We start from the raw sequence: 72,089 nt of genomic DNA, 5'->3' as shown, positions 1-72,089 counted from the left end.
TGAACCTGGTAGCAACGTAATGATTTTGGCAGCTATGTCATGACGTTCATGAATATGTCTGATACATATCACGTCCAACACCACAACTAAACATCTGAAAATGACATTTGGATGAAAGTATTCAGCAAAAATACTGATTCCCAACCTCACTGAACAAACTGACATACGTGGACCATTTTGAAGGTGAAATCTGAAGTACTCTGTGTTCTCAACGACGCAGAAGATGCAACTACTATCCTACAACGTAAACTATACCCCTGTCTTTAGCGTGAACTAGCTGGGTACACCCACATTGCAGTTCAGTGTAGTGCGTATTGTTAGCTCCCACTGCGAGCGTGCGTGGAAAGTGATAGGAGGAACTGCCTTCGATGGCATGTGACAGTTTGCTGTTAATCGCTTTGACTAATCGCCGTTCAACATTATGAACTGTTGCTAAGCGTAGACGTTTAGCTCTTGACAGCGCCCCAAAACGTAAACACGATATTAATGTAGATTCGGCAGCTGCATCTCAGTTCGGCGTGTCAGATAGTTTGAAACATGGAGACTGCATTTTATTCACTCCAATTTCTGCTCTAGATTATCATTTTTTCATTATAGATCCTAGTAAGCTGCAAGAAGTATATACAGTGGGGGAAACTGCGTGTTCGCCTTCCAAGCACTTGTTCACGCATTAAAAGGGAATAAATGAAAGTAATATGACTTAATTATTATATTACTATAAACAAAATAATTGATTATATTTAAATAATACTATTAATTAAATAATTGGTATTAACCACAGGAGACCTGTGAACATGAACAGCCATGCCCACTGAAATTGGTGGTGGCATTTTTCAGCACGGGCAGGCAGGAGAAATCGACAGTGTAGCACAACCGGAAGCCATGTGCTAATTCAACAATACCTGCACTGTTCCATTTCCAAAGTTTCAGATCACAGTATCTCTAAAATCGTCAGTACTAGAACATGTCTTTGCCTAATATTTCCCTTCAGAATGTCCACAATATATTAACGTATGTCCAGTACTCTCCGAACTCTCTTTTGCAATTTCTTTGTTTTCCTTGGTGAGTCTCAACTAGCATGGAGCCATAAATAATACATTGGCTGTTTAAAAAGTACTTTCAAAACGTACAAAAAATCATTCAAATGAGTTGCAGAAAAAGTTCTACCAGTATGATTACAGGGAAACTATACCTTTTGCGAAACAGCTGTCTTGTATCTGTATGAGAACTATTCCCGTTATGGAAGCACGCAACTGATTTTACTTTCGGGTCGAAATCGACACAGCACATAGGATATCTATAACCCACCTATGACGCTACTTCACTCAGCTCACGGTAAACCTTCACGCTTAAAATTCCAAGACGAGTCAAAAATCGTAACACCGTATTTCCTTGCGCAAACATCTCGCACAGTGACGATTGATGAAAAGTTATAGAAATATGAGCTTCTTTGGAAAGGTGAAAAGTTCAAGTAATACTTGCCGTCGACAACAGGGTCATTACCGGAGTGGGGGGCTAACTCGGGAAGGAAAACATAGTGAAGAGAATCAATCATGATCATCTTTACGGAATTATCCTGGTGTTCGTCTCAGTTGAGTTGTAAAACAACGAGAACCAGAAATCATCGGATGACCGGACAAGGAATTGAATACCTCTCCTCGAAAGTATGGGTCCGCAGTTTAAGTGCTGCGTGCTTAATCCCGCGGCTTACATGGTGCTGTACTGATTCTAGTTCTTGTCGCACATTGCCTTCGAGTGAGTCAAGAGAAGGAGATAACGTACTCTTAAAATTATGGCCTCCGTCACACAATGTACCTTAGGTTACAGATAACAATTGTATATGTATATCTGACGATGGAGAAGCTGCTAACTTTTAATTAAGCGACATAAAGAAAAACGAAGTTAAGGAGACGCACCCGTGTGATCAGCTGCTTTCGAAAGAAATAGACTTTGTTCGCTACGTCGGTTGAATATTTAATATGGTCAAATGGAAACATAATGACTGTTTTGGTAAATATATGGTATGTTTTGGCACTCAGTAATATGTGACAATGTCTTGATAAATTGCGATCGAGACGTTGCTGCAAATCATTGCCAACATACAAGGCTGCTAACCTCTATAGGGAGTTTCTTTCTCAAACCATGATACATATTTTTGTTTTAAATGATTAGTTTTCAGATTATTCGGATTTTATGAATGTAATTTGTTTTATTTGGAAGTTATTTACGACCTGTCTCGTTCAAAAAGAAGAAAAATGTGTCGTTACAACGAAAGGAAATTACGAAAAAAGAGACCGTAATTTAATGAGATACCTATGCATTTCTTCCCTCTTCTTAGAAAAATAATGGTCCGATGGATACAGATGCTGCTATTTGCAATCACTTAGAGCGAAGAACTATAGATTCCAAGCGATGTTAAAGAATAATCTCTTTGTGAGTCAACATAGCAGAAGGAAGCGCGTTTAGATCAGCGAACTAGGCCCTCATACCACGTTACGTGTTTAAGTAAAATGATAGGACGTATGTGATAGCGATATAGTTTTTGAATCTATGCAAATACGCACTTTACTATGTATAACTTAGTTTAGGTATTTACGTGTTGCTAAAAAAAGTGAAAGCACTAGCACATGTAATGCATTAAACATATTTATTGTTGTATCTCCAGAATGGACACGAATTAAAGGAGGTGGACCGATAGAAATGAAGATACCATTAAACTATTCCATTAAAAATGTGTATTCATCTTTAGAAGGTTTGCGTTCTTGTATTTCATTGGTTAATTGATTGACGGTAGTTTAAGACCATAAAACTGTGCCCTTTAGAGCTCATTTGCCTAATTGATATGGTGACATATTGTTAGTATCGCCGTGAAAACTGCTGGACTGTTTTCTTTTCGACAGGCAAAGGCAGTGGCGGTTTCAGATTTTCAACTTCTCTTATAGAGTCAAAGACGTGCTCAAGTCCTATGTTTTATACTGCTTCTTGTTTCACGTCGTCTAGTGTCGTTGGACATCAGTGATCATGCGCGTAATGACTACGTTAGTTGTCAACATGTTGTTTGTCAAAAGTAGAACGTCTGCCTCGGATTAGTACCACAGATGTGCACTGACAAAGCGTAGCGGGAAGCCGTGATAAATGATGGTGCACGTGTAAGGGTGTTTCGCAGTACGGTTAACAATAATCAATATTTTAATGGAACAGTGTACTTCGTTAGCGCAGTTGGCGTACAATGTTTACAGCGCAACGTTTCGGAAAAGTGATTACGTAACAGGTGGCGCGCACTCACAACTACAGCGCAATTCATATGTTGTTTACATGCGAGTCGAGCGGTACGGTACTTACAATGTTTTAGTAGACACCTGTCATGTAAACACATAATTCCAACTATTTTTGTAAAAAGTTTTATTGGAAGCATGTTTCTCATTTACATTCCTTGCTGATGACGTCACTTTATCAAAAAATGCGTGGTCTGTTAAGTATCTCGATACAGTTGGGAGTACTATTTATATAACGCTATACGAGCCCCAGGTGTGTAAGAAAATCGACATCGCTTAGTATGTTGTGAAGGAGGGTCAAGGTGACTCATCATTTTCAAGAGGGAATCTCTCCCATCTCCGGAATTGCATAATTAGAGGGCTAGGGAGCGTCGAAATTTCGGAACGTAAGCCTATCGACATTCCTGCTGCTTTCCGTCGCGCCAGTCGGTGGTATGAATGAGGAAGAGGGAGATGGTAATAGACCGCACACATCTAGGGGAGTATTGCAGATTGCAGCTATACGCAGTCTTCCAACAACATCAGCATTTTTTCCATCATCTGTATTACTACACGGCTGACCCCGTTCATGGTGCACGTTTCCAGTCGCAGGTTGCCTACATAACGACTTCCAGGGTCAACAAAAAATTGAATTTTAATACTTTATATAACTATTGGCAGCATTTAAGAATTTAAAATGCTGTCATGATCCACTCATTAAGAGCTAGTCTTATATTAAAGGTTTAACACAGTAAGACAGGTACTACAGTCAGAAACTGAGTGTATATCTTGAGGCAGCGTAACTAATGGCTTCAAATTACCCAGACTATATTCATCCAATTTTAAAATGAGAGCATTTAGCGACTTCCAACAAATTTTACACAAAACGTCTTTCTCGCTGACAGCCCCCCCCCCCCCCCCCGCCCCCCCACAAATTGATGAAAGGATACAGGCACGAACGCTCTAACTTGTCACTCCTTTACTACCGGTACTAATTCTATTCACAAAAAAAAATTGCAGACAGTATTCCCATATACCAAATATAGATGCAAAATTATGTCATTGTACGATCCGTAATATAGTTCATGAAATGCAACGTCATGAACATTCAGATGCGTGAAAGCTGGCTTTCGCTTAAGATGGTACGCAAATTATCCAGTATTTCGTAATGAGAGCACTTAGCGACTTCAGACAGTAAACGTAATTTCAAATCTTTTCTAAAGTTTTTCTCGATTAAATGCTCAACGTGAAATATTGAACACATTAACTCTTTTATAAGGTAGAGAGGCGTTCCAAACTATTTTGTATATGGGAGTTCGTTTCTTTATAAAATGGGGGGGGGGGGGGGGTTGTGTTTGACAATTCGACAATCGCAACACGCAGCGTTAGCTCCACATTGAAAGGAGTGGGATAGGGAATCGACAATATTTCTGGCGACCCAAGCCCATTCTTAGTAATAAGCGGAAACTGAACACTTTACGCTTCTACGTACATTCAAAGCTGATGTATACGAGAGGAGCAAATCCGACACCATTTCAAAAGAGGAACAGACCAGCTGAAGTTGAACAAAACACGCAAATTTGATAGAGAGATCATTTGAATGAGCCAAGAGTTGCAAAAGTACGTACGATTCCGATCCTTATAAGGCGGAACCGCGGTGTGTTTAGATTTTCAGTTTTGCCGTTTAGTCTCTGCTTCTTTACTCTAGATTTTACATAGGACAATTGTAAAAACATATCGTCGGTTGACTATCGCACATAGTCCCGTATGGATGACGTGGTAATAAGCATCCCTGGCGTAGAGAAACAACTGAAAGAATTGAAAATAAATAAGTTACCAGCTCCGGATGGAATACCAATTTGGTTTTAGAAAGAGTACTATACGTCATTGCCCCCTTACTTTGTTTGCATTTACCACGAGTCTTTCCACCAGCGTAAAGTGCCAAGCGACTGGAAAAATGCGCAGGTGACTCCTGCATATAAGAAGGGAAATAGAACGGACCCACAAAATCACAGAGCAATATCCTTAACATCGGTTTGCTGCAGAATTCTAGAGCGTATTCTGAGTTCGAATACGATGATTTCCTAGAGACCGAAAAGATAATGTCTACGGATCAGCACGGCTTTAGAAAGTATCTCTTGCGAAAACCAGTGTACTCTTTCCTCACATGATATACTGCGAACTATGGGGCAAGGGTAACATGCAGTTTCCACATTTCCAGATTTCCCCACTGCGGACTGTTAACGAAGGTACGAGCTTATGGGATAGGCTCCCAACGTGTGACTGGCTAGAAGATTTCTTAAATACTAGATCCTAGTATGTTGTACTCGACGGTGAGTGCTCATCGGAGACAGGGGTAACATCAGTAGTGCCCCAGGGAAGTGTTATAGGACCGTTACTATTTTCTGTATACGCGAATAATGTGGCGGACACGGTGGGCAGCAACCTGCGGTTGTTCGCTGATGATGCTGTAGTGCACAGGAAGGTGCTGAAGATCAGTGCTGTAGGGTGATGCAAGATGACATAGACAGAATTTGTAGTGGGTGTGATGAATGGCAGCTGGCTTTAAATGTAGAAAAATGTAAGTTCATGAGTGTGAGTAGGAGAAACAAACCCGCAATGTTCGGAAACGAATTAGCAGTATCCCGTGTGATACAGTCACGTCGTTTAGATACCTGGGTGTAACGTTGTGAAGTGATATGAAATGGAATGAGCACGTGAGGACTTTGTTAGGGAAGGTGAATAGTTGCCTTTGGTTTATTGGGAGAATTTTAGGAAAGAGTTGTTCACCTGTAAAGGAGACCGCATATAGGGCGCTGGTGGGACCTATTCTGCTCGACTGTGTGGGATCCGCACCAGGTCGGATTGAAAGAAGACAATGAAGCAGTTCAGAGGTGAGCTGCTAGATTTGTGACCGGTAGGTTCGGTCAGCATGCAAGTGTTACGGATATGCTTCGGGAACTCGAGTGGGAATCTATGGAGGGAAGAAGACATTCATTTCGAAGAACACCACTGAGAACCGGCATTTGATGCTGACTGCAGAACCATCCTACTGCCACCTACATACGTATCTACACATCGTAGATATCACGAAGATGTTGTTGTTGTGGTCTTTAGTCCAGTGGCTGGTTTGATGCGGCTCTCCATGCCACACTATCCTGTGCAAGCTTCATTATCTCCCAGTACCTACTGCAACCTACATCCTTCTGAATCTGCATAGTGTATTCATCTCTTGGTCTCTCTCCATGATTTTTACTCTCCACGCTGCTCTCCAGTACTAAATTGGTGGTCCCCTCATGCCTCAGAACATGTCCTACCAACCGATCCCTTCTTCTAGTCAAGATGTGCCACAAATGTCTCTTCTCCCTAATTCTATTCAGTACCTCCTCATTAGTTAGGTGATCCAACCATCTAATCTTAAGCATTCTTCTGTAGCACTACATCTAGAAAGCTTACGAGGTGCGGCTAGAAAAAAACCGGACTGATGCTGGAAAAAACATTTATTTACAATTTCATGTTATCTCCTTCAATGTACTCTCCTCGTCGGTCTCTACACCGCTCCATACGAATTTTCCACTGTTCATAGCAATGCTGCAGATCATTTTCGGTAAGTCCATACATTACTTCCGTCGCTTTTTCTTTTACTGCTTCAACAGTCTCAAATCTAGTTCCTTTCAAAGCTGACTTGACTTTAGGGAAAAGAAAAAAGTCACAGGGGGCCAAATCAGGTGAGTAGGGTGGATGATCTAAGATGGGAATGTTGTGTTTTGCCAAAAACGTCTTCACTGACAACGCACTGTGAGCTGGGGCATTGTCTTGGTGAAGGATCCATGACTTCTTTCTCCACAAATCGTTCCGTTTTCTCCGTACTCGTTCACGTAGGGTAGCCAGGACGCTAATGTAGTAATGCTGATTCACTGTTTGTCCCTCTGGTACCCAATCAATGTGCACAATCCCTTTGATGTCAAAAAAAAAAAAAAAACAGTCATCATTGCCTTGAATTTCGATTTTGACATTCGTGCTTTTTTTTGTCGTGGAGAACCAGGAGTTTTCCAATGCATCGATTGGCGTTTAGTTTCGGGATCGTAAGTAAAAAACCACGATTCATCGCAAGTAATAGCTTTTTGTAAGAAGGTGGGATCACTTTCAATGTTTTCCAAGATGTCAGAACAAATCATTCTTCGGCGTTCCTTCTGTTCAATTGTGAGACACTTTGGAACCATTTTTGAACACACTTTGTTCATGTTGAAACTTTCATGAAGAATCTGCCTAACACTTTCCTTGTCAACTCCTGTTAACTCAGACACTGCTCTGATTGTTAAACGGCGATCTTGTCGAACAAGTTTACTGATTTTTTCAATGTTTGCATCAGTTTTTGCTGACAATGGTCTGCCAGTGCGAGTGTCATCACTGGTGTCTTCGCGGCCATCTTTAAATCGTTTAAACCACTCAAACACTTGTGTTCGCGATAAACAATCATCGCCGTACACTTGTTGTAACATTACAAACGTTTCACTTGCAGATTTTCCTAGTTTGAAACAAAATTTGATGTTAACACGGTGTTCTTTCTGTACACTCAACATTTTACGACGCACAGACAAAACGTCAACCACTTAAAACAGACGCCACGGGCAGACTGAGTGCAGGAGGCAGATGAAACTCGAGCAGTAGGCGGAGCGAGAGTCACGTGACAGGCCACGCGACTTTCAGCCTTTTTGCATTCGTTTTATTGTTTCACCAGTACTAGTCCGGTTTTTTTCTAGCCACACCTCGTATATTCTCTTCTTATCCAAACTATTTATCCTCCATGTTTCACTTCCATACATGGCTACACTCCATACAAATACTTTCAGAAACGACTTCCTGACACTTAAATCTATACTCGATGTTAACAAATTTCTCTTCTTCAGAAAGGCTTTCCTTGCCATTGCCAGTCTACATTTTATATCCTCCCTATTTCGACCATCATCAGTTATTTTGCTCCCCAAATAGCAAAACTTCTTTACTACTTTAAGTGTCTCATTGCCTAATCTAATTCCCTCAGCATCATCCGACTTAATTCGACTACATTCTATTATCTTCGTTTTGCTTTTGTTGATGTTCATCTTATATCCTCCTTTCAAGACATTCCATTCCGGTCAACTGCTCTTCCAAGTCCTTTGCTGTCTCTGACAGAATTACAATGTCAATGGCGAACCTCAAAGTTTTTATTTCTTCTCCATTTATTTTAACACCTACTCCGAATTTTTCTTTTGTTTCCTTTACTGCTTGCTCAATACACAGATTGAATAACATCGGGGAGAGGCTACAACCCTGTCTTACTCCCTTCCCAACAACTGCTTCCCTTTCGTGTCCCTCGACTCTTATAACTGCCATCTGGTTTCTGTACAAATTGTAAATAGCCTTTCGCTCCCTGTATTTTACCCCTGCCACCTTTAGAATTTGAAAGAGAGTATTCCAGTCAACAATGTCAAAAGCTTTCTCTAAGTCTACAAATGCTAGAAAAGTAGGGTTTGCCTTTCCTTAATCTATCTTCTAAGACAAGTCGTAAGGTTAGTATTGCCTCACGTGTTCCGATATTTCTACGGAATCCAAACTGATCTTCTCGAAGATATGAGAAATTGGAGCTGAACAGAGGGATATAGATAATCGTTTCTCCTTCGCTCTGTCTGCGTGTGGAACAGGAAAGGGAAAGACTAGTTGTGATACAGCATACCCTCTGCGGTGGCATGCGGAGTATGTACACAGATATAGGTATAATCTGCTATTGTCTCCACGTCGCAAATCAATGAATGATCTGTAGGGGAGAGTTCATAGCACACCAATACTGGTTTCTCTGTCTCTTGTTCCATTGTCAAGTGCTGCACAGAAAGCACGGTTATCAGTATACCTCTCTACAAGCTCGAATTTTTGTATATTACCCGCCAAAGCCACTATTCTATTTGTAAATGGATAAAGTTTCTGTCTTGGAACATTTGAGACCGCAATTTTAGAAATAACTCTTTAAATGTAGTGGAACAGCAACTGGAGTTGTTATGAGCGTCTATCTGGCTCTCTTGCCTGACTGTAGAAGACTGGCTGATCGTTCATGTCTTCTCTGAATGTTTTGTATCCGTCCTTTACTCAAAAGTGCAACGAATCACACAATGACAAAAAAATACCCAAGAATCGCTCAGGCGAGAGTTTTATAGGTGGCTTCTCATTCGTGGATGTTTATTTTCAGGATTCATTCGCTAAGTCTGTGATATGAATTCACAACTCCTATACTTCCGTGATCTTTCCAACTGTGTCGGAGATGTAGTAACACATCTTTTTCCCTCTTTAATCGTATCATATCTCATATGGTTCCTCTGAGTGTGAATTGCCAGTCTTCGCATCAATCTGGATGCGGTAATGAATTTCTTCTGATGCGACTGCGGTTGCGTCGAATAGACACAGAACTACCAACGTTATCATTTATAAATAAAGTGAATAGTAACGGTGGCCGTTTTTGCTTTTCTTATGACTACATTCTCCTGGTTGAAAAAAATGACTACACCTAACAGGCATGCGTTTGTTGAGGAGGATCACGTGTGATGCAAATCTTTCATCTTGGCAAGGATGTAACAGGCCAAAGACACTTGCTGGAAAGACGACATTGTCAATTTGATGCCAGAGTGCTATCCAGTTTATGTGCTGTTGCGCAACCACCAACGTTTGTTAATTTGTGCCGTTGTGTTTTGTGACTTTCTTTTGGAGGATCATGGTACTCTTCATTAATCATATGCATTTATGGAAAGGAATACTAGTGTAATATTTCTTGCATTCCAAAATTTACTTAGTAAAAGTCGCACACTAAATTTGTTGGACTATTTCAGCTAGAAATCCCATTTTTGAAGATCATTACCTGTTGGCACAAGATCGAACTCATTAAATAATCGACATAAAAGTTTTCTGGGTTTGGTACCGCGTCATAATGTAAAACTACTGCTGCTATTATGACGCGGTACCAAACCCAGGAAACTTTTATGTCGACTGACTCTGGGCGCGGAAGCCTATGCAATTATATCATTAAATAATCTCTAACACATGTCGCTCCTCTAAACACATGGGGATTGCCCTTTCCAGAGAAACTTTGAGTGCGTTCTTTCGATATTTCCTCGACGTTTATTCTGGTGAAATATAATCCTTCAATGCGTTCCATGGTGCACATACTTTGCAGAGCAGCAAATGTGCGCGAATAATACTATCGTTAATTTTGTCGCATATTGTGAATCATCGATTCGCCCCAGTCGCCTTCTCGACAGACCATATAGTGTGGCCTTACATACTTACAGAAAATATTTCTCGGACAGTCGAACGTATTTGCGCATGGGGTGATGGGATGGTTTGATGTTTACGATATAATTTATATGGTTTGCCTTTTTTTGCATAGAGGTGTTTTCGGGCGATTCTCAGCACTTATTAGAATGTCAAAGGTCCGAGTCAATTCCGGTTTAGGGCACTGTTTCAGTGTCAAGAAATGTCAACTTTACTCATGACAAATGGTTGGGGGGAAGCCATCTGTTGAATGAAGACGGATGTTAAAGGGAGTGTTTCATTCTAAAAGCCGATATTGTGACTTGATAGATTGGCAAAAATCAAGTCTAAAAATCCTAAAGTTCAGGACTTCAACTTGGAACTTTTTCTGCTTCTTGAGAATATTTTTATCTTTAGAAATTTTTGGCTCGTTCCACGCTGGCGGATCTGTCTCGCGGCTGGGATACTGAAAATCTCAACAATCGCGCGATTCAGCTGCGTAGCTCAATCTCTTTAACTAAAGTTAGACATAAGATGGCACGATATAGTTGCAAAATGGATTCTGGCGGAGATATGTTCTTTTTGCTGTGTTGATGAAAGAAATACAGGCACTAACGAAGTCAACCAAAGTATTTGATCTATCCAATCCTCACAACGCATAAAACACAGGGATCAGATGTCCTTTTTTTTTTATTAAATGCTTTTGTACTTTAGAATATCAATGTCGTTTTTTGATGAGGTAGGTTATTTTTACGTAACACCTCCCAGGCATTACGTTCTTCGATTTTGTTACTGTAACCCTTATGTCCAGTGGCTCGAATTGAATGACAATATACACTGAAAAGTCAAAGAAACTGGTGCACCTGCCTAATGTCATGTAGGAACCACGCGAGCACGCAGAAGTGCCGCAACACGACGTGGCATGGACTCGACTAATTTCTGAAGAAGTGCTGCAGGGAACTGACACCATGAATGCTGCAGGGCTGTCCATAAATCCGTAAGAGTACGAGGGGGTGGAGATCTCTTCTGAACAGCACGCTACAAGGCACCCCAGGTATGATCAATAATTTTCATGTCTGGCGAGTTTGGTGGACAGTGGAAATGTTTAAACTGAGAAGAGTGTTCCTGGAGCCACTCTGTAGCAATTCTGGAAGTGTGGGGTGTTGCATTGTGGTCCTGGAATTGCTCAAGTACGTACAAATGCAAAATGGACATGAATGGATACAGGTGATCAAACAGGATGCTCACATACGTGTCAACTGTCAGAGTCCTATCCAGACATGTCAGAGGTCACATATCACTCCAACTGCACACGCTCCAAACCATTACACAGCCTCCACCAGCTTGAATAGTTCCCTGCTGACATGCAGAGTCCATGGATTCATGAGGTTGTCTCCATAGCCGTACACGTGCAACCGCTCGATACAATTTGAAACGAGACTCGGCCGACCAGGCAACATGTTTCTAGTCTTCTACAGTGCAATATCGATGTTGACGGGCCCAGGCGAGGCGTAAAGCTTTGTGTCGCGCAGTCATCAAGGGTACACGAGTGGGACTTCGGCACCGAAAGCCCATATCGATGATGTTCCGTTGAGTGGTTCGCACGCTGACACTAGTTGATGGCCCAGCATTGAAATGTGCAGCAATTTGCGGAAGGGTTGCACTTCTGTCACGCTGAACGATTCTCTTCAGTCGTCGTTGGTCCCGTTTTTGCAGGATCTTTTCCCGGCCGCAGCGATGTCGGAGATTTGATGTCGAGGATTACTGATACGAGGTGCGGCTAGAAAAAAACCGGACTGATGCTGGAAAAAACATTTATTTACAATTATTTATAATTTCATGTTATCTTCTTCAATGTACTCTCCTTCTCGGTCTCTACACCGCTCCATACGAATTTTCCACTGTTCATAGCAATGCTGCAGATCATTTTCGGTAAGTCGATACATTACTTCCGTCGCTTTTTCTTTTACTGCTTCAACAGTCTCAAATCTAGTTCCTTTCAAAGCTGACTTGACTTTAGGGAAAAGAAAAAAGTCACAGGGGGCCAAATCAGGTGAGTAGGGTGGATGATCTAAGATGGGAATGTTGTGTTTCGCCAAAAACGTCTTCACTGACAACGCACTGTGAGCTGGGGCATTGTCTTGGTGAAGGATCCATGACTTCTTTCTCCACAAATCGTTCCGTTTTCTCCGTACTCGCTCACGTAGGGTAGCCAGGACGCTAATGTAGTAATGCTGATTCACTGTTTGTCCCTCTGGTACCCAATCAATGTGCACAATCCCTTTGATGTCAAAAAAAAAAAAAACAGTCATCATTGCCTTGAATTTCGATTTTGACATTCGTGCGTTTTTTTTTTGTCGTGGAGAACCAGGAGTTTTCCAGTGCATCGATTTTGTAAGAAGGTGGGATCACTTTCAATGTTTTCCAAGATGTCAGAACAAATCATTCTTCGGCGTTCCTTCTGTTCAATTGTGAGACACTTTGGAACCATTTTTGAACACTCTTTGTTCATGTTGAAACTTTCATGAAGAATCTGCCTAACATTTTCCTTGTCAACTCCTGTTAACTCAGACACTGCTCTGATTGTTAAACGGCGATCTTGTCGAACAAGTTTACCGATTTTTTCAATGTTTGCATCAGTTTTTGCTGACAATGGTCTGCCAGTGCGAGTGTCATCACTGGTGTCTTCGCGGCCATCTTTAAATCGTTTAAACCACTCAAACACTTGTGTTCGCGATAAACAATCATCGCCGTACACTTGTTATAACATTACAAACGTTTCACTTGCAGATTTTCCTAGTTTGAAACAAAATTTGATGTTAACACACTGTTCTTTCTGTACACTCAACATTTTCCGACGCACAGACAAAACGTCAACTACTTAAAACAGACGCCACGGGCAGACTGAGTGCAGGAGGCAGATGAAACTCGAGCAGTAGGCGGAGCGAGAGTCACGTGACAGGCCACGCGACTTTCAGCCTTATTGCATTCGTTTTATTGTTTCACCAGTACTAGTCCGGTTTTTTTCTAGCCACACCTCGTTTTTATGGTACACTCGTGAAATGGTCATACGGGAAAATCCCCACTTCATCGCTACCTCGAAGATGCTGTGTCCCATCGCTCGTGCGCCGACGATAGCACCACGTTCAAACTCACATAAATCTTGATAACGTGCCATCATAGCAGCAGTAACAGATGTAACGACTGCGTCAGACTCTTATTTAAGCGCTGCCGATCGTAGCGTCTTTTTCTTCCTGTTTACATATCTCTGTAGTTGAAAAGGCAGCCTGTACCAGTATCTTTGGGCAGTGTGTTTCGTTTACGGAAAAATTTGAATGGAACATTATTTTTGGAACAAAAATGAATAAGCCTCGCAAGAAACAAAGCCAGAGCAGAACTGTTTGATCCTGCCCTGAGGTGGCCAAGCGGCTGAATTTCCCCTAAGAGGCAGGGTGGGTAGGGGGGTGTGGGGTTTGGGAGGGAGGTGTCATGGGCTTATCGCCCCACCGTCAGTACGGTTTTACATATATCAGCATCAAAATTTCTGAGAATTTCTGAATGCTAAAGTAAGAACGAAACTATCAAAAATCGTAAGAAATCATATAAAATTACAAACTCTAGAACAATGTTGTAGAAAGAGAAGGGAAAGTAAATGAAGATCAGAAACGAGGTATGATATTGCAAGAAGAATTTGAAAAAGAACTGAACGACGTAGGCGGAAATAGGCTGCTGGAATAGACAACATTCCCTCAGAATAATCGATATACTTGGTCGTGTGAGCAACAACAAAATAATTACACCTGGCGTGCAAGAGATATGAGACGGACGAAAGACGTTAATGTAAGAATTCCAAATTCAAACAAGAAAAATGCTAACAAATGTCAGTATTATCGAACCATCAGTTTAACAAGTGAGGGTTGCCAAATATTGACGCGAGTTACTTACAGAACCATGGGAAAACTGGTAGAGCCCGACTTTATCGAAGACCGATTTGGGTTCCGGAGGATCGAAGGAACACGCGAGGCTACGACTTGTCTTAGAAGATAGGTTGAATGAAATCCCACATTTACGGCGTTTGTTGATTTTGAGAAAGCTCTTGACAACTTGAGCTCGACTACGCTCTTTGAAATTTGATGGTAGCAGGGATAAAATACAGAGATTGATAGGGCGCTTACAATTCATACAGAAACCACCCTACGATATAAGAGTCGAAGAACATGAAAAGAAGCCTTAGTTGAGAAGGGAGTGTGATAGAGCTGTGGCCTATCTCAGATGTTATTCAATCGGTACATTGGGCAAGCTGTGAAGGAAATCAAGGAGAAATTTGGGAAGGGAATTGAAGAGCAGGGAGAAGAAATAAGTACTTTTTGGTTCGCCGATGACAGTACAATTGTCAGAGACAGCAGAGGTCTTGGAAGAAAGTTTAACCGGATGGATAGTGTTTTAAAAAGTGGTTATGAGATGAGTATCAATAAAAATAAGACAAATGGGATGTAGACAGGTTAAATTAGGTGACGTTGATGAAATTAGATTAGCAAACGAAACACTAAAAGTAGAAATGAATTCTGCTATTTGCGCAGCAAATTTAGCATCGAATATAAGTGTTATGAAGTCTTTTCTGAAGGTATTCATCTGGAACATAGTCTTGTGCAGAAGTAATGTAAGGACAACAAGCAGTTCAGAAAAGAGAACAGAAATTTTGAAATGTGTTGCTACTTACTAAGTACGTAAATCGATTAACAAATCAGAAGATACTGATTCTAAATGGAGAAAAAAGAAATTTCTGGAATCACTTGCCTAAATTATGACACATCCTGAGGCAACAAGGAATTACCAGTTTGGTAGAGTAAGGAAGTGTGGGTTAAAATTATAGATGAAGGTGAAGGCTTTAATACAGTAAACAAGTTCAAATGGATATAGGCTGCGATGCTTGTGGAGAATATATTAGCACGGAGTGTTGCATCGAATCACTCTTCGGACTAAAGACCACAGCAATAACAACAATTTATGGACATGCCTCGTATGCTCCCTTCACATTTCTTTACGGTTTGGAATAAGTGATTGTAATTATAGTACAGTTGCACTATCGAAGTTGCACCTTGCTCTCTATGTGTAATATCTTTTCCGAAGGTCGTTTGACGACAAAAATAGTTATGGTCTGGCGATGACCTATGACAGCCCAAAACTGGTTAACTAAGAAATACATACTGAGGTGACAAAGGTCATGGTTCGAAAGGCCCTGAGCACTATGGGACTTAACTGCTGAGGTCATAAGTCCCCTAGAACTTAGAACTACTTAAACCTAATTAACCTAAGGACATCACACACATCCATGCCCGAGGTAGGATTCGAGCCTGCGACTGCAGCGGTCGCGCGGTTCCAGACTGTAGCGCTTAGAACCGCTCGGGCACCTCGGACGGCACAAAAGTCATGGGATCTACATCTACATCTACATGGTTACTCTACAATTCACACTTAAGTGCCTGGTAGAGGGTTCTTCGAACCATTTTCATACTACTTCTCTACCATTCCACTCTCGAATGGAGCGTGGGAAAAAGGAACATCTAAATCTTTCCGTTCGAGCTCTGATTTCTCTTATTTTACTGTGATGATAATTTCTCTCTACGTAGGTGGATGTCAACAAAATATTTTCGCATTCGGAAGAGAAGGTTGGTGATTGAAATTTCGTAAATAGATCTCGCCGCAAAGAAAACCGCCTTTGTTTCAGTGACTGCTCAGATTATCACCTGGTTCATTTATGTAAATCAGGAACAACAGAGGGCCTATGACACTACCTTGCGGAACGCCAGATGTCTGTTCTACTCGATGATTTACCGTCTATCACTACGAACCGTGACCTCTCTGAGAGGAAATCACGAATCTAGTCACACAACTCAGACGATATTCGATATGCACGCAATTTGATTAGTAATCGCTTGTGAGGAACGGTATCAAAAGCCTTCTGGAACTGTAGGAATATGGAATCGATCTGAGATCCCTTGTCGACAGCACTCATTACATCATGGGAATAAAGAGCTGGCTGTGTTGTACAAGAACGATATTTTCTGGATCCGTGTTGGTTATGTATCAGTAAGTCATTTTCTTCAAGGTGATTTATAATGTCGAGTACAGTATATGCTCCAAAATACCACTGCAAATTGAGGTCAGTGACATGGGTCTGTAATTCAATGGGTTACTCCTATTTCCTTTCTTGAATATTGGTGTGACCTGTGCTACTTTCCAGTCTTTAGGAACAGACCTTTCGTCAAGTGAGCGGTTGTATATGATTGTTAAGAAAGGCGCTGTTGTGTCTGCGTAGTCTGAAATGAACCTGATTGGCATACCATCTGGACTGGAAGGCTTGCCTTTCTTAAGTGATTTGTCAGTCTGGAACCGCGCGACTGCTACGGTCGCAGGTTCGAAACCTGCATCGGGCATGGATGTGTGTGATGTCCTTAGGTTAGTTAGGTTTAAGTAGTTCTACGTTCTAGGGGACTGATGACCACAGATGTTAAGTCCCATAGTGCTCAGAGCCATTTGAACCATTTTTTTAAGTGATTTGTTTCGCAACGCCTAAGATATTTACTTTTATGTCACTCATGATAACAGCTGTTCTGGTTTCGAATTCTGGAGTATTTACTTCGCCTACTTTCGTGAAGGAATGAGGAAACCTGTATTTAGTAACTCCGCTTTATTGGCACTATCATTGGTAACATTTCCATCGCTATCGGGCAGTGACGGCATTGACTGTTTTTTTGCCACTGGTGTACTTTACATACTCCCAGAATCTCTTTGGGTTTTCTACTATATTTTGAGACAATGTTTCATTGTGGAAACAATTAAAAGCATCTCGCATTGACGTCGTCACTAAATTTCGAGCTTCCGTGAAACTTAGCCAGTCTTGGGGATTTTGCTTTCTTCTGAATTTGTCATGCTGTTTTCGTTGGTTCTGCAACAGTGTTCTGACGTGTTTTGTGTACAATGGTGGATCAGTCCTGTCTCTTATTAACTTATGCGGTATGAATCTATGTATTGCTGTTGATACGGGATATTTGAATTTGAGCCATATCTGGTCTACACTTAGATAATTAGCTTGGAAGGAATGGAGACTCTCTCTTAGAAAGGCATGAAGCGAATTTTTATCTGCTATTTTAAACAGATATATATTGCGTTTTTTGCCGGCCGCGGTGGCCGTGCGGTTCTGGCGCTGCAGTCCGGAACCGCGAGCCTGCTACGGTCGCAGATTCGAATCCTGCCTCGGGCATGGGTGTGTGTGATGTCCTTAGGTTAGTTAGGTTTAAGTAGTTCTAAGTTCTAGGGGACTTATGACCTAAGATGTTGAGTCCCATAGTGCTCAGATCCATTTGAACCATTTTTTTATATTGCGTTTATTTTTAGTGGTTTTGGCTGATACGGTTTTGAGCCTCGCTACAAGGATCTTGTGTTCACTAATCCCTGTATCCGTCTGACGCTCTCTATTAAATCAGGATTATTTGTGGCTAAGAGATCGAGAGTGTTTTCGGAACCGCCTAGTATCCCGGCTCAGTGCAGCAGCTCGACGTGACGTGGACTCGACAGGTCGTTGTAAGTCCCCTGCAGAAATACTGAACCATGCTGCCTCTACAGCCGCTCATAACTTCTAAAGAGTTGCCGGTGCAAGATCTTGTGCACGAACTGACCTTTCTATTAGGTCCCACAAATGTTCTAGGGGATTCATGTCGGCCTTTCTGTGAGGCCAAATCATTCATTCGATTTGTCAAGAATGTCCCTCAAACCAGTCGCAAACAATTGCGGTCCGGTGACGTGTCGCATTGTCACCCGTAAAAGTCATATCGTGTTCGGGAACATGAATGGCTGCAAATGGTCTCCAGGTCGCCGAACATAACCGTGTCCAGTCAATGGTCGGTTCAGTTGAACCAGAGGACCCATTTAATTCCATGTAAACACAGACCGCACCATTATGGAGCCACTGCAGGCTTGCACAGTGCCTTGTTACATCTTGGGTTCGTGGCTTCTTGGGAACTGCGCCACACTCTTAGGCTGCGTTCACACTGCCGGCCGGGCCGAGCCGAGCCTGGCCTGGCCGCCGCCCGCTTCGATATCAAACACATGGTTTTGAATTGCGGTGTTCACACTGGCGGCCGGGCCGCGCCGACACGGCGTGAGCCTCCCGGAGCCGAGCCGACGACATTCCGAGTGTTTAATATTGCCGGCGCGAGCCGACCGCAGGCGCGAGCCTGTGGAGCAGCACTACAGCTTCTGCAGTACATGCATCACACGTCTCCCTTCTGCTTTCTTCACAAGTGTGACTGCACACGTCTTTTATTTTAAGATGTTACCTCACATTTCACAATCAGTGAGGAAAAATTACGTTTATTATGATGATACATGCGAAATTACTTTTATTTCATTTATTTAATCTACCGTATTTACATGCATTTACAACAATAGCTTGCCAGCGATCGCGGCATTGCCGCCACTGAATAGTTCTCATTTACTTGTAAACGGAGACAGATATGAGTGTCACTGAGGGACGGAAATGTGTCCCTACCAGATGATAATGCATTGTAAAGTCATGCTGTGGCAGTTCCTTATCAGTGGAGATAGAACCACTGAGTCAAAGGGCATTATCTCAAAACTCTTCGCCTATCAATCTGTCTATCTTACAAGGTAATGAAAAGAATTCTGTGAGGTCATCAGTGGCTCCACATGATGAACCATCACCACTGCCAAGCGCTGCATCATGAAGAAAAAAGAAGAAAAAAGTTGGAAAATTCTGAAGGAGTATTTCTGCGATTCTTCGTTGAAGGCACAGCAAGACATTACCCAAAATGACGAAGCTAATTACTTCCTAATGATTCTCAGGAGTCCCATAAACTCTCTTCCCCTCAGAGGTTAGCGTTTGTGAAATTTAAAATACAGACGCATGACTACAATTAACTGGAGGTAGCGAATGCTGTACAAAGTTCTACTGCAAGCCAAAGAGTGTGTACTAACGAATCTTACCTTATCGTTATACACAATTTTTCTTCTGCAGTTATACTTCTGCGAAAATTTGTGTTCTGTTTAGAAATTTTGTCTTGAATGTTCTGCAGCACATACTAAAATGTATTATGATTCATTCTGTAATTTGAATAAATTTTTCAGGATAGTTTTTAAGTTCTTCACATAAAGAAAAAAACTCTCCTAAATGTCTGTCGCTATTCATAGGATGAATCCATAACCTCCTAGTTCTTCTGTACTTCAAAACTCGACGAGTTGCTGCAGAGTCAAAACAATACCAATAAAAGAGTGAAGACATTGTTCTACACGACAGCACAGACTAGCTAAAGGCGAGCAACTGTTGACTGCAGCTGCGTTTTCTACTGACTTGCTTGTCAGCTGTCGAAGGGTGGAGATCTTTTTAAATTTATTTATTTGGCCTCCCGCCAGCCATTTAGCCAAAGAGTGGGGATTACCTTGACAGTGCAGCGCAGCCCGCCAAGGAAGAAAAAAAAACAATGAAGAACAATGAAACGCACATCTGTGCCGATCTACAGTAGTTTCATTAACTCTCCATTATTTTTTCTGTCAAAGTAGACAACGAGACTACAGAATTGCGCTTCAGTTATCTTTCAGTTCGAAATACGAAATGTACATCATACTAATTGTAGGATGTTGATGACAAATAATTGTTTGTCTTTCGTGATGCAACGTGTGGCCAATTATGAAAGCATAGCAGATGAATTGTCCAGTAGCCGAGGGAAAAATTCTTATACATTTGGATTTATCTAGAGAATGAGACCATTAAAATAATAAGAGGGACCGGCACTAGGTCTGCGCTGATCACTAGTAATTAGTTTTTTTCTGTGCTACATTATATGACTACACTAAACCAAGCTGTAACCGCGCGAACTCCGTGGCTTGCGGACGCGGCACTGACGCCACTGAATAGCTCGCATTACTTGAGACCAGAGACAGATATCAGTATCATTATCATTTCAAAAACTTTTTGGTACTTTTAGCTACATTTCATTCCCAACAATATATGGTCTAAAACGGATCTAACAGTAAGCTAACCGCTACATAACTTTTTCACTACAAGATTTGTAAATCAAGTGCACAACGTTGACAAATAGCATCATTTCACAATGACTGTTAAGAAATATGGAAAGATAAATGATTCAATACGAAGCTAAGGTGTTGAACTACCACGTGTACAAAAATCAGATTCTTTAACCGCATACTTTCTTCAAAATCGGTTGGGAAGCGTTACGAATCTAAGAAATCAGGCGAAACGAAAAGTAGACTTTTTCTTTTTTCACGACGTAAGTAACGCTTTTAAAGAAAAAATAAGTTCATAAAACGATGTGGCGAAGTCTTATATACCGCTAAGAATTTTTAAAACATGAAAATCGGAGAAGTGGATTTTCGCCCATTTCGCCGTCCCGGCTCGGCTCGGCGCGCAATGTGAATGCACCACTCGTCGGCCTGAGCTGGCTAGGCACGAGCCGAGCCAGTACGCGTCAGCCCGGCTCGGCCCGGCCGGCAGTGTGAACGCAGCCTTAACACTAGCATCTTCTCGTAGCAACTGAAATAGAGACTTGCCTGACCGAGCCGTTATTTTACGGTCGTCTAGAGTCAACCAATAAGGTCACTAGTCCAGGAGAGGCGCAGCAGGCGATGTCGTGTTGTTAGACACGTCAGTCGTCTGCTGCCACAGCACATTGACACCAAATTTCGCTGCACTATCCTGACGGATACGGTCGTCGTACGTCCCAAATTGAATTCTGCGGTTATTTCATGCAGTGTTACTTACTTTCTTAGCACTTACAACTCTACGCAAACGCCGCTGCTCTCGGTCGTTAATTAGAGGTAGTCGGCCACTACGTAGTCAGTGGTGAGAGATAATGCGCGAAATCTGGTATTTCGGCACACTCTTTACATTGTGTATTTGGAAAGGTTGAATTCCTTAACGATTTTCGAAGTAGAAAGTGCCATGCGTTTAGCTCCAACTGCTATTGCGCGTTCGAAATCTGTTATCCCCGTCGTGCGGCCATAATCACGTGGGGAAATCTTTTCACATGAATCACACGAGTGCAAATGACAACTCCGCCAATTGAGTGCTCTTTTAAAGCTCGTGTACGCTTTTCTACCGCTATATGTTTTTGTGCATATCGCTGTGTCATGACAGCTCACCGTAACAGTGCATAACAGCCACTTCCCTACGCTTCACTTTTACAAATAACGCAAGTATTTTTGGCTTAAACAGCTGATTTGTACCATATTAGGCATAGTTGCATATTCGTGTTCGTCTACCGAATATGATTTGATTTCGAAACAAGTCCCAACAATGAAGACTGCGCTCGCAGCAGTTTTTCAGTGGTTGATAATGATGTAATTGAAATATTCAGAATCTGCGGAACATCGCCTACAGAAAACCTCCTTTGCCCAACTGCTAGTACCTGTGTTAAGACAGAGAACGGGGTACCCCATTTGCCTCCGGGACTGGTCTCTTCCTCCATCAGGTCTGACGACGCCCTTGGAGGGATGATACCTGTTGCAGAGGCATGCGCACAGTATCCGCCCGCAGAAGCTGCGAAAATCTTACTTCGGTTACGACGAAGATGCGCACGATGCTTTTTGCAATCAGGATTTAACTTTTTCAATTAATGATTCACAATCACTTGCCAAACTTACCAGTTAGTTGTCGGCGCCGGAAACTTGTATCTCTTTTAAAATATCATATTGTTTCGATATCAGTGTTGCGGGAGGCTCCGCTGACAGCTAGGCTCTTTCCACATAGGAAATTTACGTACTTCATTCACATGTAAACCGTTGTACATATGAGACGTAATTTGTCTATCTCTTGATGAGCCGACCACCGGCGGAGGTGGCCGATCGGTTCTAGGTGCTACAGTCTGGAACCGCGCAACCGCAACGGTCGCAAGTTCGAATCCTGCCTCGGGCATGGATGTGTGTGTTGTCCTTATGTTAGTTACGTTTAAGTAGTTCTACGTTCTAGGGGACTGATGACCTCAGATGTTAAGTCCCATAGTGCTCAGAGCCATTTGAACCATTTTTTTGATGAGCCGACCCAGCATTCATTACATGTGACAACTCAGAACTGTGTGCCAGACTAGAGCTCCAACGTGGATTTATTGATAATATAGTTGTATTTATCCTTCCACTTAAGACTGGTTCGGAGAATATTTCTGGAACAAACACGCACAACATTTAAAAATATTTTTTAAGTTCGACTGATGAAGGTATAGCAGTGGCTATGCACTGCACTCGCTTTCCGGGGGAACGAGGTTGAAATATCCTCCCGGACATTCGGACTTCGACTCCTGTGATGTGTGTGGCAACACTTAGTTTCTAAGTTGGGTGAACGGTCTCGTTTCGTATGTCTGGGAATAACATAAACCTTGAAAGATGATTGCTTCGTCAATGCTTTTCCTCTCTGCTCTGAACCTCGTTTTGTATGCGTTGTGTGTGTTGTGTTGGCAGAAGAGCCAACACCGTGTTACTATGTTGTTGTTGTTGTGGTCTTCAGTCCTGAGACTGGTTTGATGCAGCTCTCCATGCTACTCTATCCTGTACAAGCTTCTTCATCTCCCAGTACCTACTGCAACCTACATCCTTCTGAATCTGCTTAGTGTATTCACCTCTTGGTCTCCCTCTACGATTTTTACCCTCCACACTGCCCTCCAATGCTAAATTTGTGATCCCTTGATGCCTCAAAACATGTCCTACCAACCGATCCCTTCTTCTAGTCAAGTTGTGCCACAAACTTCTCTTCTCCCCAATCCTATTCAATACCTCCTCATTAGTTACGTGATCTACCCACCTTATCTCCAGCATTCTTCTGTAGCACCACATTTCGAAAGCTTCTATTCTCTTCTTGTCCAAACTGGTTATCGTCCAAATTTCACTTCCATACATGGCTACACTCCATACAAATACTTTCAGAAACGACTTCCTGACACTTAAATCTATACTCGATGTTAACAAATTTCTCTTCTTCAGAAACGATTTCCTTGCCATTGCCAGTCTACATTTTATATCCTCTCTACTTCGACCATTATCAGTTATTTTATTCCCTAAATAGCAAAACTCCTTTACTACTTTAAGTGTCTCATTTCCTAATCTAATCCCCTCAGCATCACCCGATTTAATTTGACTACATTCCATTATCCTCGTTTTGCTTTTGTTGATGTTCATCTTATATCCTCCTTTCAAGACACTGTCCATTCCGTTCAACTGCTCTTCCAAGTCCTTTGCTGTCTCTGACAAAATTACAATGTCATCGGCGAACCTCAAAGTTTTTACTTCTTCTCCATGAATTTTAATACCTACTCCGAATTTTTCTTTTGTTTCCTTTATTGCTTGCTCAATATACAGATTGAATAACATCGGGGAGAGGCTACAACCCTGTCTCACTCCTTTCCCAACCACTGCTTCCCTTTCATGTCCCTCGACTCTTATAACTGCCATCTTGTTTCTGTACAAATTGTAAATAGCTTTCGCTCCCTGTATTTTACCCCTGCCACCTTCAGAATTTGAAAGAGAGTATTCCAGTTAACGTTGTCAAAAGCTTTCTCTAAGTCTACAAATGCTAGAAACGTAGATTTGCCTTTCCTTAATCTTTCTTCTAAGATAAGTCGTAAGGTTAGTATTGCCTCACGTGTTCCAACATTTCTACGGAATCCAAACTGATCTTCCCCGAGGTCCGCTTCTACCAGTTTTTCCATTCGTCTGTAAATAATTCACGTTAGTATTTTGCAGCTGTGACTTATTAAACTGATAGTTCGGTAATTTTCACATTTGTCAACACCTGCTGTCTTTGGGATTGGAATTATTATATTCTTCTTGAAGTCTGTGGGTATTTCGCCTGTCTCATACATCTTGCTCACCAGATGGTAGAGTTTTGTCATGACTGGCTCTCCCAAGGCCATGAGTAGTTCTAATGGAATGTTGTCTACTCCCGGGGCCTTGTTTCGGCTCAGGTCTTTTAGTGCTCTGTCAAACTCTTCACGCAGTATTATATCTCCCATTTCATCTTCATCTACATCCTCTTCCATTTCCATAATATTGTCCTCAAGTACATCGCCCTTGTATAAACCCTCTATATACTCCTTCCACCTTTCTGCCTTCCCTTCTTTGCTTAGAACTGGGTTGCCATCTGAGCTCTTGATATTCATACAAGTGGTTCTCTTCTCTCCAAAGGTCTCTTTAATTTTCCTGTAGGCAGTATCTATCTTACCCCTAGTGAGACAAGCCTCTACATCCTTACATTTGTCCTCTAGCCATCCCTGCTTAGCCATTTTGCACTTCCTGTCGATCTCATTTTTGACACGTTTGTATTCCTTTTTCCTGCTTCATTTACTGCATTTTTATATTTTCTCCTTCATCAATTAAATTCAATATTTCTTCTGTTACCCAAGGATTTCTATTAGCCCTCGTCTTTTTACCTACTTGATCCTCTGCTGCCTTCACTACTTACTATAGGCGGCCGAAATGCACGCGTTTTAGCTCACGCAGGCTGGCGTGAGGAGGGAAGGAGTCTACTGACATGAGGTCTGAAACATGACAAGGAATTAGAATTCAGAAAGCGGACGTAATTAGTTTGATACTTAACTTTAATCCATTAATGATGGACGTCCCTCTTGACGGTACATGATTCACAATATTATCTGTTCAGAATAGTAACTGAGTATGGCGCTTTGCTAGGTCGTAGCAAATGACGCAGCTGAAGGCTATGCTAAACTGTCGTCTCTAGAAATGAGAGCGTATGCAGACAGTGAACCATAGCTAGCAAAGTCGGCTGTACAACTGGGGCGAGTGCTAGGAAGTCTCTCTAGACCTGCCGTGCGGCGGCGCTCGGTCTGCAATCACTGATAGTGGCGACACGCGGGTCCTACGTATACTAACGGACCGCGGCCGATTTAAAGGCTACCACCTAGCAAGTGTGGTGTCTGGCGGTGACACCACAATGTGTATTGATCCTAAACCACTAGCACAGTATAAACCAAAATTATTTCTGTATAATTTTCATTCTTTTTGTTTTATTGTTATTTGGTATTCGAAACAGCTTTTAGTTTTACGTAATTTTATGTTATTGTCTTTTACTGAAAACTATGTTTGAAAGTAATCAATACACACTTCTGTTTCACTTGTAAAGGACGATTCAGTAAAAGCATTCTAAAATTAAACAGAATGTAGGGAATGCTCCGCTAAACATTTGGGGTAGGGACTTCGGAATCTGTAAAGTCAAATTAAATAGTTATGAACTTGAACATGTCTTTCGATGTTGCTGTCCTAAAGTAACATACGACACACTGTTAGCGAAGAATTTTTGGATCCAATTATCCCTGTATGCAGCTTCCCCTCTTCGTGTGTTATGCACACTATCTATATTTCTGGATCCTTCGTAAATGAATCTTTAGTTACCTATACTGTTTAGATGTTGATGATTGCATGTGATATGCCTTGTTTCGACATTTTGTTCGTAAGGTATTTAATTGTTCTGTCGCTGTAGTAAGCGCGAAAGCGTCACGGAGATGCCCAACCAATTCCGGTGGCAGACAATACAATACAAGACAGGCGTTCCGCGTCACGGTGTGGTCTGTTGTTAAAGTTCCGAGAGCGTACGTCCCTAGAAGAGTCAACCAGCACATTGTTTCCTCCTCCGTATCTCTCGCGAAACGACCACGAACATAAAACCTGTGAGAGCAACAGTTTTTCCAGAAAGCCCTACGCGACTGGAACAGGAAATGTGACACTGGTCCACCAAGTACCCTCCACCACACACCGTAAGGAGGCTGGGCGAGAATATATGTAGGTCACACGAAAGAACTTTCACATCAGTCGCCGGGATACGTGGCGTACGTGAAAGTGTCACAGTATTTGTTAATCATTTTATTGGCTTAGATTTTTAAAACTATGCATCCGCATCCAGAGTATCACGAATAATCTTGTTTATTTAAACTGTGTCATATATAATAATAAGCAGTATAGCATATTCGAATCACACACAATATTTCATTCACAAGTTTGCAATTCGTAACTGTCATGACGTAACTGAACAACACTGGCTGGGTTGATTATGTCTTGTACGAACCTGATCAAACACACAAATTACAAAATAGTACGATATCATATACATAAACAATAACGTAACTGTGGTGTCACCGCCAGACACCACACTTGCTAGGTGGTAGCCTTTAAATCGGCCGCGGTTCATTAGTATACGTCGGACCCGCGTGTCGCCACTGTCAGTGATAGCAGACCGAGCGCCACCACACGGCAGGTCTAGAGAGACGTACTAGCACTCGCCCCAGTTGTACAGCCGACGTTCATCGCAAAGGTTCACTGACAACTACGCTCTCATTTGCCGAGACGATAGTTAGCATAGCCTTCAGCTACCTTTGCTACGACCTAGCAAGGCGCCGTATTCAATTGATAATTAATATTATGAAGCATGTACCGTAACGAGAGATGTTCTACAATTGTGGATTAAAGTTAACTATTATATCAACTACGTACTTTATTTGCAATTCTCAAGATATTGTCCTGTTCCAGACCTCACGCCAGTCAGCGTGTAATTAAACGCGTGCATTTCGGCCTCCTCTAGAAAGACAGTGTTGGCTCTTCTGCCAACACTACAGTAACGAAGTTTATTTAAGATCGCCTACCGTGGAAGAACTAAGCTCTGTAAGCGTTCTACCGCCGCAAGGTAATTCGACAATAATTTGAGGATATTAATGTCCGTTGTTTCCAGAAACGTTTACGCGCTGAATTCTTCTCAACTGTAGGAGTTGTACGTCGTCGCTTGTTTTCGTCGTTGTCACCCAAGTGTCGCATCTCCTTTCTGTAAGCATTAAAAGTGGGGAACCCCTAGGAGTCAGCAGATGTTTTGTGCCGTCCGTAGTTAAATTTCAGGCTTATTGTCGTCACACGAAACCTGAATGGGACAGTTTGTTTGGAATAGCACTATGTGGCTGGGACACAGGGTGTAGCTCGCAATACGAGCGCGGCAGCGGATCTCCAGTCAATAGCCCACTAGTCTGTTAGCGATACCTCCCAAGCCACAACAAACTCTGCGTTCGGGACTTTGTCACACACACTCTGCTACTCCAATGGTCACGTAGGTTGATAGCCTGTCCGCCAATTCGTTTCCCTGAAAGCTGCAATGGAGTTCTCCTGTAGAATATCAATCTGCTGAATCGTCTTGAACACTAATCTGTTATTGTGCCGTTGCCTACGGTGGTCTTGTATTATTTGCTGTGGTGCTTTCGAATGAGATGCTATCACCGTCAAATCCACAGTGTTTTTTGAGGCATGTTTCAGCGCCACCGGCATAGTTTTTAATCCTGCTTTCATGATAGATGCCGCAGTAGGTAGCTCCTATTTTCTCAAGACACCCGAGATTCAATATATACGCATGAAATGGAGAATTACCAGATCAGGGAAATGACAGGGAAGGACTGGGCACATTTAACTAGCATCATTTATCTTTCAACAACATTTATTTTTATAAATTATTTTTGGTAATAACATGTCCCCCTGAAAAACAGTTAAGAAAATTAAAGTTGTTCTGACATTACAAAGATGGTCTTCAAAATAGTGAATGAGACAGCCGTTGAATTACGATAACTCAAACCAATTCAAGAAATAAGACCTTAACAATATCATTTTAAAATTTTAAAATTAAACGATTTTAAATAAACCAGCAAATTAACATAATTAAAACAGTTCTAGATAAATTTCTTCAAAACATTAGACAGATCTGCAAAAGGTTAGCATCAAAAGATTTACAATAAACTTAGAAGAAGATTATAATATGTATTAGACTTTAAAAGGAAAACTTATTGTGAGAAGTCAATTAATCAAGGACATGGCCGACAGCAAAATGTCGTTTACAGCGCAAGACAGATAACACAAGATACTCAGTTTGGGCGCAGACATCCAGGACGCATGACTGCAAACAAGCGGCAAGCCGCGTAGGAAATGCCCGAGCTGTACACACGGCCGCAAATAAGCCAGAGCCACTTGACGAGAAGCCGCCAACACGAAACACTCTCAAATGGTTCAAATAGCTCTAAGCACTATGGGACTTAACTTCTGAGGTCATCAATCCCCTAGAACTTAGAACTACTTAAACCTAACTAACCAAAGGACATCACACACATCCATGCCCGAGGCAGGATTTGAACCTGCGACCGTAGCGGTCGCGCGGTTCCAGACTGTAGCGCCTAGAACTGCTCGGCCACTCAGGTCGGCGAAACACTCTCCCAGAAACTTAGTAAGTGCTGTTAACAGCAAGAAAGATACGTGACTGGATTACACTAGAAGTAAAGTTATGGTTTAACCACGATTGCACCTACAGAACGTTTCCAATAAGTTCATACACCCTAAGAAACAAGCTTCGCTAACAGAGAACTAAAGAAAGAGAGCTGTAATTTCTTCCAGTAAGGAAGGGCTGGGAAAGAGTAATACCAGACCAACCAGCTTATAAAACATCACGAAAGCAAATATTGGAAATGCCGTACGGCTAGGGCCTCCCGTCGTGTAGACCGTTCCCCTGGTGCAAGTCTTTCGGCACCGACACTTGGGGGTCGATGGGGATGAAAGGACGATGATAAGAACAACACAACACCCAGTCCCTGAGCGGAGAAAATCTCCGACCCAGACGAGAATCGAATCCGGGCCGTTAGGCATGACATTCCGTCACGCTGACCACTCGGCTACCAGGGGTGGACAAAACAAATATTGAAACAGTTTGTTGTCTTGCATAAGAACTTTAAGACCAACACTTACTTTTTAGCTGGATAAGGCGTAGGCTCCTGAAATAGGTATCCGGTACAACTGCGCACATTACGCAACCATAGAAACATAATCATGTGAAATTTTTTGAGAGAGAACGCTGGCCAGAAGATTAAGCCAAGAAAAGAATCATGCAGAGCATACAGGTAATACACTATTCTTAAAATCACAGAGCCAAAGATACAAGGCGTGCATGACGACTCAGTAAACATAAACACGAGCATCGATTCAATCTGCTAACGGTGCAGGAAATCGGTGCACAGTCCTGAACAACAACTTGTGCACAATGTATGAGAACCACACCTTTTGCCTTCTGCCCATTCCTGGCGAAGAAATGTGAACGACGACCCTAAAAAAGACGTCGTGCCTATCCAACGGCGTCGATTTTAAATCGCACGTCTCAGTCTGGTTAGTGTTTCACAGTATACGTCAGCTGTAACTATGGACACCCTTTCCGTCTTAAAAAAACGGTAGATATTAGTTTTCGATTCGAGAACGGAGACTGCTTAAATATTGTTGGTTTGGGTGAACTTCAATGGAGCCACTGCGTTGACTGTTGTTTAGATTCTACGATGGGACACGATATCCAGGTCTCGTCACCCGTAACAACGTGGGAAACAAATCGTTTCCATCTTGTGTATAACGCTCCACAAAACTGTCGTGCACTACGCGTTCTTTGCCCTTTGTGCTGATTAGTGAGAAATTTTGGAGCCCACAGTTTGTGATATCCGAGCCGTTCAATGACAATCCTGTACACTGAAGTTCGGGCGACATTTTGGAATTGATTAGCGAGACCGCTTACCGCCAATCGACGATCACTTCAAAGGTTTCGGTTCACTTGATCAATGACGTCGGTCCGAATACTAAGCCTGCCACTCCGCTGTTCATCGTGAACATTATTTTGTGCTGCCATTTTGAAATTCTCGTCACCATTTTAGAACTTGTTTGTCACACATTATTTCAGATCAGTATACTTGGCATAACTCAAGCTGGATTTCAGCAGATGAAGATACTTTTACCAACAAAAATCTGAACACACCACGTGCTTCACAACTGGTGGATCTACGATTGCCTCCGCCATTGCCATCAGCTGTCACCGACTGACAAACGTACTTAATCAAAACAGCACTGCAGCATTTCCTAAAGAGTCCTTAGACAGCGATGTATGCGTGAAACTTCGCTCGGTTAAATATTGGCAACCGGAACTTAGTTTTGGAATACGCCTCGTAATTAATTGGGATCTCTTTCTTTGTTTGACCTAACAAGGACGCCCATGTGTGCGACTTGGCACGTGGCGATGCTGACTTGCGGTGTCGTGTCACAGTGAGAAGTGAGATGGTGTGGGGAAAACGGCTCGACTTGCTACTATCCATCTTACGGGATCTGAGCACTGAACTGTTTCACTGAACCGGTAAACTGCCGCATCCGCGGCGCACAGACGCACCACGCGGTACTGCAGAGTCTGCGGGTTGCCTGCGCAACAGGCGTATGCAGCGGGACGACGTGCAGTTCCGGCCCGAAAGAGCAGTGATGAGCCAGAGGAGGTCTTTGTCGCAGTATTTTGCTGCGACAATCACTCGGGCGGAACGAGAGCTCTGTATGCCTTCGCCTGCCTTGTGTTTAGGTCTACTTAGGAGGCGGACCTCCTGCCAGCTTGTATGAAGAGTTGAGCTCACCCACCACACTCATCGATGAGCGAATGGACTTAAAACTTCTTGGAAGAGTAACTTAGCCTCATTGTGACTGTGGTAGTGTTATAACTAATCAGTATTGTCTGACGTGATCTCAGAAGTGACTTAAGTACTGTATGAAAGATGATTCTGCTAAATGGAAAATTTCAGGAAACAATTCCTGAAAGGATTTTTTTTTCGTGTCATTAGTCTTCCGATTGGTTTGATGCGGCCCGCTACAAATTACTCTCCTGTACCAACCTCTTCATCCTAGTGTAGCGTTTACAAGCTATGTCCTGAAATCATTTGCTGGATGTATTCCAGTCTGTGTCATCCTCTACAGTATTTTCCTCTACAGCTCTCTCTAGCACCCTGGAAGTTATTCCGTAATATCCTAACAGATGTCCTGTCATCCTGTCTCTTCTTCTTGTCAGTGTTTTCTATATGTTCTGTTCCTCTCCGATTCTCCGGAGAACCTCCTCATTCCTTAGCTTATCAGTCCACGTAATTTTCAACGTTCTTCAGTAGCACTACATCTCAAATGCTTCGATTCTCTTCTCTTCTGGTTTTCGCATAGTCCATGTTTCGCTACCATACAATGCTGTGCTCCAAACGTATATTTTCAGAAATTTCTTCTTCACTTTAAGGCCTATGTTTGATGTTAGTAGACTTCTCTTGGCCAGGAATGCCCTTTTCGCCCGTGCTAGTCTGCTTTTTATGTCTTCCTTATTCCGTCCGTGATAGGTTATTTTGCTACCTAGGATGCATACTCCTTAACTTCATCTACTTTGTTATCACCAGTCCTGATGTTAAGTTTCTCGCAGTCCTCATGTCTTCTGCTTCTCATTAAGAGGAGTGGAAAACGTCATCTGGACACACGGCCGGAAATGTGTTCAAAGGGAGGTGCACCCACTTGTAGGTGGAAATAAAAGATTTTTGACGATGTAGAATTCATTGACTGAAAGCACAGATGAGAACATACCAGGCAAGTGGCAATGCTCTGTCTGTATTAGTGTTTAAACTCCACAAGAGTCAGACAACCACCACTTAGTAGCGACACTCCCATTCGTACCACCAAAGACCAGTGTTCCAGCAGGGGAGGCAGTGTCATCCACAGAAAGGGCAGACATGCCTCGGCTTTGAGGCTTTGTGACCGATCACACGAGGCACTCGCCAATACTCCCCACCCAGACCTTGAGGCTGAACCAGTGCTGAAGGACAGAATCCCCAGAGCCCAGATGTGGGTGTTATGAAGGTAGCCTCATATGTGTGTAAGATGCACGGGCCTGTGCGACGAACCAGCGACAAAATGCCTCCCTCGGCCATGGGTGTGTGTATTGTCCATAGCGTAAGTTAGTTTAAGTTAGATTAAGTAGTGTGTAAGCTTAGTGACCCATGACCTCAGCAGTTTGGTCCTCTAGGAACTTACCACAGCGACAAAACCACCGCCACAGAGTCTGCAGGTTATAAGGCATTTATGCATTGTTAGTGATACAGACAGTGGTAGTAGTTGTGAAGAATGTAAAACACGGTTTAATATATTTTTGTGTAGGATCTAAAATTTAAAAACCTCTCTCACACCGGCCTGATTTAGCTTTACTGATCAGGATAGTAAAAACGTGCGTATATTAAGGGAATTTTTATTGACAAAGCAGGCTTATCACATTCACACAGTTCAGTACTGTTCTATCCTGATTAAATTGAGCTTAACTTAAATTCCATAAGGCAGTGAAGCAATTTCGAAGTCTCGGTGCGACGAAAATAGTCAGTCGATCTCCTGGAAACATTTGTAATAATTATTAACTTTCGGTGATCACATGGGGAAGACCGGAGATCTGCTGGTAAGACCGTGTTAGCCTATTTATTTGAAGTAACTGGATATCTTGAGCATACAAAACGGCAAGTTCGTCCAGTGTAAATCAGACGTTCCCCACTGATCCCGTGCAACACAGCGTAGTAAGCAGACACTGTCAATAATAATCAGTTAAATAATACGCGAACACACTTACTTTAGTTTAGTTCATGTATTAAATTCCTTATACAGAATCTCATCAATATGGCGACTAGCCCAACAATACATACATATACATCCTCTTTCTTTCACGACTAATCGACAAGAAGTCCTCTATTCTTTTTCCTAAGAGAAAACATAGATAGCAGAGAAGCTATTCCATGGAGTAAATGGACGCTCCAAGGAATAATTGGGCTTGAAACTACTTTGCATTGATAATCGGTAAGATAAGAAGAGATATTTCGAGATATGTACTGAGTTATATAATTTATAAAATTTCTGAAAATATTGCGGAGAGACCGCTGCAAGAGATGTTACATCGGCCGTCTGGCTTATCCCATGCTTAGGCGCCACTACCTGCTCCTAATACGGGGGCACCCTCAAAGATCTTTTATGCCCACGTTCAAGTGGACGTACCTCCCTTGGAACGCATTTCGAAACTTACACTGACGGCAAAAAGTTCCAACGCCAAGAAGGAGGAGTTTGCGAGAGAAATGAAAGTGGGTAGGTGTGTTGCTACATCCGAAAGATGACGGCTATTCAGATTTTGCGCCAGTCGCATAACAGTAACGCTAGTAACTCCACTATGTGGATGCAAATCACGTTGTTTTAAATACGCGCTATAACAGTCACGAGCGTTGATTACCTCTGAGATTGGATGCAATGAGTTTATATTAGCCAAAAATCTTTGAAACTACGAAGAAGACATTATCGCCAGCTCAAAGAGTTTTATAAAGGTCGTGTAATAGGGTTGCGTGAAGCTGAATGTCCCTTTCGTGATATTTCAGAAAGAGTTGGCAGAACTGTAGTCACTGTACACGACTGCTGGCAGCGATGTTCACGGAAAAGTGCGATCGAAGGAAGACGAAGCTCCGGGCGGCCACGTTGCCTTACCGAGAGCAGAGACCATCATGTCCGGCGTATAGCTCTGTCACATCGTACTGCGTCTGCAGCAGCATGCAGCTAGCACCACAGTGACGCAACAAACTGTTACAAATCTGTTATTTCAAGGACAGCCCCCAACCAGGCGCCCTGTACCGTGCATTCTACTGAACTCAAACCACCGCCTTTTCAACTTCGATAGTGTCAGGCGAGAGCTCATTGGAGGTCGCAGTTTGTTGTATTTTCTGATGAAATCCGGTCCTGCCACGGTGGCAGTGATGACTGAGCAGCAGCCCAGTTGAGCCCTTTGTAAACAGCCTGTCTGTGGCCTAGGCTCACTAGACTTACAGGGTTATTACAAATGATTGAAGCGATTTCACAGCTCTACAATAACTTTATTATTTGAGATATTTTCACAATGCTTTGCACACACATACAAAAACTCAAAGTTTTTTTAGGCATTCACAAATGTTCGATATGTGCCCCTTTAGTGATTCGGCAGACATCAAGCTGATGATCAAGTTCCTCCCACACTCGGCGCAGCATGTCCCCATCAATGAGTTCGAAAGCATCGTTAATGCGAGCTCGCAGTTCTGGCACGTTTCTTGGTAGAGGAGGTTTAAACACTGAATCTTTCACATAACCCCACAGAAAGAAATCGCATGGGGTTAAGTCGGGAGAGCGTGGAGGCCATGACGTGAATTGCTGATCATGATCTCCACGACTACCGATCCATCGGTTTTCCAATCTCCTGTTTAAGAAATGCCGAACATCATGATGGAAGTGCGGTGGAGCACCATCCTGTTGAAAGATGAAGTCGGCGCTGTCTGTCTCCAGTTGTGGCATGAGCCAATTTTCCAGCATGTCCAGATACACGTGTCCTGTAGCGTTTTTTTCGCAGAAGAAAAAGGGGCCGTAAACTTTAAACCGTGAGATTGCACAAAACACGTTAACTTTTGGTCAATTGCGAAGTTGCTGCACGAATGCGTGAGGATTCTCTACCGCCCAGATTGGCACATTGTGTCTGTTCACTTCACCATTAAGAAAAAATGTTGCTTCATCACTGAAAACAAGTTTCGCACTGAACGCATCCTCTTCCACGAGCTGTTGCAACCGCGCCGAAAATTCAAAGCGTTTGACTTTGTCATCGGGTGTCAGGGCTTGTAGCAATTGTAAACGGTAAGGCTTCTGCTTTAGCCTTCTCCGTAAGATTTTCCAAACCGTCGGCTGTGGTACGTTTAGCTCCCTGCTTGCTTTATTCGTCGACTTCCGCGGGCTACGCGTGAAACTTGCCCCCACGCGTTCAACCGTTTCTTCGCTCACTGCAGGCCGACCCGTTGATTTCCCCTTACAGAGGCATCCAGAAGCTTTAAACTGCGCATACCATCGCCGAATGGAGTTAGCAGTTGGTGGATCTTTGTTGAACTTCGTCCTGTAGTGTCGTTGCCCTGTTATGACTGACTGATGTGAGTGCATTTCAAGCAAGACATACGCTTTCTCGGCTCCTGTCGCCATTTTGTCTCACTGCGCTCTCGAGCGCTCTGGCGGCAGAAACCTGAAGTGCGGCTTCAGCCGAACAAAACTTTATGAGGTTTTCTACGTATCTGTAGTGTGTCGTGACCATATGTCTATGAATGGAGCTACAGTGAATTTATGAAATCGCTTCAATCATTTGTAATAGCCCTGTACAGCTGGAAATATCGTTAGGAGTACGATTTCGTATGACTGCAAGAGCACTCTCGTAGTTGTCCCACGCACCCTGACTGCAAAAATGTGCGTCAGTCTGGTGATTCGACCTGTTGTACTGCCATTCATGAACAGAATTCCAGGAGGTTTGAACCATCATGTTTCGCAGATTGCCTTGGCCTGCTCGATCACCAGGTGTGTCTCCTATCGAGCACATATGGCACATCATCGAACGACATCTCCAGCATCATCCATAACCACCATTTACCGTCCCTATATTGATCGACCAAGTGGAGCAGGCATGGAACTCCATCACATAAACTGGCATCCGACACTTTTACGGCGCATTGCTTGCACGTTTGCAAAATATGTTACTACACGAATGTATTCCCGAAATTTCGTTACTCCACTTTAATTATTTCTTGGTGTTTGGATTTTTTTCCCATCAGTGTATGTCCATATCCAGATGAAAAGAATCGGTCCTGATCGCAAATATGTCGTGTTTCAATACTGGTAATAAAACTTCAGTCTCAGTACCAGTAATGAAATAAGACATTTAGAATCACTATTTACTTTCATTGGAATACGACAGATCGCTGCTGTTCGTAAAATGACTTAAAATACACCCATATGACATTTTTGCTTCTTATCTTCTCAAGAATCGTCCCCTGAAGTTCCTCCAGAATTTGCAAAATCATCCTATGTACTTTATTCAGTGAGAAATTTTGCGAACGTTCATTCATAGCTAATATGCAGAGTGTCTGGGCTAGAAACATACAAAAACATTTGTTTATAAGTCGGTACGTATTAAAATTTATAAATTTATTCATCCAACATTTTTAAGAGGAGCTCAAACATTTTATGCATAATTGGTACAGTTCAACGTGGGCACCGTTTGTAGCTCGACATATACCGAAAAGGTACTCCACTTTTCGCCACACGCTCATAAGCATGACAGATGTCATGGCTTATATTGCTACGCAGACCTGTTGCCTCAAATCTACCAAATCGCGAACCCTTGTTCTGTAAAGAATGTCACTGATAAATAAATCACCACGCACTGAAATCCATCGGGGTCAGAATGGGGAACCGTGGGGGCCAGGCAATGGGCCTCTCGCCCGCTTTCTGATCCAAAGGTGAGGAAACGTCTCATAGAGAAACGTAACATCCCTACGATAGTGGGGTGGGGCACCATCCTGCTGGACAACGACGTCGGGTGGAATCTGTGGAACTGCATAATCCGCGAACATGTTGAGACAGCTGTGTCCTGTTAGTGGCGCGCATGCGCCATGTTACACAGCGCTGTTCATGAAATGGTGGGGATTACACCTTGGAGAGATTCTGTTCACAGCTGCGTATTTACCCAACAATACAAACGCAGATTTTTTCGTTATATACACTACTGGCCATTAAAATTGCTATACCACGAAGATGACGTGCTACACACACGAAATTTAATCGACAGGAAGAAGATACTGTGATATGCAAATGATCAGCTTTTCAGAGCATTCACACAAGGTTGGCGCCGGTGGTGACACATACAACGTGCAAACAAGAGGAAAGTTTCCAACCGATTTCTCATACACACACAGCAGTTCACCGGCGTTGCCCGATGAAACGTTGTTGTGATGCCTCGTGTAAGGAGGAGAAATGCGTACCATCACGTTTCCGACTTTGATAAGGGTCGGATTGTAGCCTATCGCGATTGCGGTTTATCGTATCGCGACATTGTTACTCACGTTGGTCGAGATATGGAATCGATGGTTTCAGGAGGGTAATACGGAACGCCGTGGTGGACCACAACGGCCTCGTATCACTAGCAGTCGAGATGACAGGCATCTTATCCGCATGGCTGTAACGGATCGGGCAGCCACGTCTCCATCCCCGAGTCAACAGATGGGGACATTTGACGGACAACAACCATCTGCACGAACAGTTCGACGACGTTTGCAGCAGCATGGACTATTAGCTCGGAGACCATGGCTGCGGTTGCCCTTGACGCTGCATCACAGACAGGAGCGCCTGCGATGGTGTACTCAACGACGAACCTGGGTGCACGAATGGCAAAACGTCATTTTTTCGGATGAATCCAGATTCTGTTTACAGCGCCATGATGGTCGCATCCGTATTTGGCGACATCGCGGTGAACGCACATTGGAAGCGTGTATTCGTCGTCGCCATACTGGCGTTATCACCCGGCGTGATGGTATGGGGTGCCATTGGTTACACGTCTCGGTCACCTCTTGTTCGCATTGACGGCACTTCAAACAGTAGACGTTACATTTCAGATGTGTTACGACTTGTGGCTCTACCCTTCATTCGATCCCTGCGAAACCCTACATTTGAGCAGGATAATGCACGACCGAATGTTGCAGTTTCTGTACGGGCCTTTCTGGATACAGAAAATGTTCGACTGCTGCCCTGGCCAGCACATTCTCCAGATCTCTCACCAACTGAAAACGTCTGGTCAATTGTGGCCGAGCAACTGGCTCGTCACAATACGCCAGTCACTACTCTTGATGAACTGTGGTATCGTGCTGGAACTGCATGGGCAGCTGTACCTGTACACGCCATCCAAGCTCTGTTTGACTCAATGCCCAGGCGTATCAAGGCCTTTATTACGGCCAGATGTGGTTGTTCTGGGTACTTATTTCTCAGAATCTATGCACCCAAATTGCGTGAAAATGTAATCACACGCAGTTCTAGTACAATATATTTGTCCAATGAGAACCCGTGTATCATCGGCATTTCTTCTTGGTGTAGCAATTTTAGTGGCCAGTAGTGTAGATTTGTTTATGTGTACCTCTAGCCCCGACACCCTGTACTTTATGCGTGCTCGGTGGAGCATAGTCAGGGTTGCGAATAGACGTTTAGTTACTAAATGGCCCGCCATTTGACTTAACTGGTGACCTAACGTGAACAAGCCTGGAGTTAAAATGTCCAAATCTGTTTATTGTCGCGAGAGAGGAGCAGTGAATTTTGGTTTATCGCAGTTTCCTGTTTGGCGCAATTTTGCGCGTCGGCCCGCAGAGGCGCTGCAGAGGATTGTGGCCGCCCTGGCTGCGCTGGTAATTGGGGCCGTCGGTCGGCCGCCAGGGTCTAATGGTTGCGCCCGCAGCCCGGCCAGTCTTACAGTTAGCCGCGGTGTCCGATTCACCGCAGCCGGCCTCTGCTGCCGCCCGCCATCGCCGCTGCCGCTGCCGCTGCTGAAGAATCCGACAACTTTTAATGAAGGTGAACCGGCCCTCTCCACTATCGACTGGACGGCAATGAGCGCCTCGAATGCAACCGGTCAAATTCTTCGTGTCTTTAACATCCGCTAACCGTCGCTGGCGCTTCACTGTTCACGACACGTGTCAACTCCACATTAACGACTGTATTTACCGAAACTAAGCTCACAGAGAAGTAGGCATCACACTGACAACGTGTAGGACCGCTTCTAGATCTGATAACGCCTTAATTCGGCGAAGAACAGCGTCCACGACTTTTTCAGGTATACCAAATCGAGCCGAAGCCACTTGAAACGAGATCAGCCGCTTGGTTCCCAAGGGAAAGAAAGAAATTAGTAAACAGGTAATGAATACCATTCGTGACACAAATAAATCAGTACGAATGCGGCAGCATGGGTACCTAATTATGTTCCAAAACGCCGCACATAAAAACGGAATTTTCGGGTGCGCATACCTCAGGTTCCATTGGTGGTAAAAAGATAGGGTCAAGTGTTTTTGACAGCCCTGGGGCTAGGAACCATTTATAAAGCCAACGGGATGATCATCTTAGTGTCACTATCTTACCGTACAGTGTTAAAGTACGAATATTACACACTTCATCCCGCTTAAGCAAATGAAGCAAATCGGCTGTTATTGGTTTCTTTTTCTTTTTCGCATTTGATATGGTCTACGGTGGGCTTGATGGAACTTATGGAGGCATCATTAATTCATGCGTACTTACTCGGAAAACCCCAGAAGAATGGTTTTCTTACTATATTTTCGCGGTAAACAGCAGAACAAAACACAACTGAGGGTTCCAAACCGGGTATAGAAAGCAAATGGCTCGAAGTTATACGACGCATTGCTAAGATCACGATCCGTAAGAACCTTTCTTGATATCTTTAGCCGTTTCCAAGGTAAAGAAGTTCATATTTACTACACTTCTTCATATAAAATCCAGCATGAGGCGAAATCTAAAAATAATAAATAACCGTATCAGAGTGTTCAAATTTGAACGATATATTCTCTAGGCATGTACCTAGAAGAGCTCTCTCTCCGTTTTCAAACATCTTTATCCGTTATCAAGAAATACCCCCAGAAAACGGCTGTAATTTTTATGGTGTATTCCTAAGCTCTCGACCGCAAACAAGACCGAAAATTTTCTTCACATCCTTATCCCTTTCGGAGAATGTACCTTAAAAGTTACTCTATTTATACACGCAAAATACGTACGTAAAATCGGGTATGAGGTGAAAATGTAGTTCATAAATTGCCCCCAATATCATGGAAAGTGTCACCGTTATCATCTGGGAATCCCATGTTGTAATGCTGAAGCACATGCAAAATTCTTTTTGCACGTAAAATCCGGTCTGAGGTGCAAAATTAGGTTTGCATTACTTTAATTTCACATAAGTAAATAATTCTCTAAATTTTGTCGACATAAAAGTTTTCTGGGTATGGTACCGCGTCAAATGTAAAAAAAAGAAAAAGAAATATTGCTGCTGGAGAAAAACCAACGTTTCGGCCACGATTGCAGCGGCCTTCTTCTGCGTCTAATGGTGCGTGCTAACTATGCAGTGTCCTATATATATATTTTATGACGCGGTACCATACCCAGAAAATTTTTATGTCGACTGACTCTGGCCATGGAAGCCTACGCAATTATATCTAAATTTTATTGACCAATACATTTACAGAATTAAATTTTCACCCTGCAATACATTTCTTTTGATATGAGTTACATGACTTGGCTCAGCAGGAAAGATAAGGAACAAGCGGAAAAATGCTCCTATGGGGACACAAAAAATGCGAATATGTTCCTGTTTATTTCAATGCTTGACTGAAGAGTGAAGTACCAGTCACATCATTCTATCTTCCCCAGCACCTTTAAAATTTTTCCCAAAAATTTTGGCATTCGACCATGTTCGTGATTTTTTATGCTGAGAGGGAAGAGGACAGTGGCAGTGGCAAAGAGACGGAAAAGTAGTGAGTACTGGAATATAGGAGACAGTGGTTGTGTTGTAGAAAGAGCGAAGGAGATAATGGCAGGGAGAGAGAAAGAGAGCAACATTGTGGCAGTGGAACATTATTAACAGTGACAGAATAGTGTCAGAAAATGAGTAAAAGGCGTAGTGCCGGAGGGGGGAGGGAAATAAGTACAAAGAGGAGAAGTGGATGAGAGCCAGTGATAATGAGATAGAATACATGACAAAGACAACGAAGGAGAGAGAGAGAGAGAGAGAGAGAGAGAGAGGCAGTGAGAATAGACAGCAACAGTAGGACGGAAGGAATGAGATAGTAGTAGTAAGAGAGAACAGGAGGGAGAAGATGAAAGAGCGTGGAAACTATAGTAGTAGGACAGACGAAGGGGCTATGACTGTAACAGGAGACAATGACAGAGGGGAAAAGAGATCGTGACAATGACTTGCACTGAATGAGTGAGTTAGGAAGGGCAACAGGAGTGGATGGCTCTGAGCGATGGACTAGTGGGTGTGAGTAAGTTACAGCTAAGGGAGCTTGTGGGAGTATAGGATGAGTTCCGTGTTAAAAAGGCACGAATATGTTCACGTGCCAAAATTTGTGTGAAAATTTTTAAGGGTGCTGAGGAAGGTGGAATAAGGCAGTTGTTACCACAGTTTTCTGTGAGAGTCTTTTAAATAAACAGGCCCACATTCAAATTTTTTATGCTCCTATAGGACAATTTTTTCGCTGGTTTTAAACACACTTTGTTTCAGTAACAAAGTTCCTTGACAGTGTTACATTAAAGGTGCAAATGAATAATGTCAGCTCAATTAGGAGAAAATAAGCTTAAGCTCCGACGCCTGCAGCTAATCGGGAAGCTTCAGAATTTAGGCTGGTTGAAGAACTCAGACACCATCTCATTCTAGAACATACACGGAGAACAACCTTGCAATGGATGCCTTAACAATGGGTCAAGTTAACGCGCTAATCACTATGCCCGGTCACAATAATCTCTTCCTCTCGACCCCCCAGGGGGTCCACAACACTTTTGTGGATACGTGCGTAGCGAGCACGGGACCCCGAGCTAATGTGGCCCTCCTTCCTTTCCGGGCTGCATACCATCCCTTTCCGCATCCTTCCCTGTCCCCCATCTTCGCCCCCCCCCCCTCACCACTGGCTCTTTCCTTCCCTTTCTCCCCCTCTGGGAGTATGGTTTGTGCCTACGTCCGGAAACGGACGCACGAAACTGTTACAAATTCCTTGCTTTCTATACTTGCAAGTCTTCGTCCTTCCTCTGTCCTTCTCTTTTCCTTCCCTCTTCTCTTTGCACTTTTCTCCGCTGCCGCGTTTGAGACCCCTCTTCTTTCCTTTCCCTTTCTCTTTTTTCCTCCCCGTGCGTGTCTGAAGGCCGACCCACGCACATCCATGCGTAGCCGGTGACGGTGTAACGCGTAATTCCCCGCCCCGGGTAGACAGGTAGGACACGTACGTACCCCCTGGTAACGGCCAGGCCCAGGGAGGGGTGATTACCCGAGCTGATACCTTCCGAAAGTGCCGATTGGTCCCTCCGTCCGTTTGTTGGGAGGTGTGACCTGAAGTGTGAACAATCACCTAAGGTGGGAGTGCCCTCAGAGAGGGCCCCCACAAGGGAGGAGCGCGCCATCGGAGACGCCGGTAATCATGGGGGATTCTTCCGCAATGGTTTCCTCACCTTCCACTATGTCTGCTCACAAACGTAAGTTCACTGAGTCTCAGCCACAGTCAGTTCTTCCATCGTTGCCACAGTTCCTTGTTGTTTCTCAGTCTGACGAAGGTCACGACTTCTCCACGGTCAACCCTTTCATTATTCAGAAAGGTGTCGACGCAATTGCAGGTCCTGTAAAGTCTTGTTCCAGATTACGGAATGGCACCCTGTTGTTAGAAACAGTCAGTGCCCTCCAGGCACAAAAATTGCTGCGTACGTCACTACTACACACCTTCCCTGTCCGGGTGGAACCGCACCGTACTTTAAATTCCTCGCGTGGAGTCGTTTATACACGCTCCCTCGATGGATTGTCTGACGAAGAAATTCAGCACTACCTGTCTGACCAGGGCGTAACGGCTGTTCATAGGGTTATGAAAAGGGTTGACAGGAACATCATTCCAACCCGCACTGTCTTCTTGACATTTGACAAAGTTCAACTTCCATCGAAATTCAAAGCAGGCTATGAGATAATTTCCGTTCGCCCTTACGTCCCAAACCCTATGCGTTGCTATCGGTGTCAGCGGTTCAATCACACCAGCCAGTCCTGTTCCAATCCAGCCAAATGTGTTACATGTGGCAAGGATGCGCATGAGGGTGCTTGTCCACCTCCATCCCCTCGCTGCATCAACTGCATGGGTGACCACGCAGCCTCCTCTCGAGATTGCCCCGTTTTTAAGGACGAAAAGCTCATCCAGGAAATTAGAGTGAAGGAAAAGGTGTCGACCTTTGCTGCTCGAAAATTATTCTCCACTCGACAGCCCACCGTGCCTCAGACAGGAAAATACAGCACTGTCCTTGCCTCTCCTCGGCCAACAAAGGAGGCGGCCACGCAGACTTGCGACCTCAACTTTAGTACCACGGTGGTCAGATCGGCCAGCGCAAAGATCGCCCGTTCAACCTCACCACTTTCGCCTGCCCACTCTCTGGCTCACCCTTCGTCGGGTTCTGCTAAATCTCGAGCCAAAAAGTCAGACACCAAGACTGCGAAAAAAGAGCATACTCGTGAAGAGTTTTTACGTACCACAACTTCCCAACCATCGGTTCCTCCTTCATCTACACATCATACTTACAAGAAGGCTACAAAGAAACTCAGTTCATCTCCTTCTCCACCAAGGCGTGTCCCATCTACCGCACCACCTGGCGGGAATGGCCCTCGCCCGTCTTCTGTGTCGCCGAGGCGTACTGCTGGCGGCCGATCAACCGGCCGATCGCTGGTGGCAGGAGCTTCTCCTGACCAACCTATGGATCAGGATCTTCTGCCTTCGGCTGAATGCCATTCCATGCTGTCGGTCGCAAGCTCTGAGCAGTCGTTGAGTTGACAGCGACCTTGGTCACATTCCTCCTTTTTCTGTTCACCCTATGTCCATTATCCACTGGAATATCCGCGGTATTCGAGCCAATCGGGATGAATTGTCGATCCTCTTGCGATCCTACTCGCCGGTCATTTTCTGTCTTCAGGAAACAAAGCTGCGTCCCCATGACCGCTTTGTTCTCCCTCATTTTCAGTCCGTCCGATATGATCTCCCCTCTGTTGAAGGCACTCCAGCACATGGAGGACTCATGATTCTTCTCCATGAAACTCTCCATTATTACCCAATCCATTTAAACACTTCCTTCCAAGCTGTCGCCGTCCGTCTTTCCCTTTCCGGATACAGGTTCTCTCTTTGTACTGTATACATTCCATCGTCCACACCAATGGCACGAGCTGATCTCCTTCATCTTCTTGGTCAGCTTCCACCCCCCTATTTGCTGGTTGGGGACTTCAATGCCCACCACCCGCTTTGGGGATCTCCACATCCTTGTCCACGTGGCTCACTATTGCTAGACGTCTTCCACCAAGCAGATCTAGTTTGCCTCAACACTTGGGTCCCTACATTTTTGTCTGCCTCCACGACGAATTTATCTCATTTGGACCTTGCGGTCGGTACTGTTCCGCTACCTCGGCGCTGCGAATGGTTCGCCCTTGATGATACACACTCGAGTGACCACTTTCCATGTGTCCTTAGACTGCAGCCTCAACTGCCATACATGCGCCCGCGACGCTGGAAGTTTGCCCAAGCTGATTGGACACTTTTTTCGTCTCTAGCGACATTCGATGACCGTCACTTTCCCAGCGTCGACGATGCCGTGATGCAATACGTGAGTGGCGACGTGCTCTCCGCGTTTTCCATCACCATCCCACTTTGGCCAACTGTATCCGCTATAAGCAGTTCCGAGCGCGATGCCGTCGTGTCATCCGCGATAGCAAGAAGGCAAGCTGGAAATTCTTTATTAGCTCCTTTAACACCTTCACTCCCTCCTCAGAAGCTTGGAGTCGGATTCGACGGTTATCTGGCGCGCCTAGTTTCTCCCCGGTCTCTGGGCTCACTGTCGCGCACGATACATTAGTGGACCCCGTCGCAATTTCTACCTCGTTGGGTCAGAACTTTGCTGAGATTACGAGCTCTTCAAATTACCCGCCAGCGTTTCTCCCAAAGAAACGTGCAGCGGAAGTGCGACCTCTTGCTTTCTCCTCTCAAAATCGCGAAAGCTACAATACTGTTTTCTCCATGCGCGAACTCCAACATGCACTCTCTTCTTCTCGCTCCCAGGACCGGATGGTATCCACGTCCAAATGTTGCTGCATTTATCAACCCATAGTCTGCGTTACCTCCTTCGCCTTTATAATCGAATTTGGACCGGCAGTACTTTTCCAAGACGATGGCGGGAAGCTATCGTCGTTCCTGTTCCGAAACCTGGAAAGGACAAACATCTCCCCTCTAGCTATCGCCCCATTTCTCTCACGAGTAGTGTTTGTAAGGTTTTGGAGCGTATGGTGAATTACCGTTTAGCGTGGTGGCTGGAATCCCGCAGTCTTTTAACACCTGCCAAAAGCGGATTCCGAAAGCGTCGTTCTGCAGTTGACCATCTTGTTGCTCTCTCCACTTATATCATGAACAATTTTCTCCGGAAACACCAAACAGTAGCAATATTTTTTCATCTGGAGAGAGCATACGATACCTGTTGGAGGACAGGCATCCTCCGCACACTGTTCTCTTGGGGTTTTCGAGGTCGGCTGCCCCTTTTTCTTCGTGAATTTATGGCAGAGGGCACATTTAGCGTGCGGGTGAACACTACTCTCTCCCGTACTTTCTCCCAAGAAAACGGGGTACCCCAGGGCTTCGTGCTGAGTTTTGTACTGTTTTCCATTGCCATCAATCCAATTATGGATTGTCTCCTTCCTGATGTCTCGGGCTCCCTCTTTGTGGACGATTTTGTGATCTACTACTGCTCTCAAGGGACCAGCCTTCTTGAACGAGGTCTTCAAGGATGTCTCGATCGCCTCCACTCTTGGAGCATCGAAACCGGCTTCCGTTTTTCTCCCAGTAAGACCGTTTGTGTTAATTTTTGGCGACGTAAGGAGTTTCTTCCGTCCTCGTTACATCTAGGTCCTGTCAACCTTCTGTTTTCAAACATCGCTAAATTCTTGGGTCTTATGTTTGACAGAAAACTGTGCTGGTCCTCCCACGTTTCCTATCTTTCGGCACGCTGTCTGCGATCCCTTAACACCCTGCGTGTCCTGAATGGTACCTCCTGGGGAGCGGACCGAGTGGTCCTTCTCCGCCTCTATCGCGCCTTAGTGCGCTCGAAATTGGACTATGGGAGCATAGTCTACTCCTCTGCTCAGCCCTCTATTCTTCGCCGTCTCGACTCTATCCACCACCGTGGATTACGTTTAGTGTCTGGAGCTTTTTACACCAGCCCTGTGGAAAGCCTTTATGTTGAGACTGCTGAACCTCCGCTGTCCAATCGGCGAGCAGTACTTCTGAGTCGTTATGCTAGCCATCTGTCTTCCATGCCTGCTAATCCAGCCCATGACATTTTTTTCGACGTCTCCTTTGATGTAGGGTATGCAGGCCGCCCCTCCTCCCTACTGCCACCGTGAGTCCGCTTCCGTCAACTGCTCCATTCTCTTTCCTTCCGCGTTCCTAAAACCTTCTTGACAACTTGGGGTACAGCACCGCCTTGGCTCCGTCCCCGGATTTGCCTGCTCCGTGACCTTTGTCGATTTCCCAAGGATGGTACCCCTTCACTTGTTTATCGTCGGGCATTTGCTGCTCTATGTGCACAAATGACGGACGCCACATTTATTTACACCGACGGCTCGAAAACATCGTTAGGTGTAGGGAGTGCCTATATTGTTGGCGACACCCCAAATCACTTTCGGCTTCCCGACCAGTGTTCGGTGTATACTGCGGAGCTTTACGCTGTTCTCCAGGCTGTCCACTACATCCGCCGCCATCAGCGGATACGGTACGTTATCTACTCAGATTCTCTCAGCTCTCTCCTCAGTCTCCAAGCTCTTTATCCTGTGCACCCTCTGCTCCACCGGATTCAGGACTGTCTGCGCTTGCTCCACCTGGGGGGCGTCTCGGTGGCGTTCCTCTGGCTCCCGGGACACGTTGGTATCTGTGGAAATGAGGCGGCCGATATTGCAGCCAAGGCTGCAGTCTCTCTTCTTCGGCCAGCTATTCAATCGATTCCCTTCGCCGATCTACGGAGCGTTTTATGTCGTCGTGTTGTTCATTTATGGCACGCGCATTGGTCGACACTTCCCCATAATAAATTGCGGGACGTGAAAGCCCTTGCTTGTGCTTGGACCTCTTCCTCCCGAATGCGTCGTCGGGAGGAGGTAATTTTAACTAGACTCCGGATAGGGCACTGTCGTTTTAGCCATCGACATCTTTTAAGCGGCGATCGTCCCCCACTCTGTCCCCACTGCTCTCAGCTGTGGACGGTAAGACACCTTTTAATTGAGTGCCCCTATTTTAATCCGTTACGCTCCCGTCTACAGCTATCGCCTGATATATCGTCGATTTTAGCAGATGACACGCGCTCAGCCGACCGCGTTCTCAAGTTTATTAGTGCCAGTGAAATGACGTCAGTTATTTGAAGCTTTTTTTGGGGACAACCAACCCGTTTCTGTAGTGCATTTTTAAGCCTTCCTTCTGCGTTTAGTTTCTCCAATTTTATGACTTTCGTTCCCATTGATGCTGGGTTTCAATTTCGGTTTTTTACTGATTCCTAAGTCACGGACCGGGCGCTAACGACCATAGCAGTTTTGCGCCCTAAAACTAAAAAAAAAAAAATCTTCCCCTCGAAAACAAATGGTACTTATCTTTGAATGGTTCAAAATGGCTCTGAGCGCTATGGGACTTAACTTATGTGGTAATCAGTCCCCTAGAAATACTTAAACCCAACTAACCTAAGGACATCACACACACTCATGCCCTAGGCAGGATTCGAACCTGCGACCGTAGCGGTCTCGCGGTTCCAGACTGTAGCGTCTAGAACCGCTCGCCCACCCCGGCCGGCTACCTTTGAATGGAATCAACTCAAAAGAATTTTTAGAACGTACATGCTTTGAAAACGTCGATCAGGATACACACCTTAAATCAGTTATCAACAGGTGCAGAACGCAAATTGGATATACACAAAGATTAATAGCAAACGTGTCAAAATTTGGCGAACGCACATGCAATCAAACAACAATTACAACTTTTACGTTGGATTATTCACAACTTTGATAGACAAATTAAATACATACCTGAAATTGATATAAAATCTAAGCACTTTTAATGAACGGAGGTGCGCTCACACTGAAAACAGAGGCGCAGACTGAATTAGTTTAAAATAGCAGTGAAATAACGAACGCATAGGCGCCCCAGCAACCATTAGACTTAATCCATTGAATTAAAGAAGGATTAAATTCTTTAACAAATGGGCTAAATCGAAACACATCTAGTTAACAAGAATAGCGTCAGACATCTGGTGATGTAGCACGGCTGTCGGGATGCAATAATGTGCTTCAGTGTTCCTCAGACCGGAAACATAAGTTAGTTACGTGTTCCATTGATCATTTGAACTATTCTTTTATCAAACTGATGTTGAACGAGTCAGTTTACAGGATATACAGGGTGGTCCATTGATAATGACCGGGCCAAATATCTCACGAAATAAGCATCAAACGAAAAAACTACACAGAACGAAACTCGTCTAGCTAGAGGGGGGAAACCGGATGGCGCTATGATTGGCCCGCTAGATGGCGCTGCCATTGGTCAAACGGTTATCAACTGCGTTTTTTTAAATAGAAGCCCCATTTTTATTACATATTCGTGTAGTACGTAAAGAAATATGAATGTTTTAGTTGGACCACTTTTTTCGCTTTGTGATAGATGGCTCCGTAATAGTCACAAACGTGTAAGTACATGGTATCACGTAACATTCCGCCAGTGCGGACGGTATTTGTTCTTGATACCTTACCGGTGTTAAAATGGACCGTTTACCAAATGTGGAAAAGGTCGATATCGTGTTGATGTATGGCTATTGTGATCAAAATGCCCAACGGGCGTGTGCTATGTATCCTGCTCGGTATCCGGGATGACATCATCCAAGTGTTCGGACCGTTCGCGGGATAGTTACGTTATTTAAGGAGACAGGAAGTGTTCAGCTACATGTGAAAAATCAACCACGACCTGCAATAAGTGATGATGCCCAAGTAGGTGTTTTAGCTGCTGTCGCGGCTAATCCGCACATCAGTAGCAGACAAACTGCGCGAGAATCGGGAATCTCAAAAACGTCGGTGTTGAGAAAGCTACATCAACATCGATTGCACCCGTACCATATTTCTATGCACCAGGAATTGCATGGCGACGACTTTGAACGTCGTGTACAGTTATGCCACTGGGCACAAGAGAAATTACGGGAGGTTGACAGATTTTTTGCACGCGTTCTATTTAGCGACGAAGCGTCATTCACCAACATCGGTAACGTAAACCGGCACAATATGCACTATTGGGCAACGGAAAATCCACGATGACTGCGACAAGTGGGACATCAGCGACCTTGGCGGGTTAATGTATGGTGCCGCATTATGGGAGCAAGGATAATTGGCCCCCATTTTATCGATGGCAATCTGAATGGTAATGTTCTACCGATGTTACTACAAGATGTTTCACTGCATGACAGAATGGCGATGAACTTCCAACATGATGGATGTCCGGCACATAGCTCGCGTGCGGTTGAAGCGGTATTGAATAGCATATTTCATGACAGGTGGATTGGTCGTCGAAGCCCTCTCGTTCACCGGATCTGACGTCCGCGGATTTCTTTCTGTGGGGAAAGTTAAAGGATATTTGCTATCGTGATCCACCGACAACGCCTGACAACGTGGGTCAGCGCATTACGGAAGGCGAACTACTCGCTGTTGAGAAGAATGTCGTTACACGTACTGCCAAATGCATTGAGGTTGACGGACATCATTTTGAGCAATTATTTCAATAATGTGGTATTTACAGGTAATCACGCTGTAACGGCATACGTTCTCAGAAAGGATAAGTTGACAAAGGTACATGTATCACATTGGAACAACCGAAATAAAATGTTCAAACGTACCTACGTTCTGTATTTTAATTTAAAAACCTACATGTTACCAACTATTCGTCTAAAACTGTGAGCCATATGTTTGTGACTATTACAGCGCCATCTGTCACAAAGCGAAAAAAGTGGTCCAACTAAAACATTCATATTTCTTTTACACCAAAATTCTGGGAACTTTAATCACGGTGTTGACATGGACACACCAAAACGTGATGGCTTTTTTCACCATTCCGTCACTATTTTCATCAACCCGCCTTATTACGCTGCTTCCATACAACCAAATGTCTCTCACACACCACTTCACTGCATTATATGGGTGGAGTGCTGCGAGGTAGCTTTGTACGAATTCTACACCCTCTAAGACAATTAAAGTTGCCGGTGAAATCCCTGTGCTAGCAGGACATAGCGTATTAGGCTATATCTGTGGAAAAGGGCCAAAATAAGTTACTGTCAGTTCCACTCAACATATAAACTTTATTTCTTAAAACAGACAATCACATAAGCAAGAATCAAGACTTCTCAAGGTTTTCAACGAAAGACCTTTGATTTAATTTCGATCAGCTGAAGGCCACATCGAAAATCCAAGGCACAAGGCCTAAGCAAGGAATTGAGGTGAGGGAGTTCTTCTGGAGGTTTCACTTCTTTAGAAAAAAAAAAAACATTTTTATCTTCAATATAAAGAGGCTGAAAGTCTTGGCTTAAATTTTTCCCATAGCACTCGGCTGAAGGCCTCACATTAATCAAGAACAGTGTTACGGCTTAAGGCCGAGACAAAGGTTTTCAATGTTTAATCTAAATATGCTGAAAACTCGGCTGAAGGCCGCTTATCAACAAAACAATTTAACGGCTTAAGGCCTAGGAAAAAGAGCTTTCAACTTGAAAAGGCTGAAAGCCTTATCTTAAAATATTTCGTGTAAAACTCGGCTGAAGGTCTAATACTAAAGAATAACAATCTTATGACTTAAAGGCAAGACAAGGATTTTCAGTGTAATTTAAGAGAGATTAAAACTCGGCTGAAGGCCACACGTTATACAGAAAACAATTTTACGGCTTCAAGCCTAATGGGAAAAGCCTCTAAATTTCAACTAAAATAGGCTAAAGGCTTTATCCTAAGATGCTTCACATAAAACTCGGCTGAAGGTCACATACAAACTAGAAAATATTTCTTACTGCTTAAAGCCTAAACAAAAATTTTTGAGCTTTTGATTTGAAAAGGCTGAAAACTCGCTGAAGGCCACATACCAACTTGAAACAAATTTACGGCTTAAGACCCAGACACAAGGATTTTTCAATTTTAATTTTGAAAGGCTGAAACTCGGCTGAAGGCCACATACCAAACAAGAAACAATTTTTTTTTACGGCTTAAGGTCTAAGAAGAAAAGCCTTGCAATTTTAATAAGCTAAAACTCTGCTGAAGGCCACACAGAGTACTTAAGACTAAAAGGGAAATCACTATTGAAAACAGAAGGTTCCAAATATCAGCCTGGGAAGATAAAACTAACGCACGTTTAGGTGAGACAGGCAGCCAGACTGACAACCTCTTAATCGGAAGGCAGCCCAACCGAAAGTCACCCGACCAGCAAAACAACAACAAGATGTCAATAGCACAACGTTCTGGATACTGGTGCCCCATCCAGCCAAGACAGAATAAACGCCCAAAACTACAAACAACACCTCAGCTGTCGATCTACACGCCGTGCTGGACAGCATAAACACGACGAGGAAAATACACTGCCGAAAACTACGTCAACGACCAGGGCAGGTCACCGGAACGTCAACGGCCACAAGGCAGAAGTGAGCACTCAACTTTAGTGTCCAGCATCAGTGGGCGAAGAACTTCGTAACCCTCGCAAGAAGCGCCTCCCAACTCCAACCCCGGGTACACGCCGTCAGCGGTTCCTGCCTGACAACACGCCACGGAGACTTCCTCACTGCTCTGCCCCAAGCAGTCGACCGCCACACACCGCGCAGCCGGATAATATACTCGCCACACGAAAAACAGTACAGCCGTACTGGTATCGATACACGATGCTGCTGCTGCTGCTGCTGCTGCCACTCACGGAGGGAAGACAGCAATGCTATGGCGGTAACCGAAGAAGAAATAAGACACCACTGGACTGCAAAAATGGCTCTGAGCACCATGGGACTCAACATCTTAGGTCATAAGTCCCCTAGAACTTAGAACTACTTAAACCTAACTAACCTAAGGACATCACACACACCCATGCCCGAGGCAGGATTCGAACCTACGACCGTAACAGTCCCACGGGTCCGGACTGCAGCGCCAGAACCGCACGGCCACCGCGGCCGGCCAGTGGACTGCAACCTATGATAAAAAAAAACAAGGCATGACGAGAGGCAGCCACGGCTCAACCAGCAAGCTTTTTTAATGTGTTAACTAATACTTTGTCTGGTGAACCCACAATGAGTGACCGAGCGAGGTGAGGCAGTGCCTAGCACACTGGACTCGCATTCGGGAGGACGACGGTTCAATCCCGCGTCCGGCCATCCTGATTTAGGTTTCCCGTGATTTCCATAAATCGCTCCAGGCAAATGCCGGGATGGTTCCTTTGAAAGGGCACGGCTGGCTTCCTTCCCCGTCCTTCCCTAATCCGATGAGACCGATGACCTTGCTGTCTGGTCTCCTCCCCCAAACAATCCAATCCAATCCACAATGAGTGTAAACTATTTTCAGATATCTTGGAACTTCACTTTTGCACATTATTAGGAAATGAACGATGTAGCAAACAGAAGATCTTAGCAGATTTCAAATGTAAGGTAAAATCATTTCTCCTGGACAATTATTCTATTCTATGGGCTTACTTTTAAACATAGTTGCAAGAATAAGACTAAAAAATAATCTATTGATTGACATTAATCATGTATACATATGCTGTAAACTGACTCCTTCCACCTAAGTTCGATAAAAAATAACATTTAGATGATCTATGAAAAAATATAACTAACTTACTGATAACATGGGTCTTGACTTTCGACAGTGCACTGAAAGAACTGTATCGAAACAAGACACTAAGAGTAGACATTCAATCAGAATGATTGAAATCTGCAGTTTGTTTATTTAGTGTATGGCTTATCTACAGAATCATATGATATATGTAAATTACTTATTTAAAGTGTAGAGATACTGTATATAACAATCAGTAAATTGTGTTATTAACAGATATTAATACACTTAATTACAAATATATGGAAGTCCCACTGTAAACTGCACATCGATGTAAAATCACTGAACATCAAAATGGTCAGACCGAGCGGGTCAGATATTTACAAACCTCAAAGTGTCTTATTATCCCAGTTGTGTATCTGTTGAGCATCAGGCGGAGCATCGATGAAATCCTTCATAGTTCCTCCAAACTTTCTCGTTGGCGTTCGATATATGATGTGCGTTAGTGATTGTTCTTTGGTTTCCACAGTCACACTGCGGTCGTCGGCCATTTTGAACGCATAGAGTTTCTTGGGACGATCAGTCCTGGGAGGCATACAGTGGGATCCATACAGTGGGATCCATTTTTGCCGTTCACTCGTGTGTGTGATAACAGTTCCACTGTTTTTCCACTCATCTTATAGGCTGAATGCTGCCAACTGTACTATTGTGCCCTCCCACATTGGTTCCGAGACTTTAGTATAGTTCGTGATAAGTTATTAAGTATTTCGTGGAATGGAAAGTTTTTTAGGAATGTCAGGTTGTTTAATTACTCCAGATCATGAAATCTATAGAGTTCCAGATATCAATCGCATTGTATCGTACAAGTGAACATCGATTCTATTGACGTGTTCCACGTTCAGCAGTGTTTGTTTGACGGCTGTCAAGATGGAAAGCACTGATCTCGGTTTTACAGGGGTTACATCACAGTCTCCACTTTCTGTAAAACTCTTCTAAGTTCTTCGGGTCACTGGTAAATGTTTGTTTGCCTTCTTCAAACTTATTGATATGGGTTACTATCGCTAGATTGTCAGCGTAACTAAACTTTTCAGCTTTCGTGTCAGACATGTCGCTGATGTAAAGATTAAATAGAAGTGGTACTAAAACTGATCCCTGAGGTCGGTCATTCTTGATCTTGTATCATTTGCTTTTGTAATCCCCCACTGAGACGTTTTTTTTTAGCGTGATTTCCATTCCTGCTACAAGACCTGTGGAGTGGAAAGTTTTTATCAATGTTAGCATAAGCCCATCGATCCAAACGGTCGCTGCCTACAGATCAATGAATGCTACTGATGTCTTCATTTTTCTTCTGGAAAACTGCTTGAATGAGTGACATCAGAGACAAGATATGCTCGCAGCTGTTTCGTTTCCATTTGAAGCCTGCGTGGTGTTGGTGAGTTACGTCATCAATGATATGGTATATCCTGTTATAAAGGAGCCTTTCCAGTAATTTGTAGCTTGTTGCCAGCAAGGCTACAGGACGGTAGCTCGATGGATCTTCTGCAGGCTTCCCTGTGTTTAGGATGGAAATAGCTTGCAATACTATGAATTGTTAGATGCTACCACAACTGTTCAGTATGCCATCGTAAAATTTCAGTAGCCAGATATGGTCTCTTTTATAGCAAGAATAACTTGCAGTCCGTCTGGCACGTTCCAACCGCCGATTAAGGTCTTTTCCGCATGGTGAGTCGACTGAAATATTTTCTGCAAGTGGGTTTTATGTACAAAGCTATTCTAGGGGGATGCCATTTCAGGTCCTCCATTCAGGGAGTGGCAGTTCCCCCAGTTTCCGCCGAAGAGACCAGGCCTCTCTACTGCTTTTCGTGAAGTCCAGATTTTTCTTTTACTTTATGGCATCTTCCTTTACGAGACTAGTCGATGGCTTGGAGTATTTTTTCTTCGGTGAGTGGGTTGCCTGTCCTTTAGAAATCTTCATGAGCCTTGTGCCAAGGCGGCTCTTTTCGAGTCGATCTGTCGCTGCCTGCGTGTTGCGTGTCTTTGATTTGCTGCCGCGCGGTGTGGCTAGGTGGCGCATTGCTGCCGGGGAGGTGAGTTAAGGGGCTCCGGAACGCCCTATACTTGCAATGTTAAAATAACGCTTATAAATTACATCTTTCCTCACAAAGTATTTGAGGTAAGAAGTTGAACATTTTACAGATTATTTATTGGAATATGGGCTACAACTTAACACAGGGATTTTACAAAATTTTAGTTCAGTTATTAAAGATGATTTTTGTTTTCAATTGTAATGAAAATTCACAACATTTTTTTGCAATTTTTTGTTTATATATTAAAAAATATACAGTTTTTTGGAAAAAGGCTGTGTTAAATTATGCAGAAGGTACTGTGTAACATTTACTGAAAGTTTGAAACAAATATGTTTGGAAGATACTTAGAGAACATGTAATTAGTATGAGAAAATAAAAAGTTTTGGGAATCGAGCGACAGAGATTGGATTAACTTTTTAGTGCATTCCAGGTCCATAGGATGGATTATCTTCATCCTCTGCAAACTCCTCCTCCAGCTTCCTCTTGTTCCTCCTCCTGTTTACTCTTGCTTGCATTTATAGACTCTTTACAGCCCTGTCTGCAGCCCGAAGGCGTTCCTTGTCTAAAGCAAGCATTGCTTGTTGTTGTGTTCGTAGATTTTGCTACCATTTTCTTCAGTTGCAGTTACTGCAACACTGTTCCAAAAGGTGGTCATGTATGAACACTTATCACATTTCAGTTGTATTTCACTAGCAAGTCCTACGTGCTTTATTATGGAGAGTTCCAGACCAACTTCACTACAGTGAATACATCTTACACGGTTTGAAAAAATTCCTTTGAGAACCGTCATATCAAATATTTCATTCACATCCGATTCGCCCATAAAACATTCATAGTTTTCACTCATTGAACCAAGCTTCTTCTGTGAAGTATTTTCTTTCCCACTTTGACTGCTATGGGCAGGTGTACTTGAGAGGTTAGGTTCACTCACTTGGTTATCGTCTTTATTGTTTACAGTAATAACACATACCTTTGGCTTTCCAACATTTCTCCTTTTCTTAAAAGCCTTCAGAGGATTTCTAATAACTTTACTTTTACTCACTATTATACTTCAACAAAACAGAGACAAAAAAAAAAAAACAGAATTAATTACGAATATTTTCGAGATAAGGACAGAGTAAATAAACATGAAACAATCGACAATCACACCAGCGATATATATTGAACCATCACACGTTAGCCACAACACATACTTTAACTCACATCACTAAAATGTACCTGATGAACACGGACGTTAATAATAACACCATTTGACAGCAGTTTAACAGCGCCACAGTGGGTCACGCCCATGTAGAACACATTTCAAAACAAATTTAAAAATAGTTGTAGTCTTCGGAATTGAATAAATTATATATCTATTAAAAGGTAATAGTCTGCAGATTCAGAAAACGCAAAAAAGTAAAAATAGAACTTTTCATGATTTTGAGCCTTTCCGGAGCCCCTTAAGCGAAGAGAGTTGGCGTGAAATTTTATGGGAGTTTCGGGGTGCTGTTGTTTTTTACACTGATGGCTCTAAATCTGCTGATCATGTGGGGTATGCCTTCACGTCCTCTGTTGGAACGGAAAATCATCTGCTGCCACCTGCATGTGGGGTGTTTACTGCGGAATTGATGGGAATTTCCCAGGCCCTTACCTTTATTAAACAGTCCCAACACAACCATGTTTTGTTATGTACAGACTCAATGAGTGGCCCTCTCGCTACTGACCGGTGTTTTTCGCGCCATCCATTGGTCTCTGCCATCCATGACCATCTCGCTGATCTTCTCCATGCTGCTTGTTCCGTTGACTTTCTTTGGGTGCCTGGCCATGTGGGTATCCCAGGTAATGAGCTTGCTGATCGTTTGGCTGGGGGAGCAGTCACTTACCCCTCCTTCTCTGTAACCCCTCCTGCAGCGGATTTACGGCTTCACATCAAATCCCACTTCGCACAGTCGTGGACCAACTCGGGAGGCTACTCCTCTGTCTAATAAACTTCGTGCAAGTAAGGTGACACCAGGCCCGCGGCGTTCTTCCTGTCGCCTCTCCCGAAAGGACGCGACCACACTGTGTCGTCGCCGCATTGGCCATACCAGGCTGACCCATGGTTTTCTTTTGCGTGATGAGCCACCCCCACTTTGTGGTTGTGGAGCCTTCCAGTCAGTAGCACACATTTTGGTAGAATGCCCCCTTCTTTTGGCCCTGCGTGCTAAGTACAGACTCCCCCGCACTTTACCTTTGATGTTGGCTGACGATTCCCGGATGGTCTCTCTGGTTCTCGGTTTCCTCCGGGAAAGTGGTTTTTATTCTCAGTTTTAAGGTTTTTAATCTCTCCCTCTCTCTGGTGTTGGGGCAGGGCGGTGAGTGTTGGGGTATCTCCCACTGTAAGCCGTGTTTGGAGATTCCCGACTCACCTCCCTGACCGCGATCCTCTTTTCTTCCCCTTTTACTCTGTTTTTAACCCCTTAGTCTCTTTTCCCCATACGCACTTCTACATTCTAGCGGTTGCACCTTTTAAGTTGCAGGTGGTCTTGCCTCTGCTGCTTCAGCATAGCGTTGGGTTCGTTCTCTTGCTGACTTCCCTCATTTTGTTTTTACCATTGACAACATGACTGCCCTTTTACATTTTTAGCCTTTTGCCTTTAATTGTTCTGACTTTCCTGAGATGTCACACTCGCGGAATGAGCCAAATTTGAAAGAAGGGACTGATGGCCTTGCTGTTTGGTCCCTTAAACCCCAAACAACCAACCGACCAAGAGTTGGCGTGGCGGCACTGAGGCGAGAGCACCGAGCACGCTTAGAACGGTTACGGGGAAGTGTGGAATGCTGGGCGTGCTGCACGCCGCGGTAGCTCCACAGGCTGTGTGGGCTGGCTCGCTATCATCATGGTCGTGCCGTATTTTTGTTGCACGTTAGCAGATGCTCAGAATTGATTTTTAATGCCTTCAGTTTGTCCATTAAAGACATATTTGCGTAGAAAGAAGCCGATCTTCTGGAGGCGAAGGTATTACTGCTTCGAACTCTGGATCCAAGCACTGTAATTACTTCCTTCTACATTTGTATTGCCAGCGTGGTTGAGAATTGGCTTGAGATTGTATCTTAAATGACTTCCTTAGCCTACTTTGGCTCCGGCTGTGTGTTATGTGTATTGTTTAAGTCTGTATGTGAGTGAATAGTTTTTAAATTCGTGCATTTATTCACACTGAAAACGGAAGGAAATTTTGGCGTGTTCTAGTATTGCCCACGTACTGCTAATTTTAAACTGCGTTTACGTCATCCGACGGTTGTTCTGCTGGGTATGTATGACGTGTTATTTACTCGTGGGCTCACTGCTGTAACTGTGGTAAACTTTAAGCTACTGAAGCTTAATTTGCCTCGTTTTAAATTCCGGAATTTTACTGCGCAGCGTTACAGCTCATGGTGATTTAAATTTGTCTCCTACCTACTATTTTATTGAAAAATATATATTCAACATATCTGTAAATTTCCTGTGCTACGCAGTTAGTAGATTAATTGAATTTATCGTCTTCATAAGCTTGGACATGTTACTGAGGATTCAAGGTAGTAAGGCCCAGGTATTTCGGGCAAGTGCTTAAATTTGTGCCGGTCCGAAGCGTGGTGGCTTGGTGCAGTGTTTTGCTAAAGAAAATTTGGTATTCATACTGTAGTTCAAATTTGGCCTACTCCTCCGTGCAGTTAACGCGAGTTTTCCCTGTTGACATTTACGTGCTGTAAGGAAGGTTCAAAAATCGGGTGCGTGAGTATCGCATGCTCTAAGCCAAAAATACAAAAATCAACAGGTGGTCATTACACTCTGTTTCTTGCCTAACAATACTAGTACCTGACTAACAACCCATTCTGTGAAAATCGCACATCAAAAGCGCTTTCCATTTTCGCAATATTTGTGGTGCAAATTTTAGGTATCTACATATGTTCGTATACCACATACACTCAAAAAATATATAGCCTGCATCTCCCCGAAGGTTTAAAGAATATGTAGCCTATGTCTGACAGAACGTTTATTAGAGTAATGTGTAAAAAATTGCAATAAATCGATCAAGAACTTTCCGAGATGTTTGCTAACACCGTTAAACTGCCTTTGCTAGCCATCAATGGGCTCGTAAACATCACCGACCATTCTTATCCTATATCGTTACTAGTGATAAGAAATGGTGTATTATGCTAACATAAGAGGAAGAATGGAATGATTAAGCTCAAACAAAGCAGGAACTCCCCGTCTAAAGGTCTGCGCGCATCCACAGAAGATAATGTTATGTATCTGGTGGAAAAGCGACGGTGTGGTGTAATGCGAATTGCATCCCCTGAGGTGTAACCATCACTACTGACTTTGTCAAGGACTGAGATGTCTTGCAGACGCAATTAAAGAACAACGACCAGGAAGACTGAGTGAAGTGATGCACTCCACGTTAACGCCCGCGTGCATTCTGTTAGACTGACAAAAAACGCTGTACAGGAGTTGGGTTGGAACTCTTACCGCAGCCACTTCATTCACCTGAACTTGCACTCTCATATTTTCACCTTTTCTTCTCTCTGTCGAACGACCTTCAAGGGACTTCCTTTCCGGACGAAAATGCGGCAAGGACATAGCTCGACGTGTTCTTCGCCTCAAAACCATGCGATTTCTACAGTCGCGGAATTGAAAAGTTACCCCAGCGTTGGCAGACTGTTGTAAATAGTGAAGGAGACTACACTCATGCTCATAAATTAAGGATAATGCTGATACATGGTGAAACAACGCTCTGGTGGGCGGTTTGCGGGTTTAAATCACCTCGGGGTATGACCATGCGGTGCATTTGAGCTGCGGCCGTCGCACGGTGGCGCTGGCAGCAGTCCACATACGCACAGGTGTGTTGGTGCGCGTCAGAGTACGGTGTAGCGAGTAAGTGTGCAAACGTTTTCAGCCGTGCTAATGGTGACTGTGTGTTGAAAATGGCTCAAAGAAAACATATTGATGACGTTGTGAGGGGTAGAATACTAGGGCGATTGGAGGCTGGTAAAACACAGCGGGTCGTAGCAGGGGCCCGCCGTGTGCCACAAAGTATGATCTCAGGATTATGCCAACGATTTCGGCAGACAGGAAACGTGTCCAGGCGCTACAGTACGGGACGTCCACAGTGTACAGCACCACAAGAAGACCGATATCTCACCATCAGTGCCCGCAGACGGCCACGGAGTACTGCAGGTAGCCTTGCTCGGGACCTTACCGCAGCCACTGGAACAGTTGTCTCCAGACACACAGTCTACAGACGACTGAAAAGACATGGTTTATTCGCCCGGAGAACTGCAAGGTGCATTGCAGTGACCCCTGGTCATAGGAAAGCCCTTAAAACCTGTTGTAAATAACATAGTACATGGTAATTGGAACAGTGGTCCCAGGTTATGTTCGCAGACGAGTCCAGGTATAGTCTGAACAGTGATTCCCGCGGGGTTTTCATCTGGCGTGAACCAGGAACCAGATACCAACCCCTTAATGACTTTGAAAGGGACCTGTATGGAGGTCGTGGTTGGATGGTGTGGGGTGGGATTATGATTGGTGCACGTACACCCCTGCAAGTCTTTGACAGAGGAACTGTAACAAGTCTGGTGTAACGGGACGTGATTTTGCACCAGTATGTCCGCCTTTTCAGGGTTGCAGTGGGTCACACCTTCCTCCTGATGGATGATAACGCACGGCCCCACCGAGCTGCCATCGTGGAGGCGTACCTTGCAACAGAAGATATCAGGCGAAAGGGGTGGCCTGCCTGTTCCCTAGACCTAAACCTCATCGAGCACGTCTGGGATGTTCTCGGTCGATGTATCGCTGCACGTCTTCAAACCTCTACGGCACTTCAGGAGCTCCGGCAGGCACTGGTGCAAGAATGGGAGGCTATACCCCAGCAGCTGCTCGACCACCTGATTCAGAGTATGCCAACCGGTTGTGCGGCCTGTGTTCGTGTGCATGGTAATCATATCCCATACTGATGTCGGGGCACATACGCAGGAAACAGTGGCGTTTTGTAGCACAAGTGCTTCGGGACGGTTTTCTCAACTTATCACCAATACCGTGGAGCTACAGATCTGTGTCGTGTGTGTTCCCTATGTTCCTATTTTATTAGCGCCAGTTTTGTGGAGTGCCACGTTGTGTGGCACTACATTCTGGCCGGCCGAAGTGGCCGTGCGGTTCTAGGCGCTACAGTCTGGAACCGAGCGACCGCTACGGTCGCAGGTTCGAATGCTGCCTCGGGCATGGATGTGTGTGATGTCCTTAGGTTAGCTAGGTTTAATTAGTTCTAAGTTCTAGGCTACTGATGACCTCAGAAATTAAGTCGCATAGTGCTCAGAGCCAATTGAACCACATTCTGCAATTATCCTTAATTTATGAGCGTGAGTGTATATTATGACTAAAGTCTCTTATGTGATCTGTTATATTGACTGAACTTGTGAAAAAACTCTACAAACTTATGCACCAATCCAATAAATAATTTCGTATTACCTCATAATGATCGGTCGATGAAACTTGTTTCATCAGTATTTCTAGGTGGGTTTATAAATTCGGCTTTATTCAAATATCTTGGCATTCATGAGGGGTATTTTATCTACAATTTGATGAATGTTATCATTTTTACAGCTCCTGGCTTTCAATATTTAGTAACAGGAGAACGATATCTCTTGTGCCTATTGTTTGGCGTTCTCCAAACGGCGTGTTTTACAGTTCAGAGGTAACTTACAAGGCGATTCCTGCGTTGTTCTTCTAGAAATAACTTTAAATTGCCGTTGTATCACGAGAAACTGACCGGTAATTATGTTTTCAGGGATTAGGCAAGAATGGTAGTCTAAAACGTAGCGGCTGTCATATCATAATAACTGCTCTCTGCAAATTAATAACCACCAACATCGACCTCACGCACCAGAGAGACTGCCCGCCTGAAAAGTCGTCCTTCTCATCGCGTGGCCAGCAACACAATCATGGCGACCAAGTTGAGCCCTTTAATGTTGCGTGACGCCTCGCAGCTGTACGTAGTGAATGGAAGTCGCCTCGCTGTGGTACGTAATGTGAACTTCCAACTGCCTGTGAAGCCAACTTCGTGCGAACTTGGCCCCGCGTTGTGAGACAGTACCATCGGCAGAAACGTCACGGGTCCGCACGAAGCTTTCTTCCCTCAGCACGATGGCTTCTGCCGGTAAGCCACGACGCACCGTGTGGCACATCTGTCCGAAAATTACTGCTTTATACAGGCGGACGTGATTCATTTTTATACACGGTGAATTAAAAGTTCGCCCCCACAGGGGAATCGAAATAGATCAACTGTAGAACAGGAACCGTGGTCGTGGAAGTAATCAAGAATCCGTGAAAGCTTCGGAATATCTGGAACAACAAGGGTACCATTGCAAAGATAATGTATTATTTATTCAGCAGTATTGTATGTTAGAGAAGTTGCTCAAAATGGTAACCACCACATTCAGTGCGAGCATTACATCTTCTACATAGTACACTAAGTATCTTACGGACCTCATCAACTGCTGTAATTATCCTGGAGAGAAGTATTTCCTCGTCGGAAATTTGGGCTAAGGATATGCCACAGAGAGATAGACAGACAGATAGATACAGATAGATAGATAGAGGGGGGAGAGAGAGGGAGAGGAGGACGAGGTGTCCATGTAATTGGACCTAAGTTTCCGAAACAACTCCGGGGATATGTGGAATTTGGCAACGTACGTACTTGCACAGGAAAGTTTGCGAGTGCCCCGCCTAGTTGCGTCCAACTCTCCGTACACAGAAAGAGTAGTTATCTTTGCTGAAGTTCAAGTCGTGCATGTGGCGTTTGTTCTTGTTATTCTTGATATTTCAAAGCTTTTACTGTCTGAGGATTATACTCAAGATCGTTACTATTCTAAAGTTATTTTATTTCGACTGCTCTAACAGCTCCTCTGTTCGCAATCTTGTGAATCAAAATATCTTTGTGTAAATGCGAGTTCTTATCTCGTTTTGCCACACACCGACAAGAGTTCAGTTAAAGCAATAAAAAACACAAACACTTACCGGATGTGCTGCAACAGTTTTTATTTATTCAGTATTCACTAACCGCTTTTGTCTTTTTATGCCATCACCAGGTAACAACTGATTGTCTCAACCGCAGATGTAGTTAGTGGGATGGAGCAATGATACAACACTGGGGCTACGGTGATCAAAATTGTGAAGCGTATTTCCACTTACGAATCTCCGACCTTCTTCGAAGTTCAATCGAATCACCCAGAAGAGTCATGCAGTTGTTAGGGGTCTGCCGAGAATGGATGTAGATGTAGATGCAGTTGGGACACCGCTCTTCTTCGCTTATATGTCTTCAATTTAGGAATTAATTTTTAGGTTTCGTTGCCTGAATCGGTAAAAACGGAACACGTATAGGGATCACTTTGCTGCCCGTGTGTCTGCCTGTCTGACTGTTAAAAACTCTTTTTCTCACGAACGCTAGACGTATCAAGATTAAGTTACTGTCACGTACTATCAAGTCTACGGTACTTTGGGGATATAATAAATGTTAGCTGGTAAATGAGTGCAGCCAAAAGAGATGGACATCTTTGTCATGTCCCCCCAGGGGGTCCACAACTCTTTTGTGGATACGTGCGTAGCGAGCACGGGACCCCGAGCTAATGTGGCCCTCCTTCCTTTCCGGGCTGCATACCTTCCTTTTCCGCATCCTTCCCCATCCCCCCATCTTCGCCCCCCCCCTCACCTCTTCCTCCCTGGGAGTCTGTGCCTACGTCCTGAGATGGACGCTCGAGAATGTAACACATTCTTCGTTTTCTCTGCTTGCAAGTCTTCATCCTTCCTTTGTCCTTCTCTTTTCCTTACCTCTTCTCTTTACCCTTTTCTCCGCTGCGGCGTTTGAGACCTCTCTTCTTCTCTTTCCCTTTCTTTGTTTTTCCCTTTCTCTTTTTTCCTCCCTGTGCGTGTCTGAAGGCCGACCCACACATTTCCATGCATAGCTGGTGATGGGGGTAACGCGTAATTCCCCGCCCTGGGTAGACAGGTAGGACACATACGTACCCCCTGGTAACGGCCAGGCCCAGGGAGGAGTGATTACCCAAGCTGACACCTTCCGAAAGTGCCGATTGGTCCCTCCGTCCGTTTCTCGGCAGGTGTGACCTGAGTTGTGAACAATCACCTAAGGGGGGGAGTGCCCTCAGAGAGGGCCCCCACAAGGGAGGAGCGCGCCGTCGGAGACGCCGGTAATCATGGGGGATTCTTCCGCAATGGTTTCCTCATCTTCCACTATGTCTGCTCGCAAGTGTAAGTTCACTGAGTCTCAGCCACAGACAGTTCTTCCATCGTCTTCCATCGTTGCCACAGTTCCTTGTTGTTTCCCGGTCTGACGAAGGTCACGACTTTTCCACAGTCAACCCTTTCATTATTCAGAAAGGTGTCGACGCAATTGCAGGTCCTGTAAAGTCTTGTTCCAGATTACGGAATGGCACCTTGTTGTTACAAACAATCAGTGCCCTCCAGGCACAAAAATTGCTGCGTACTTCACTGCTACACACCTTCCCTGTCCAGGTGGAAGTGCACAGCACTTTAAATTCCTCATGTGGAGTAGTTTACACACGTTCCCTCGACGGATTGTCCGACGAGGAAATTTAACACTACCTGTCTGACCAGGACGTAACTGCTGCTCATAGAGTCATGAAAAGGGTTGACACGAACATCGGTCCAACCCGTACTGTCTTCTTGACATTTGACAGAGCTCAACTCCCATCTAACATAAAAGCGGGCTATGAGATAATTTCCGTTCGCCCTTACGTCCCAAACCCTACATGTTGCTATCAGTGTCAGCAGTTCAATCATACCAGCCAGTCCTGTTCCAACCCGGCCAAATGTGTTACGTGTGACAACGATGCCCATAAGGGTGCTTGTCCACCTCCATACACTCGTTGCATCAACTGTATGGGTGATCTTGCAGCCTCCTCTAGAGATTGCCTCATTTTTAAAGACGGAAAGCTCATTCAGGAAATCAGAGTGAAGGTAAAGGTGTCGATCTTTGCAGCTCGAAAATTATTCGCTAGTCGAAAGCCCACTGTGCCTCAGACAGGAAAATACAGCACTGTCCTTGCCTGTCCTTGGCCAACAAATGAGGCGGCCACGCAGACTTGTGATCTCACCTTTAGTGCCGCGGTCGTCAGATCGGCCAGCGCAAAGATCGCCTGTTCGACCTCCCCACTTTCGCCTGCTCACTCTATGGCTCACCCTTCATTGGATTCTGCTGAATCTCGAGCCCAAAAGTCAGACACCCGGACTTCCAAAAAAGAGCCTACTCATGAAGATTTTTTACATACCCCAACTTCACAACCATCGGTTCCTCCTTCATCTAAACAGCCTGCTTCCAAGAAGGCTAATAAGAAACCCAGTTCCTCTCCTTCTCCGGCACGGCGTGTCTCATCTACAGCACCACCTGGTGGTAGCCGCCCTCGGCTGTCTTATGTGTCACCGAGGCGCACTGCTGGAGGCCGATCAACCGGCTGATCGCTAGTGGCAGGAGCTGCTCTTGAACAACAAATGGATCAGGATCTTCTGCCTTTGGCTGAATGCCGTTCCAGACTGTCGGTCAAAAGCTCTGAGCAGTCGTTGAGTTGACGGCAACCTTGGTCACATTCTTTCATTTTCTGTACACCCTATGTCCATTGGAATATCCGCAGCATTCGAGCCAATCGGGATGAAATGATGATCCTCTTGCAATCCTACTCGCCGGTCGTCTTGTGTCTTCAGGAAACAAAGCTGCGTGCCCATGACCGCTTTGTTTTCCCCCATTTTCAGTCAGTCCGATTTGATCTCCCCTCTGCTGAAGGCACTCCAGCACATGGAGGATTCATGATACTCTCCATTATCACCCAATCCCCTTAAATATTTCTTTCCAAGCAGTCTCTGTCCGTCTTTCCCTTTCTGGATACACCCTCTCTCTTTGTACTGTATACATTTCATCGTCCACACCAATGGCACGAGCTGATCTCCTTCATCTTGTTGGTCAGCTTCCACCCCCCCATTTGCTGGTTGGGGACTTCAATGCCCACCACCCGCTTTCGGGATCTCCACATCCTTGTCCGCGTGGCTCACTATTGATAGAAATCTTCCACCAAGGGGATCTTGTTTGCCTCAACACTGGGGACCCTACATTTTTGTCTGCCTCCACGACAAATTTCTCTCATTTGGACCTTTCAGTCGGTACTGTTCCACTAGCTCGGCGCTTCGAATGGTTCGCCCTTGATGATACACACTCGAGTGACCACTTTCCATGTGTCCATCGATTGCAGCCACAACTGCCGTATATGCGCCTGCGACACTGGAAGTTTGCCAAAGCCGATTGGACACTTTTTTCGTGTCTAGCGACATTCGATGACCGTCACTTTCCTAGCGTCGACGATGATGTCACACATATTACAGACGTTATTCTTACAGTTGCGGAACGTTCAGTACCACGCACCTCCGAATTGCCCCGGCGCCCTCCAGTTCCTTGGTGGAACGAGGTATGCCGTGACGCAATACGTGAGCGGCGACGTGCTCTTCACGTTTTCAGACACCATCCTTCTTTGGCCAACTGTATCCGCTATAAGCAGTTCCGTGCGCGATGCCGTCGCGTCATCCGCGATAGCAAGAAGGCAAGCTGGGACTTCTTTACTAGCTCATTTAACACCTTCACTCCCTCCTCGGAAGTTTGGAGTCGGCTTCGACGGTTCTCAGGCGCGCCTTGTTTCTCCCCAGTCTCTGGGCTCACTGTCGCGCAAGACACATTAGTGGACCCCGTCGCAATTTCTAACTCATTGGGTCAACACTTTGCTGATATTTCGAGCTCTTCAAATTACCCGCCAGCGTTTCTCCCGAAGAAACGCGCATCGGAAGTGCAACCTCTTGCTTTCTCCTCTCAAAATCGCGAAAGCTACAATACTGTTTTCTCCAAGCGGGAACTCCAACATGCACTCTCTTCTCCTCGCTCCTCCGCCCCAGGACCGGATGGTATCCACATCCAAATGTTGCTGCATTTATCAACCCATAGCCTGCGTTACCTCCTTCGCCTTTATAATCGAATTTGGACCGACAGTACTTTTCCCAGACGATGGCGGGAAGCTATCGTCGTTCCTGTTCCGAAACCTGGAAAGGACAAACGTCTCCCCTCTAGCTATCGCCCCATTTCTCTCACGAGTAGTGTATGTAAGGTTTTGGAGCGTATGGTGAATTGCCGTTTAGCTTGGTGGCTGGAGTCTCGCAGTCTCTTAACACCTGCCCAATGCGGATTCCGAAAGCATCGTTCTGCAGTTGACCATCTTGTTGCTCTCTCCACTTACATTATGAACAATTTTCTCCGGAAACGCCAAACAGTAGCAATATTTTTTGATCTGGAGAGAGAATACGATACCTGTTGGAGGACAGGCATCCTCCACACCCTATTCTCTTGGGGCTTTCGCGGTCGGTTGCCCCTTTTTCTTCGTGAATTTATGGCAGAGCGCACATTTATAGTGCTGGTGAACACTACTCTCTCCCGTACTTTCTCCCAAGAAAACGGGGTACCCCAGGGCTCCGTGCTAAGTGATGTACTGTTTGCCATTGCCATAAATCCAGTTACGGATTGTCTCCTTCCTGATGTCTCAGGCTCCCTCTTTGTGGACGATTTTGCTATCCACTACAACTCTCAACGGACCAGCTTTCTTGAACGACGTCTTCAAGGATGTCTCGATCGCCTCGACTCTTGGAGCTTCGAAACAGGCTTCCGCTTTTCTCTCAGAAAGAACGTTTGTGTTAATTTTTGGCGTCGTATGGAGTTTCTTCCACCTTCCTTACATCTAGGACCTGTCAACCTTCCGTTTTCGGACGTCGCTAAATTCTTGGGTTTGTTTGACAGGAAACTGTGCTGGTCCTCCCACGTTTCCTATCTTTCGGCTCGCTGTCTGCGATCCCTCAACATCCTCCGTGTCCTGAATGGTACCTCCTGGGGAGTGGACCGAGTGGTCCTTCTCCGCCTCTATCGCGCCTTAGTGCGCCCGAAATTGTACTATAGAAGCATAGTTTACTCCTCTGCTCGGCCGTCTGTTCTTCGGTGTCTCGACTCTGTCCACCACGGTGGATTACGTTTAGTGTCTGGAGCTTTTTACACCAGCCCTGTGGAAAGCCTTTATGCTGAGACTTCTGAACCTCCGCTGTCCAATCGGCGAGCTGTACTTCTGAGTCGTTATGCTAGCCATCTGTCGTCCATGCCTGCTAAGCCGACCCATGACATTTTTTTCGACGCCTCATTGGATTTAGGGTATGCAGGCCGCCCTTCCTCTTTACTACTACCGGGATTCCGCTTCCGCCAACTGCTCAATTCTCTTTCCTTCCGCTTTCCTAAAACTTTCTTGACAACTTGGGGTACAGCACCGCCTTGGCTCCGTCCCCGGACCTGCCTGCTCCGTGGCCTTTGTCAGTTTCCCAAGGATGGTACCCCTTCACTTGTTTATCGTCGGGCATTTTCTGCTCTATGTGCACAAATGAAGGAAGCCATATTTATTTACACTGATGGCTTATAAACATCGTTTGGTGTAGGGAGTGCCTGTATTGTTGGCGACACCCCAAATCGATTGCGGCTTCCCGACCAGTGTTCGGTTTATACTGCGGAGCTTTACGCTGTTCTCCAGGCTGTCCAACACATCCTTTGCCATCAGCGGATACAGTATGTTATCTGTTCTGATTCTCTCAGCTCTCTCCTCAGTCTCCAAGCTCTCTACCGTGTCCACCCTCTGGTCCACCGGATTCAGGACTGCCTACGCTCGCTCCACTTGGGGGGGCGTCTCTGTGGCGTTCCTCTGGATCCCAGGACACGTTGGTATCTATGGAAAAGATGTAGCGGCCAAGGCTGCAGTCTCCCTTCTTCGGCCAGTTATTCGCACGATTCCCTTCGCCGATCTACGGAGTGTTTTATGTCGTCGTGTTGTTCGTTTATGGCACGCACATTGGTCGACACTTCCCAATAATAAACTGCGGAACGTGAAAGCTCTTCCCTGTGCTTGGACCTCTTCCTCCCGAACGCGTCGTCAAATGGCTCTGAGCACTATGGGACTTAACTTCTCAGGTCATCAGTGCCCTATAACTTAGAACTACTTAAACCTAACTAACCTAAGGATATCACACACATCCATGCCCGAGGCAAGATCCGAACCTGCCGGCAACGCGTCGTCGGGAGGAAGTAATTTTAACTAGACTCCGGATAGGGAACTGTCTTTTTAGCCATAGACATCTTTTAAGCAGCGATCCTCCCCCACTCTGTCCCCACTGCTCTCAGCTGTGGACGGTAAGACACCTTTTAATTGAGTGCCCCTATTTTACTCCGCTACGCGCCCGTCTACAGCTGTTGCCTGACATATCTTCCATTTTAGCAGATGACACACGCTCAGCCGATCGCGTTCTCGAGTTTATTGGTGCCAGTGAGATGACGTCAGTCATTTGAAGCTCTTTTTGGGGACAACCAACCCCCTTCTATAGTGGTTTTTTAAGCTTTCCTTCTGTTTTTAGTTTCTCCAATTTTTTGAGTTTCGTTCCCATTGCTGCTGGTTTCTAGTTTCGTTTTTTTACCTTTTCCTAAGTCACAGACCAGGCGCTAATGACCGTAGCAGTTTGGCGCCCTAAAACGATAACAAAAAAAAAATCTTTGTCACGTATTTCGATACTCCCAAACTCAGTCATCAAAACCTGTGGGGTACTTCCCATTGGTCTATAATCAAGAATTTTGGAAAGAATCAAGGTTTCACTGTACAAGTAAAGGAAAAAAATCAGAAAGCTGTTAATTTTTAATTATATTACACGAAAAATATTTCTTTTTTCATTTGTTATCCGAGTTCAGACTTGAGATTAAAATATTCTCGAAAGTCTTCAACCCATGGGGCTGATATGTTGCCAGTAACAATTACAACTAAAAATCGTTGAGATCCTCCACTCTCTGAATGGATGAAATGTCTGTATACGTAATTAAGTTTGTACGGAACCCTCAGTGCGCGATTCCTACTCGGAGCTGGCCAGCGATTTTGTATTAAATAGGAATTACACAATTTAAATACTGGGCTAGGTTTCTTGGCCGTTTTTGGCCAACTTATAGTAAGTATCAGGCACCCATGGCCGGCTGGATGGCCGGCTCGACCGTTTGAGTCCCACCCTTGTGAGGTTATTGGTTATGTCTAGCGACACCCTTCGGCGAAATCACATACCAGCTACCCATTCAGAAAGGACTGCTACGTCTCACCTGTGGCCGACTTTCCACTTCGGTAAACACCATTGTGAAGTTCAGCCACAGCATCTGACATTAAACTTGCTGTTTCGTTGTACGCGGGCTCCAAAAAGTACATAATACATTGGTATAACAGACAAAGTAGATTTTGTTGAGTGCTGCACTACACTTAAAAATGGCACAGATACTCGACACTATTTTTCAACGTAGTCAGCAAGTCTCTGTGAACAACGGTCTACCAAACGCTCAGTTCCTCGACGACAGGAATCCGCTCTTTAGTCACAGATATTCGAGCACAATTGTCTGTCCATCCTTATCCTCCCCTAGTGTCTCCCCGTTCTGTCCCCCCCCCCTCCCCCTCCAAATGTTCTTCCAGCTTCTCGAAAATGTGGAAGTCTCATGTGTAGGTCTGTGCTTTCCGGTCAGTCATCCACGTCCGTGTGACCTTGGGCGAATTGTTGGCGCCATTTTACTGCGGTTAGGCTTAACATTGTATTTGGTCCATGTTGTTGTTGTTGTTGTTGTCTTCAGTCCTGACACTGGTTTGATGCAGCTCTCCATGCTACTCTATCCTGTGCAAGCTTCTTCATCTCCCAGTACCTACTGCAACCTACATCCTTCTGATTCTGCGTAGTGTATTCATCTCTTGGTCTCCCTCTACGATTTTTACCCTCCACACTGCCCCCCAAAGCTAAATTGGTGATCCCTTGATGCCTCAGAACATGTCCTACCAAACGATCCCTTCTTCTAGTCAAGTTGTGCCACAAACTTCTCTTCTCCCCAATCCTATTCAATACCTCCTCATTAGTTATGTGATCTACCCATCTAATCTTCAGCATTCTTCTGTAGCACCACATATACTGTCGGAATTTCACAGTGAGCCGGTGTGCAATTTAAACGTCGTGACCATAAGAATCGAACTGTCCCGCGTACTTAAAATTCGGAGTATGTTTCCAGTTGCCACACCATCTCAGTCGCACACACTGACAGATCTGTTATCTGCACCACAACAAAATTTTCTCTGCCGAGAAGCTGGATCATCCATTTTGCCCAATGGTCTTAGCATGGGACGACTTGTATAACTTATTTTCCGTAGTTCCTACATATACAAGATAATTCGGTTGCCCCATCCATAGGTTTTATGCAATCCCGAAGCCTTCAAATACCACGTGCCAGATTTTCATATTTTCTTGCTTGCCAGTACTAGGTACAAAAAAAAAAAAAAAAATGAACAGGACCTTTTTGTAGACCAATTATTATAAATACATTTTGTAATGGGATACGTTTTCGCTGGAGGTTGTTTTTTCGAATTAAGAAAAACGTACAAAAATAACTTGAAAACATTGAATTCCCGCGAATCGGACATGTTCGAATGGACACACAGCACATTTTCATATAAACTGATAGGCCTAGCTGGGCAATGAATGAACCTTCTTCAGTGCGATTGCACAAATGCGTCCGACCTCATGTGGGAATCTCGGAAGAGCAGGTATGGAGGAAATGGACAGGGGCGACGGATAGGTGACGCTCGATGGGAGCGAGGATCAGCCCTGAGCTGATCCGAAAGTTCGCGCCATTGCGATAACACTGTGTCCCGAATGGCGCACTGGTTAACGCGCCTGCCTAGTAAGCATGGGGGATTCTGGGTTCGAATCCCGGTCCGGTACACATTTTCACTCGTCACCGTCGATTCCGCGTAATGTCCTGCTGCAGCTAACAGCAGTGATGCCTCTCCTTTCCTTTCTTCTTCTCTGCACCTTCAGTTTACGTATAAATCTTATCCCTGTACAAAATTTAACTACGTCAAATTTCCTACGAATAGGTCCCTTTCATTTTTTCTGTAGGACAAATAGTTTGCGCATAGCAAGCGAGACAATACGAAAATCCCGTACATGGTTTTGGAACGCATTGCAGGTTGCATAAAACCTATTGGTAGGAGCAGCTAAATCACCCTGTATGT

The sequence above is a fragment of the Schistocerca serialis genome, chromosome 8 (assembly GCF_023864345.2).
Source record: "Schistocerca serialis cubense isolate TAMUIC-IGC-003099 chromosome 8, iqSchSeri2.2, whole genome shotgun sequence".
NCBI lineage: Eukaryota > Metazoa > Arthropoda > Insecta > Orthoptera > Acrididae > Schistocerca > Schistocerca serialis.
Note: the sequence above shows the minus strand (reverse complement) of the source record.